This window comes from Tasmannia lanceolata, unplaced genomic scaffold (assembly GCF_043159265.1).
Source record: "Tasmannia lanceolata isolate RefF3 unplaced genomic scaffold, GAP_Taslan_0.1 ptg000006l, whole genome shotgun sequence".
NCBI classification, from domain to species: Eukaryota; Viridiplantae; Streptophyta; class Magnoliopsida; order Canellales; family Winteraceae; genus Tasmannia; species Tasmannia lanceolata.
In genome coordinates, this window is record NW_027518683.1 from 16536955 (window position 1) to 16597706 (window position 60752).

At 38.7% G+C, this 60752-nt stretch overlaps 5 protein-coding genes across 6 annotated transcripts in view; 4 read left to right on the forward strand and 1 right to left on the reverse strand.

The window, feature by feature from the left end:
- The window catches only part of LOC143878764 (uncharacterized), a 3788-nt gene extending 3432 nt beyond the window's left edge, over positions 1 to 356 (forward strand). Inside the window, exon 2 of the mRNA XM_077381004.1 lies at positions 1 to 356. This exon is cut by the window's left edge and continues 63 nt beyond it. Coding sequence (XP_077237119.1) covers positions 1 to 356 — 356 coding nt within the window.
- Positions 357 to 4072: 3716 nt separating this feature from the next.
- LOC143878765 (uncharacterized) lies at positions 4073 to 7951 on the forward strand. The gene is made up of 2 exons (XM_077381005.1): positions 4073 to 6782; positions 7437 to 7951. Exons 1-2 carry the CDS (start codon positions 4073 to 4075, stop codon positions 7949 to 7951), a joined length of 3225 nt encoding a protein of 1074 aa, XP_077237120.1.
- Positions 7952 to 17164: 9213 nt separating this feature from the next.
- LOC143878436 (Pleckstrin homology (PH) domain superfamily protein) lies at positions 17165 to 17913 on the reverse strand. The gene has a single exon (XM_077380729.1). It carries the CDS (start codon positions 17807 to 17809, stop codon positions 17393 to 17395), a length of 417 nt encoding a protein of 138 aa, XP_077236844.1. The 5' UTR covers positions 17810 to 17913; the 3' UTR covers positions 17165 to 17392.
- Positions 17914 to 23944: 6031 nt separating this feature from the next.
- Positions 23945 to 35704, forward strand: LOC143879919 (uncharacterized). Of its 2 annotated transcripts, none has more exons than XM_077382611.1 (5): positions 23945 to 24051; positions 24165 to 24260; positions 24344 to 24442; positions 33805 to 33943; positions 35112 to 35704. In XM_077382611.1, the coding sequence occupies exons 1-5, from the start codon at positions 24025 to 24027 to the stop codon at positions 35465 to 35467; spliced, it is 717 nt and encodes a 238-aa protein (XP_077238726.1). In that variant the 5' UTR covers positions 23945 to 24024; the 3' UTR covers positions 35468 to 35704. The 2 variants fall into 2 exon arrangements, with proteins under 2 accessions (XP_077238726.1, XP_077238727.1); XM_077382612.1 differs by having other exon boundaries at positions 35142 to 35704.
- A 5319-nt stretch (positions 35705 to 41023) lies between these two features.
- On the forward strand, positions 41024 to 60436 carry EGY2 (ethylene-dependent gravitropism-deficient and yellow-green-like 2). The gene is made up of 13 exons (XM_077382614.1): positions 41024 to 41436; positions 41527 to 41611; positions 45092 to 45187; positions 45532 to 45624; positions 45780 to 45833; positions 45988 to 46092; positions 47682 to 47756; positions 47852 to 47957; positions 51871 to 51964; positions 54252 to 54405; positions 57000 to 57207; positions 58675 to 58835; positions 59987 to 60436. Exons 1-13 carry the CDS (start codon positions 41291 to 41293, stop codon positions 60230 to 60232), a joined length of 1623 nt encoding a protein of 540 aa, XP_077238729.1. The 5' UTR covers positions 41024 to 41290; the 3' UTR covers positions 60233 to 60436.
- Positions 60437 to 60752: the final 316 nt, after the last annotated feature.

Here is a 60752-nt window from a genome sequence, read left to right on the forward strand (position 1 = left end):
TAGAGATGTTTACAGGAAAGAGTCCCACCAATGAAATTTTTAAGGACGGTCTAAGCCTTCATAAATTCGCTAAGATGGCCTTATCCACTAGAGTTTTGGAGATCATTGATCCTCTATTGCTCAAAGAAAAGGAAGAAAAAGACTTTACCAACAAGGAGAAATTTTGCAGTGAACTGAGAAATAGAATACAAGAGTGCTTGGTTTCGATAATTACTGTTGGTGTCTCGTGTTCTCTGGAAACACCAACAGCACGGAAGAATATGAGAGATGTTACATTGGAAATGAATGCAATTAGAGACAAATTTCTTGGGGTTGGAATCCAATCACAAAGAAACCAAAAGTTGCCTCATTATTAGGTAATGATGCATCTAACCTTGTCAATATATTGTTGGCTACGAATATTTTTGAAATCTGCTCATGTGGGATTGAACTGCCAAGAAAAATGTCCATCATGCTTCCAAAATCTTTTTAGTATAAAGAAAAATGAAAGATATTTGTGTCTTTTTTATGGAACAAGGACTACTTTTTTCTCTTCTCACTCATTTCTGTTCTCTATATTTTATGTTAATAACTTTATAACCTACTGTGAGGTTGAGAAACATTGTATTCAGAAATCCATGAATATTATAAATTGCCAAGGTTAATTTATACAGTAGATCCTTGTTCAATGTTCTAATCTGGTTTCTCTATTTGTTTTTGCATACACCCTTATCATGCTAAAAGGAAAAGATGCATTGGATATGCAGAGCATGCTCGAGGTGGCAAAAGTGTGTTGGACCCTTTTGATGGAGATGGTTATGGGTTTTATGTATGGGACGTTACTCCTCCAAAACTTTGGTAAAATGACCTTTCTAGAATTTTATTTTCTATAATTTCTTAGGAACAAGTTTCCATTTTTCAGGTGTCTCTTAGTAATTAATGTCTCTTAGAGTGTGTTGTATTTCAAGTTGTAATAATGAGCTTGCTAGAGCCTATCCCTGAAGTTATCTATTTCTCAAGCATTTCGTGTTTTCAAGGGAGCTTTATCTTCCTATTTTAAATTGTATTTCATGTATTTCTAGGCATTGTTTGCTTAGGGAGTTTTATACAAATATGTAACTATCTAGAGAGCGGTAAATGACTTGTAGAGGTTGGTGTATGCACAAAGAATTGTTTAGGGGTCCTTTGGATCTAGGGAAAAAGAATCATGGGAAAAAATACAACTCAACTCAACTCAACTCAACTCAACAAAGCTTTTGTCCCACCAAACTAGTTGGGGTCGGCTAAATGAATCCTTTAGAAAAAATTCATGAAGAAGGTAAAATGAATCATGGGAAAAAATATTCCATGGAAAAAAGTCCAGGACTACTATGTTTGCAATTTTCCTAGAAAACATGGAAAAATATTTTGAAAATATTTTCCATGGAAAATGACTTAACTTAGTGTTGGAAGATTCATTTTCAAATTAAAAAAAAAAAAAAAAAAACATCTTGCATCCAATCCATGGTTACCAGGTTGGGAAAAGAATTCGGGAAGCAAAACATGTCACGGAAGTGAAAAACGTGGCGTAAAAATAGAGGGGCAACAAAAAACAGAGAGGAGAAAGAAAATCATATGAGAAACGCAGTGAGAAAATCGTATGAGAAACATGTTTCCTAAGATGTTTCTCATCTCAGGAAACATGTTAGAAATATTTCAGAAACAACATAGAAACGTAAAGGGAAATGCATATATAACACAAAGGGAACAAGAAATATATTTTTGTAGATTTGGACATACTTGGAAGTTGGAACATCATTTGAGTGAAAAATCATTAACTCACCTTGTGCCTCTCTTTGCTAATTTTGTGAGAGATTGGACTTACCCTTTAAATACTACACGACAAACAAGTGGAGCCTATGTTTATCGAAACACTTGGCGCATATATCATTTCCCTTATTTGAATATCATTTTTGTGAGATTATTGTGAGTACTTGCCGTTGTATCGAGACCATTACTATGCTTGCTTCTATTTCTCTTATACTTCTGAAAATAGTGCTGCTATGTATAGAGAGTGGAATGGAGTGTAACCTATCAAATCCCCACATGACACATGGGATGGGAGGGTACTTTTGCCATTTTCATGGAGAAAAAAGCCAAAAATAAAGGAAAAGATTTCTAATGTGTTAAGAAGTATTTGTTCGGTTCCACTCAAGGTCCCTAACTAGGTTACCGTATAGTTATTCTTCTGAAAATTATCATTATTTTGACAAGTTCATCCTACTTTGATCAATTTCATTTAAAAGTATATCATAGTGCATTCGGCCTGTGTTCTCCTGCATAAGGTTCCTGTAAATTCCATTTCAGTGAACTAGCATTCACCATAGGGTAACATAAATGTGCTATGCGTATTGGATTGGAGTTTTGATACTAAAAACAAGATAAAAGACGTAACACTGAACTCTGTCTCAAGAATAACACAAGCATTCCTTTTCTTTGCTTATCCAAATTAAAATCTTCATTAGTTTTATTGCAGCGGGTTCCCAATTCCTTAACAAAATAATAAGGGAAGAGAGACCTGAATCAGAAATTGTGCAGCTTTGCTGTTGCTCTGGCCTGTGACCCTAAAAAGAGGATCCACCTTTTAGAGAACCAGACTTTGGTAGCTCCAATAATGGATGGTCTGGATCACCGAAAGCTTTGAATGCATGTGACCCTTAACAAGGTTTAGGATTTAGGGCTTAGGGCTTAGATTTTAGGAAAGGTAACTGATATCTTAGCCCGGTTTTCTTCCCCGGGCCACCCCCTTATAGTGTATTTATGACTTCCTCTTGTTACACTAAAGGGGTGACCTAGGGAAGAAGATGGGGTGAATATATAAATGCCATCAAGTCAATAAAAAACAGATGAAACTGTGTATCCATCAACTCAACTGGAAAGGAAATTTATTTGGTTTACAACTGAAGGAATGATTCCGACTAATTAAATATAGAGGCAGAGCATAAACAAACAGAAAGTTCCAACTTCCAACAAATCCAAATAAATTTACTAAAGATAAGGGAATGATATGTTATACCACTTCCCTGCAATGACTGAATTTTTTTACCCTAAAACAATATAACTCATTAACAAGTCAAATGGACCCTTAGTTATTATTTTTCTGAAGGAAGTGCTAAAAGCATTCCCTTGTTTAGATGACATTCCGACACTTTATCAAACACTTTCCGCGATTGGCGGATAAAAACCCCATTTGTGAACCCTAAAGTAGTAACAAGCTAATTAAGAAAAGTGTAAAACAAAGGGAAGAACACAGTTACCAAGAGTCAAGACATGGGAGAAAAAACCATTGGGAAAATAAAAAGAAACCAACCTTTGTGAATCGGTAAGTAGAAACAAACTAATTAAAAAAAGTGTAAAGCAAAGGGAAGAACACAATTATCAAGAGTCAAGACATGGGAGAAAAAACAATTGGGAAAATAAAAACAAACCAACCCTTGTGAATCGGTAAGTAGAAACAAATTAATTTAAAAAAGTGTAAAACAAAGGGAAGAACACAATTATCAAGAGTCGAGACATGGGAGAAAAAACAATTGGGAAAATAAAAACAAACCAACCCTTGTGAATCGGTAAGTAGAAAACAAAGGGAAGAACACAATTATCAAGAGTCAAGACAAGAGTAAGACATGGGAGAAAAAGCAATTGGGAAAAATAAAAACAAACCAACCCTTGTGAATCGGTAAGTAGAAACAAACTAATTAAAAAAAGTGTAAAACAAAGGGAAGAACGCAATTATCAAGAGTCAAGACATGGGAGAAAAACCATTGGAAAAATAGCATGACTTAAGCCAACAAATGTCATCGTCATCTATGACCATCATTGGCAACCGGATGCGGCAATTGCGGATCGGAGAGCCGGCAAAATGTACTCCGGCAAAAATGTAGTCCAAAGCAAAGAATCCAGCAAGACACTTACAACTATGATATTATTATAGTTAAGAAACAATTAGGATGATCCTTTCAGTAGAAATGGTGTGGTGAACAAATTAAGACTATTGAAACTCCAATCCCTAAATACAGCACCTTTAATTTCCTTCCCTAGACAACAAATACATAACATGGAGGAGGGTTTCTACAGTCCAATGGAGCTCCCACATATAAGGGTCTTTTGCTTGTTTATCATCCATGTCTCCCTTTTCTCAAGCATTAACATAAACTGTTCAGAATCTACCACTTTGGGAAACCAAACCGATCAACTAGCTTTGCTTGCCTTCAAGGATCAAATAACAGACGATCTTTTCGGCACCTTGAGTTCATGGAACAGTACTCTCCATTTCTGCGAGTGGCAAGGAATCACATGCGGTCGATTGCATCAAAGGGTCACCATCTTAGACCTAAGTTCAAAGAGCCTGGTAGGTCTGATTTCTCCTTATATAGCAAACCTCACCTTCCTTTGGAGAATCAGCCTCCAAAACAACAGCTTCCATGGAGAAATCCCCAGAGAAATTGGTCGTTTGTTTCGGCTACAGCATCTCAATCTGGGACAAAATTCATTGGGAGGGGAAATTCCAGCTAATCTTAGCTACTGCTCAGACCTCAGAATCATCCGTTTAGTTTACAACAATCTTGTAGGAAACATTCCTGTCGAGCTTACCTCTTTGTCAAAACTCACTTTTTTCTCTGTTGGTATTAATAGTCTTACCGGAATCATCCCACCTTCATTCGGCAATCTTTCGTCTCTCATAGTTTTTTCTATACCAAGAAATAATCTGGAGGGACGGATTCCAGATGAGCTAGGCCAACTCACGAACTTACTATGTTTTCAAATCTCTTCAAATAAACTATCTGGTACGATCCCTCGCCAGATTTATAATTTCTCATCCATGTCTATATTAGATTTGGCAGATAATCAACTGTCTGGAAGCCTTCCATCGGATATTGGCCTCACTCTTCCCAATCTCAAATTATTTACTGTGGGACTGAACCAGTTTACAGGACCCATTCCAGCTTCATTATCCAATGCTTCGAGGCTTACACTACTTGATGTATCCGATAATTATCTTAGTGGATCAGTGCCTATGAATCTGGGAAACCTGCAGGGTCTTATTAAATTTAACGTCGAAGTCAATAAGCTCGGAACTGGACATGATGATGATTTGAAATTTCTAACTTCTTTATCCAACTGTACCAGCCTAGAAGCATTGAGCATAGACACAAACAATTTAAGAGGTGCATTGCCAAACTCCTTGGTTAACCTGTCAAGTCAGCTTACAGCACTAACTATAGGATATAACGAAATATATGGAAGCATCCCTTCATGGATTGAAAATCTCGTCGGCTTAGTCACCCTGGGTATGGAGTGGAATTTTTTTACTGGAAGTATTCCCATTGCAATTGGGAAGCTTCAGAGGTTGCAGGCATTGTCCTTTGCTCTAAACAGACTATCAGGGCAGATTCCATCGTCCCTTGGCAACCTCACTTTACTAAGTATACTTTACTTACAAGAAAACAGTCTACAAGGAAGCATACCATTGACACTGGCTAGCTGTCAGCACCTACAAGTGTTGGACCTTTCTGAAAATAACCTAAATGGTATTATACCAAAACCAGTTCTTAGTCTCTCCCGGCTAACCTCCCTCAGTATAGCTCATAACTCTTTTATTGGCTCCCTACCAATGGAAGTGGGTAACTTGAAAAATCTTAGGGGATTAGATGTGTCTAAGAACAAGCTGTCAAGTGTAATTCCTAACACTCTTGGTAATTGTATAACTTTGGAATACCTCTACATGGACAGAAACCATTTTGAAGGAACAATTCCATCATCATTGAGTAATTTAAAAGTTATTCAAGACATCAATCTTGCATACAATAATTTGTCTGGGGAGATTCCAAAATACTTGGGGGGTTTACCTTTTCTGCAATATCTAAATTTGTCTTTTAATGATTTTGAGGGTGAAGCACCAAAAGAAGGGGTGTTCAAAAATGCAAGTGCAATTTCAATCATCGGGAATACTAAGCTCTGTGGGGGTGTCTCAGAACTGCAATTGCCTGCATGCACCATCTATGCCTCGCAGAAAAAGAGTTCATCTCCTGCTCTAAAAATAATTATTCCAATTACTGCTACAGTATTATGTTTTATTCTACTATCATGTTTCTTTATTATATGGTACCGGAAGAGAAAGCCAACGCTGCCTAGAAGGGAATCTGGCAAGAAAGATCAATACTTAAGGGTCTCTTATGCAAAGCTCTATAAAGCAACTGATGGTTTCTCTCCAACCAATTTGATAGGTACTGGAAGTTTTGGGTCTGTATATAAAGGAATTCTCGATGGCAAAGAAACAACTGTGGCAGTGAAGGTATTTAACCTTCAACAACGAGGAGCTTTGAAGAGTTTCATGGATGAATGTAAAGCCTTGAGAAATATCCGACATCGAAATCTCATAAAGATCATAAGTTCCTGCTCAAGCATGGATTTTAAAGGTAATGATTTCAAAGCTCTAGTTTTCGAATTCATGCCAAATGGGAGTATAGAGAAGTGGTTGCATCCAAAAGCAGACGGACAGGATTCACTCAGACGCTTGAACTTCATTGAGAGACTGAATGCGGCCATTGATGTAGCTTCTGCACTGGATTATCTTCACCACCAATGCCAAATACCACTCATCCATTGTGATATAAAGCCAAGCAACATCCTTCTTGATGATGACATGAGTGCCCATGTTGCTGATTTTGGGTTAGCAAGCTTCTTTTCTAAGACTATCAATAGTTATTCCCTAAATCAGACCAGCTCAATTGGCATAAAGGGAACGATTGGGTATGTCGCTCCAGGTAAGAATTTCATTCATTTTTTTAAGTTTTAAGATTTGTTTAATGAATTTGTTACATAGTTGGTCAATGAAAATCGGACAAATCAGCAAAATAGATACTTCTACATTCATCAACACACTCACCGTAATTTAGACCAACAACTGCAGTAATAATAGAAGCTTTCTATTGAAAGGTCAAATGATAATGGACATATGCTAGGCTAACTGATACGCCTAAATATATTTCAATTGAATCAATTAATCCATCTTGTTATTATATTAATGTTTACTTCAAGAATCACAGTCTCATTCATCCATTAATTTTCTATTTCTAGTGGGCAACAAATATTAATTTTTCTTTGACTGGGATATTTTATTCCTTTTAGCTATATCCTGTGCTCCCTTTAGCATCTGTTCATCTCCAATCCACATCTTGTCCACTTCATACCACAGGAATTGGAACTAGTGGGAGGAACTTCCTTCATGCTCATATGCTTTCTACGTTTTGAAAAAATGGTGAACATAGCCCTGACAATTCTAAATAAGAAATTTAAGTCCCAAGTTCTTGAAGTATCTTGGTGGTTGTTGTTTTTTTTTTTTTTTTTTGAATTGCCCAAGTATCTTGGTCCTCCTTTACTCATTACAATTGTAACGAGAAAAAAGATGTGAATTGCAGAGTATGGTATCGGAGGCCAGGTGTCTACAAATGGGGATGTGTACAGTTACGGGATACTTTTATTAGAGATGTTTACAGGAAAGAGTCCCACTGATGAAATTTTTAAGGACGGTCTAAGCCTTCATAAATTCGCTAAGATGGCCTTACCCACGGGAGTTACAAAGATCGTTGATCCTCTGTTACTTAAAGACGAGAAAGAAAAAGAATCTACGGACAGCGAAAATAATTGCAGTGAACTGAGAAATAGAATACAGGAATGCTTGCTTTTTATAATTGGTATTGGCGTCTCGTGTTCTCTGGAATCACCAACAGCACGGATGAAAATGAGAGATGTTACCATGGTATTGAATGCGATTAGAGACACATTTCTTGGGGTTGGAATCCATGAAAAGAAACCAAAAGTTGCCTCATTATTAGGTAATGGTGCATCTAACCTTGTCAAGATATTGTTATCTATAGATATTTTTTGGATATATGCTCATTGGGGATTGAACCACCAAGAAAAACTTCCATAATTCTTCCAAGATCTTTTTAGTATAAAGAAAAATGGCAAATATTTCTTTGTTTTTCATATTCTGGTAAATATTTCTTTATGTTTTTCAATCTATAAAAAGGCCTCCAGCTTTTTCTCTTCCCACTCATTTCGGTTTTCTATATTTTGGGTATGTTAATAATTTTGTGACCGATTGTGAAGATCCAGATATATTGTATTCCGAAAACCATGAATAATATAAATTACCAAGGTTAATTTATTCCGTACAACCTTATTCAAAGTTCTAATCTGGTTTCTCTCTTTGTTTTTGCATGCATCCTTTTCATGCTGAAAAGGAAAAGAAAACGTTGGATATCCAGTGCGTGCTCAAGGTGGCAAATTGGATGGTTTTTTATGTGATCCAGGAATTGATGTGATCCAGGGGGGAATAGAAGATAGAGTCGAAAAGAGAAGAAGAAGGGGAAGAGAATAAGAGTAGAAGAAGGGAAGTGTAGGAGATTAGAAGAAATAAGAGGGAAGACAAGCAATTAGAGGGGAAAATAGGAGAAGAAGAATAAGAAAAGAAGAGAGGGAAGAAGAAGAGGGATAGGGGAGAATGTCAGTTCTCAATTCATTCATTCATCATCAAAATCAAAAAACTCTAATACATGAGGCTTATATATAGGCAATTAAAATAGAGAGAACATTTCCTACACACTTGTGTAGGTAAGTTACCTACACACTACCTTAAAATACAGTGGGGGCCCACATTGTTTGGGTGATCCAAACAATTCATTTGAATGGTCCTCACATAGATAGGGTGTCCACAAAAAATCAGTTTCATAGGATCATCCCAACCCTACGATTTGTGGAGGTAAAATGGACGTGTATAAACCTTCACAAATTAGTCCATTTGTTGCCTCCATAGTTTGAATGGTTAGTATGATCCTATGGATCTGATTTTTTGTGGACACCCTATCTATGTGAGGACCATTCAAATGAATGGTTTGGATCACCCAAACAATGTGGGCCCCCACTGTATTTTAAGTTAGTGTGTAGGTAACTTACCTACACAAGTGTGCAGGAAATGTTCTCTCATTAAAATAACCTAGAAATAAAATAACATGAAAAATAAAATTCCTAAAAACTAAAACATGGAAAGAAAAATCCTAGAAGCTAAATGACATGGAAAATAAAATCCTAAAAGTTCTAAAGGGAAAAGATGCCACTTATTGGGCCTACAATACGCATCAGTTTTGATGGAGAAGATTATGGGTTTGGCCGTGGGCAGAAATTTCTTTCTCATTGTAGTTTAGACAGTCACATTGTGGACTATTGTTGGGATCCATATGGCAGACCTTCAATGTATGCAAATTATTATGCATCAGGGGAGGAGGCCTCAGCAACTTCAGTGTCAACGTTAACATATAGGTCCACATCTCAGGTATCTGAGATTAGACAAACCCAACCCACTTCTGATCTCACTTTATCGTATGTTTTGTGTTCCAAAATTTCGGTCTAATTTACTTTTTGTAAGCCAATTAACCAAATCTCTTGACCGCTCTGTGTCTTTTTTCCCTTCTTATTGTGTTGTACAGGATCTCAAGACAGAGGAAGATTGGTGGAAGGCATGAATCTGGGGTCTCTACTGCCTAAGTGTGGATAGTACAACTCTTCAGATTACTTCTTCATCCTATTTGTGGCACTGTCGGCTTGGTCATCCCTCAGCAGAGAAGTTGAAGCTCTCCATTACTGGTTTTGTTCCTCCTACAGTATCAATCATGTCGGCTTGGGAAACACCATAGGGTGTCCGTCCCCGTCTAGGTTTATGAGTTGAAAGTCAAGTCCTTTTCATGTAGTTCATTCAGATATTTGGGGTCCTTGTAGAACTACATCTTTGTTTGGTTTTTCAGTATTTTGTGACTTTTGTGGATGATTATTCTCGTATGACTTGGTTAATTATGATGAAAGATAAAACTGAATTATTTTCTATTTTAAGTCTTTTTAAAATGAGATCTTAACTCAACTTGATACTCGTATTAGTGTGTTGAGTACAAATAATACCAAAAAATATCTTTCTGTTAGTTCTGGCTTGACACCTTTTCTGGACCAACATGGTATCTTACATCAACCCTCTTGTACGTCTATCCCACAACAAAACGAGGTTGCAGAACGTAAAAATCGACATCTCCTTGAAATGGCTAGGGGCCTAATATTTCATATGAAGGCTCCTAAGCATTTGTAGGCTGATGCGGCTCTTATGTCTGATTCATATGTTAGCTACCTCATTAACATATTGTCTTCCTCGGTTCTAAACAACAAGACACCTTTTTCAGTGTTTTTCCGAATATTGATGTTTTTTCACTTTTCTTATCTTTGGTTGTGTCCGTTTTATTCACCAACTTTTCTAGGTCGAGATACGCTTGATCCTCGGGCTATAAAATGTGTGTTCTTGGGGTATTCTCATACTCAGAAGGTACAAGTGTTATAACCCTGATCTTAAAAGAGTTTTTGTTTCTGCTGATGTCACCTTTTTTTAGTCAACTTCTTATTTCTCACATAGTGATTTTCCTAGCATCCCTACTCATTTGGATTATCCTATTCTTGTTGTTCCTTCTACAGGTGATGAGACTTCTCAGTTGGCTTTTAGATACTCTTGCGCCCTAGATTATACTTTGATGGTGTATGTACATGGATGCAAGGTGGTACTTAAACCTCAGGCAGTACCTTCCCCATCTCCTATAGTATCTCATGATCCTGTGCCAGTCGAATCACTTGAAAACTCTGCCAATTAACCGATTGCCATTCACAAAGGTAAATGTAGCTGCACCACTTGTGTTACAAAACACCCCATTCCCTATGCAGCTTTGTACGCTAATCTCTATAAGTCTCCCCGCACTTTTGTCGCTTCTAGTTCTTCTGTTGATAAGATGGCACTTTCTCGAGCATGTGTCACTTCTTCCGTAGACATCCTATAACATCTTATTTCAAAAGTTTATATTCATTCATTATTCCAATATGGCCAACTTTATATCCATTCCTTATTCCAAGTTGGCGGAAGCATACACCTTATAAACTCTGAAAAAAAAGGTGTGGGAGAGTCCCCTTTCCTAATTGAAAACAACAACCACATGAAATCTTGGAATCCTATTCCTTGCATTCTAAACATAGAACTCTAATAAACAATTAAAAGAAACTACCAGAATCCCACTACAAAGATTGTTGAGGGGTTCCACACAATAGCAAGATCCCACATTAGAAACGTAAGTGGATGTGGATGGGCTTATAAGGGAATGGGCACCCTCCCCTTAACGGCTAGCTTTTTAGGGTGAGTTCTACTCGGGTCCCAACAGATGGTATCAGAGCTGGGGAGTGGCAACCCCAGTGTGCCTCCTCGCCCCACCTTGTGCAAAACCCGGATGCTCTGATACCAATTGTTGCAGCCAAAACCCACCGCCAATAACACCGGTTAACCCTCCACCGGAAAATACATATTGAAAATGTCACATGCGTTTAACATGAGTAATAGATTTAGAGTTTATTTGGGGGATCGGATTAAATTTTGGAGTGATGTGTGGTGTGAGGATGCCTCTTATGTATTTATTTCCGGATGTATATAATGTAGCTATTGAGAAAGAGGGTTTCGTTTGTGATTGTTTTGACCGAAATGGGGGTAGTTTAGTTTGGTCCCCTAAGTTTAGAATGAATTTCTTTGATCGGGAATTGGAGTCAGTTTTTCAATTTCTTAAGCTTTTAGACATATGCTATATTAAGAGAAGCGGTTTGGATAAAAGAGTATGCACTGCGGAATCTTCTGGTATTTTCTCTGTCAAATCTTTCTATTTCAACTTGTTGCCTTGTGGTGTATCCTCTATCTCAACCAAGGTATGGAAATTTCATTGCCCGCCTAGAGTTGGTATCTTCGGGTGGGCGGTTTGTCGCGATCGAATTTAAACGATTAACTTCCTTCGGAAGCGTGATATGATGCTTATTGATCATTGCCCCCTTTGCTTGGATGATGGTGAATCTGTGGGTCATCTTTTCATGCATTGCTCCTTCTCGTGTCTACTTGCAACATCGTGGGTGATTTGGAAAGAGAGAAACTCTCGAGTCTTTGAGGGGATTGAAAAATCTTCGTATTGGCTATATATGAAAATTATTGCTCTATCTATTTCATGGGCAAGAAGTCTTCCGGCTTTCCGCTTCGTCTCGGCCTTTGACTTATGGGAGGGTTGGAAGGAAATTTGCTTTAGTAGGGAGGTTCGGCCGCGGATCGTTTAGAGATGGGAGGCCCCGCCAAATGGGATGTTTAAAATTAACTTTGATGGGTCAAGTTTTGGAAATCAGGGGCCCGGCCGGGTTTGGTGGATTGTGTCGGGACGCTTGTAGCGATGTTGTATGGGCTTATTCCGACCCTCTTGGAGCATGTGTTGCCTCAGAGGCCGAGGTGAAGGCGGTATATCAAGGCATTAAAAGGCTTGACAGAGATAGCATGGATAGCACTATTGTGGAGGGTGATTCGATGAATGTGATTCGATGGTTGCGGGGGTTGGTGTTGCCTCCTTGGAGATTTTCCTCTATTTTTGATGAAATAGATGATTTAATCACGGGCTCTTCTACAGTTTTCAACCATGTGAGGAGATCTACAAAATGGGGAGGCGGACTCTTTGGCTAGGGGTGGGGTTAGTCGGTTGGAGTTGGAGTGGTTCGAGTTTCTTCCTCCTTGAGAGTCGTCTTCTATATGTAATTGTTGTAATTGGTTGTTTTATTTCTTGTAATTTTGGTAGCGGTCCATCTCTGCCCGCTCCTTTCTTGATGAAATTATCCTGTCATTTCAAAAAAAAAATCCAAGATCTTGCACAAACAAGATGGAGGAAATATATGCCAACAAAACACAACCACAAAGGCAAGCAAAACAAGCAACCCCAAGAAGACAAGAGTATACGTGGTTCCCCACAATGGGCTACTCCACGGACAAGGCGTCCACTATTTAGAACCAAAATAGTATAATGTTACCTCACAATGGGAAAAGCCACCAATAAAACCCTTATTTCCAACCTTCTATGCAACCCCAAAGCAACCCTCTCTTCTCTTTACCGAGTATGAGGAAAAACTCCTTTGGAAAACCCTCTAATACAATATTTGACTTGTAAAGAAAAACTAAAGGAGAATAAGTATGGAAGAAGAAGATCACAACTTGAGTAGCCAAGAAGAAGAAGAAAAATACTTGCTTTTGCTACACCACAAAAGCCCTCCAACAACATCAAGAGAAACCCCCTTTTCTTGCCATAATCTTTCTTCGCACCCTTGAGTAGAAGAACCTTGCTTTTGCTTCACCATAAAAGCCCTCCCAGAGCCCCAAGAGAAAACCCCTCTTCTTGCCCTAGCTTTTCTCTCCTCTCAAAGCCTCAACCATGTTTCCTTTCTTTTTAAACCCTATCATTCTCACCTTCACCAAGAAAGAAAACAGCCCACTTAAATTTTCAAGTGGGACCCCCTTTTCTTCCCATAATCTTTCTTCGCACCCTTGAGTAGAAGAAACTTGCTTTTGCTTCACCACAAAAGCCCTCCTAGAGCCCAAAGAGAAAAACCCCACTTAAATTTTTAAGTATGGCCCCCTTTTCTTGCCATAATCTTTCTTTGCACCCTTGAGTAAAAGAACCTTGCTTTTGCTTCACCACAAAAGCCCTCCTAAAGTCCCAAGAGAAAAAACCCTCTTCTTGCCCTAGCTTTTTCTCTCCTCTCAAAGCCTCAAACCTTTTTCCTTTCGTTTTAAACCCTGTCATTCTCAAATTCACCAAGAAAGAAAACATCCCACTAAAATTTTCAAGTGGGACCCACTCCAAAAAGAACCAAAAATAAAAAAACAAAAGGGTATAAGAACCATGATAATGCACCACCAATTCAACAAAGATACTTTTATTAATTTAGAAACAAATCTCTAACATGGTCTCTCCCTAAAACTCAAAATCAATAACCAAATAAAGAAATCCATCTTGCGATGAACTCAAGTAGGCCCCATGGAGTGTAGCAACTTTTGGCTTGGCTAATAGTCCCCATCATCCCTTCTCTATATTCCACACTCTTTTTTATTTGAATTAATTCCTTTCTACAGCTGAGCACAACACAATCAAACACAATATGGGTGGATATCATTTATGGGTGAGAGTCATGGAAGGAAAATATGGAAGCTAGCAGGGTCAGTGGATATTTGATTACGGATTTAGGCATGGGGGGTCACTATATGGAGAGACATCTTGAGCCAGAAGCATGAATTCGATGAAGGGATAAGATACCGCGGACATTTCAAATTGAGAAAATCCAAAAAAATAAATTGGATACAAGGAAAAAAAAAACACATTAAATCCATGATTCAAAATGTTGGAAGAACAAAGATGATTTATGAGAAAGACCATTGAAAGAGAACTAGATAAGTGCAAAAAATGGTCTCAGCGTAATTACTGAAGTCCTAACGCTAATTTTGGTAATTTCAATATCGGTTACCATTTAGCCCCTCAATAGAATGAAAACTCCAGAATTTGGAGATTCATGAGAGCGTAATTGAAATTGAGGTAGATCAAGCTGCAAGTCAGTGGTCGGCATTACGATCTCCTTCTTTTGAAATAGATTTCTGTTTGAAGGAGCCCGTCGGTTCCTTCCTTCCAGTAAACCCAGTTTTATCTTTGAATTCATGACTCAGAAATTCTACTTAAACCCAATGAGCATCATAAATCGCCTAGAGAAAATCCAAAGGAGGTTCCTTTTTCTTTTTTTTTTCTTTTTTCTTTTTTCTTTGTGGGGGAGGGGGGGCAAAGGAAAACGTTGGATTGCTTTGGTGGCTTGGAAGAAAGTATGCAAGCCTCTGAAGACCTGGGGGCCTTGGAATTAGGAGAATTAAAGAGTCTAATCAAGCTCTTCTCGCAAATGGCTCTGAAGATATGGGGAGGAGGGCTCACAGTTGTGGGCAAAGGTGATTGATAGTAAATACGGCTCTTCTCCTGGTCACTGGGACCCATGTGATAGTTTCAGCAGGCAAGGGGGGATAGTGTGGCGCAATGTACTGGAATTCAAGGTCAAGTTTCCAGAAGGAATAAGATTCAGGGTCTACTTAGGAGATCATATCAGATTTTGGTATGACAAATGGTGTTCCTCCCTTCCGCTCTCGGAGATGTTCCCAAGGCTATTCGCCATGGCAGTAATGAAGGAGGCATTGGTAAAGGAATACATTGAAAGAAGATTAAATGGGGTGATTGGTAGAAGAAACTTCAATGACTAGGAGGTTGAGGGAGGTAGGTAAACTATTGGATACTTTAGAAAGATGTTACATCAAATCGCCGGGTGCGGATAAAATAATTTGGATCTGGAACTCAGATGGGGAATACTCTGTCAAATCCTTCTACAGCCAACTAGTATCTTATCCTGTGTCTTCCAAAGTAGCCAAGAGGTGGGGGAATCAGTGAATCATATTCTCATGCATTGTAGAGTGGCCATAGAAGTATGGAATAGAATTCTATCTAAGTTCGGAATAGCATGGTCACCTCCTCAAGGGTTCTTAAAATTGAATTTTGATGGCTCAAGTATAGGGAATCCAAGGCCCTAGGGAATCCAGGGCTCAAGTATTGGGGGTCATTAGGACATTTAGTGGACCCATTGGAGAGGCAGGCGCAAATGCGGTAGAAGTGAAAGCTGTGTACCATGGAATTAAGCTTCTTCAGAACGTGGACCTAAATAAGGTGGTAGTGGAAGGGGATTCTCTTAACGTCATTAGATGGCTAAGAGATTTAAAAGCGGTGCCTTGAAGGTTTGCCTCACTATTTGATGAAATTCAAGATATAGGTGGGGCATCCATATCTTTCTGCCATGTCAAGCGATCTGCAAATGGTGAGGCGGATAGGTTAGCTAGAGATGGAGTGTCGAAAGAAAGCATAGAGCTCTCCGATCCCCCCCTCCCCCCCCCCCCAAGCTAGTTGACTGATTTATTCTTGTTGTTATCTTCTTTTTCTTAGAGCTGCAATGCCAGGGACCATCTCGGTCTCTGTTTTCATTTAATAAAAAAAAGTTCGGAATAGTATGGGTTTTCCCAGAGAATCTGCTAGAACTATTGGAGGACCCATGGAAGAAAAAAGGTAAGATTTTATGGAATGTCTCCCTTCTTGCAACTATATGGGTGTTGTGGAAGGAGAGAAATGCTCGGGTATTTAAAGGATACTCAAAAGGGGCGCATTATCTTTTCAATAAGGTGATTGCCACTACTATTTCATGGGTGAGAATAATTCCATGTTTTAGATATGTCTCTGCCTATGACTTATGGTATGCGTGGAAGGAGATAGTTTGTGCCTCGGAATATCGGTCCTAACTCCTAAGACTATCCAAGCGTAGGAACCTCCTGGTCAGGGTCTACTAAAGCTGAACTTTGATGGCTTTAGTATGGGTAATCCAGGATTGGATGAATCCTAAAAGGACGAGTTTGGCCATGTTATATGGGCATTTGGAGGCCCGATCAGGGAGGGGGATGCTAATGAAGCGGAAGTGTGTGCTATACACCAAGGAATTAAATTCTTAGCGCATGAAGACTTGAACAGAGTGGTGGTAGACGGCGACTCACCAAATGTGATCAGGTGGCTCAGGGGTTCCCACCCTCATCCTTGGAGGTTTGCACTGTGTTTTGATGAAATCTAAGACCTAATTGGGGATTCTCCAATCTTCTTCCAGCATGTGAGACAGCCAGCCAATGAAGCGGCTGATAGACTAGCAAGAGATGAGGTAGCCCAAGGAACCGTGGATTTATTCGACTTTCTTCCTCCATAATTCTTTTCTCTTCTTTCTTAGTTTGGATCTTTTCATTGCCGTCTCTCGAGGTGCTTCTTTTCTGTTCACTTGTAACTTGAGAACTCATTCAGGAAAAAAACCTAGACACCACTTATGTTCATAGAAATAGAAATGGACTAAATTCAATTGTTATAACAAAAATTAAAGCATATTTGACAAACTCTAAATGCCCCATTAATTTAAGATCTGCGTGATAAATCACATACATAAATGGAACTAATGTCTAAATATCCACATCTGAAATCCCAAGAACAGTGTGAACCCAAACAATGTGATTGAAATTTTCACCCAAATATCACCATAGCGAAAAGATTAGACATGCGGTCAAAACCCTAGCTATGAATCAGCATATAACGAAACCAAAATTAAACCCAAACAGCTCAAAGATCAAGGCAGAACACATGATCCTAATTACAGAAAAAAGGAGGGTAAGAAGCACAAACTCGTATAAAAGTTCACAAGAAAAAGAGCTCTACAGACATTGGATCTGAAATTACTAAATTCAGCCCCTCAGATCTGAATATACACAGACAAGACAGAGCAACAGAAACCACTCAAAAAGTTCAACAAAACCAAATCACAAGTAGTTCGATATAAGCGCACCTAATATACAGACGGATCCGATCAGATCCGAATCAGAAAAAAATCCGAAGATTCAATAATCAACGACTTCGGAGTCTGTAACGGACCGGGAGTGCTGAACGATGGACCGTCCGATAGAATTAATCCATTCCTCTTTCTCCTTTTCAGAATCAGCAATGAAATACATGGTGTCTCTATTTGTAGAAAGCTCGAAAGCGAACTGTTTATTAAGGACGTCCTCGGCTCCTTTGACAGTGAGGCACGTGCCGACGGGGATGACGCCACGTGGCTTGGAGGCACGTGTGATTTGGGATTCCTTGAACCAGAAGAGCTTTCCTTGTTTGAGAACGAACCATCGGCGTCTCCATGTTTTGATGTACTCCCCTTGTTTTGTGAGCCACCCCGTGCGTTCGGGGTTCGACCAGAACTCGACCCCGGCAGTAAGATCCTCGGCCGTGGTTCCTGTCGCGGCCCGCCATAGGCTCGTCATCTTGGTCTGTGGAGAGGGGAGAGGTGAGGGAGAGGGTTTTTTTTTTCTTTCTCTCTTTTTTTGCCGTTTGTCGTTTTTTGTCGCTCGGTGTTGTTGTTCTGCTGGTTTTCGTGGGGATGTGATTAGGCGAGACCCCTCTACTTTGTGTTTGTTTCTGTAAGGGCGATGGTAAATTCGCACCCTCTGTGGGATAATTCGCACCACTGAAACGAGTGTACGTGGCAGACTTTAACGCTTTTTAACGTCAATTCACGTTAAGGGGTGCGAATTATCCTATGTGTAGATGATTTCTTCGCCCCCTATGTAGGATAATACACCCCGCCTGTTAACGTGATTTGACGTCCACAAGCGTTAAAGCCTTCCCACAATTCACGTTACAAAAGGGTGTATTATCCTACAGGGGGCGAAAAAATCATCTCCCATGATCAAAACATGAAGCGTAAAATGGGGCGCCACACGCTATGAATGGCTTGGCTGGAAATCGTCGGACCCACTCCATCTCTATCAAAACATGAGGTTACATAGTGGTCCCTGCCCTATGCGTAGTTTGACTTGAGTTGGTGGGACCTATCCTATCAAAACATGGCATGACATGGCAGGCCCCACCATGACATGAGTGTAAAATAGTGGGCCCCACCCAGGTTATGGCCTAAAATGAGTTCTTACCTTACAGAAGTTCTGAACGTGTGGGTAAATGATACATTCGCCCCGTTTCTTCCCCGTGCCACCCCTCTTGTAGTGTAAAAAGAGCAGTCGTGAATACACTGCAAGGGATGGCACGAGGAAGAAAGGGGATGAATCTATCACTTCAAAACGTCTGTTGTGATATATTGGCCAATACCCATGCCATGGATGAGGTGTAAAATAGTTCACCCTAGGAAAAAAACTTTGTGATAAGTATTTTTAATGGAAAGAAAGCAGATGACAAAGGCTAGAAACATGTTATTCTTAGTTAAAGATATCATAATGATACAGGGGAAATAATCTACGAGGTATAGCACTGCCATATTTTTTGGATGTCGGACGGCCGGGTCCTCGGCAGAGTTTGCCTACAACCATCGCAAGTCGGACACAAAAAATTGAGCAACCTTAGTTATAAGGAATGAAAATTTTCTATTGTTCTTGAATAATTACAATCAATATTGACAGAGCTTATATAGAGTACTTAAGAGATAAACAAATAAAAAATATATAACAATAGAAATATATTGTCCTAATCTAATTCACTTATCTAGTCTAACCTAATCAAATCAAATCTTCGAATATTTAATCTTATTATGACGTAGATCTAATTTCATTCTCTAATATTCCCTCTCAAACGTATGTGGATTGAAAAATCAACATACACATTATGATAAAATTCCCCAATAATTAAAATTTGATTGCTTAATGCACATCGTTGAACGATGTCCAATGGCATTGTTAGCAACAATGGGAAAGGTTCACAAAGGACCAATGCCGCAACGGGCAAGAATGGGCCTCAATGAGCAAGACATCACAGGTCTGTTTTGATTACCAATCCTCATCGAATAAAAACTCTCTTTCAAGCACGCACTTCAGAAGTAATGAAGTACCTCAACTGAAAAGAGTCAATATTTCATGCACGCATCCTTAAAGATAAGGCAGCTCGATTAAATTAAGAAATGAAGATTTGAAAACTAAAGATTTGGGAGAAAAAAGAAGACGAGACAAGCGACAACAAACAACTAACAGCTATTTATGGTGGTGGGAGGTATGAGTGGGACTTCGTGGATTTTAAAAGGTTTGCATTAGCAATATGTTAAGTGGGGATTCGAGAAATTGAAATGGAGGTGCCATTAGTGGTGCTAGGGGGTGATAATTTCACTAGTGATAAAGAAAGAGAGGCGGGGTGCTGATATCAAACTAGAGAATGATGTTTTTGGGTTTTGAGAAAAAAAAAAGGATAATATGGCATGAAACCGGACTTTTCATTAACTTTTCACTCGCAAAGAATCTCCTCCACAGATCTGACCACTTTTTTCTGCTTACTCTTTAGTTTTTCTCACTTCATTGTTCCCATAAAAGAATCCCAATAGGCCACCCAAGAGGGGGGTGAATTGGGTTTACAAAAACTTTCGCCCATGTTGATTATAAATTAAAACCAAAGAGCAAATTTAGCAATTAATCACACTGAAGATAAAAACTTAAATGCACAAGTAAAGAGACAAAAAGGGAGGGACAATAATGTATCGGGATTTATAGTGGTTCGGTCTTAAATCCACATTAAGACCTACTCTACTCCACCAAGATAGCTTGATGGCTTCACTAACCCAATCTTCTTCTTCTGGTGAATATTAAACCTTTTACAAGTCGAGGATTGCTCCGCACCTCACCACTTGCCGTCGGAGCCGTCGGAGAAAGCTATGCATCTCCCGACGCTCGCTCTTGGGGATGGCTCCGCATCTCCAAACACTCGCCAAATACAATTCGCACCCCCTGTGGGATAATTCGCGCCCCTTTAAACGAGAGTGCGTGGCGGACTTTAATGCTTTTAGGTTGATGATTTTTTCACCCCACTGCAGGATAATGCGGCCCCCTTTTAGCGTGATTTGACGTCAAAAAGCATTAGAGTCTGCCCACAATTCACGTTCAGAGTGGGGCGTATTATCCTATAGGAGGGCGAAAAGATCATCTCCGACTTTTTGACTCCAATTCACATTAAAAGGGGTGCGAATTATTCTACAGGGTGTGCGAATTTACCATTATCCTTATGTAAATGCATTTTGCTAGCGACTGGTGTGCGTCGCGGACAGAAGTTGATTGGAATTGGTCAAAATACTCAACTCAACTTAACAAAGCCTTTGTCCCAAATTAGTTGGGGTCGGCTAAATGAATCCTTTAGAAAAATTTCATGAAGGAGGGGAATTGGTCAGAATATGAAGGGAAATGTTATCAGCACTACTGGATTTTGATGAGGGCACTCGTCATTTTATTAGAAGTATGGTATGGCCCGCACCATAGGATGATCCAAACATTACATTAGACGGGCCATAGCTTAAATAGGTTGTGCCCCAAAAATTATTTCCATAGGTTGATTCTAACCCTCCGATCCATAGAGGGTTAGGATCAGCCCTCTAACATTCAGATCGGACGGTTAGGATCAGCCTATAGAAATGATTTTTGGGGCACAACCTAGTTAGGCTGTGGCCCATCTAATGGACGGTTTGGATCATCCTATGGTGCGGGCCATACCATACTTAAAGCGAGGAGTGCCCTCATCAAAATATAGTAGTGCTATAACATTTCCCATGGTAAAATGGTGGGCCACAGCCTATGAATGGCTTGGCTGGAGATCATGGGACCCACTCCATCTCTATCGAAACATGAGGTAAAATAGTGGACCCCGCCTTATGGATGTGTTTGAGTTGAGTTGGTGGGACATGTCCTATCAAAACATGGTGTGACATGGCGGGCCCCACCATCTGTATGGATGTTGGTGGAGATGGTGAGCTTATTCATTGGTGTGATGGTGGGCCCTACCATCACATGAGGTGTAAAATAGCGGGCCCCACCCAAGTTATGCATGGCCTAAAATGACAGGTCTTACATTATTAAAACATGAGGGAAAATGATACATTCGCCCCTTTTCTTCCCCAGGCCACCCTCTTGTAGAGTAAAGAGAGCAGTTGTGAACTCAACTCAACAAAGCCTTTGTCCCAAACTAGTTGGGGTCGGCTAAATGAATCCTTTAGAAAAATTTCAAAAAGAAGTGAAAGGAATCTACCCGGCTCAAATTGACTAAGTCTAATCCTGGCCCTAGTTGAGTTCGTCTACGTGGATAATTTTATTCCATTCTCTCCTATCCAATGCCATGTTCTCTGTTATGTTCCTACCCATCAAGTCTTTCCTCACTGTTTCTACCCAAGTTGTTTTCGGTTTGCCCCTACCTCTTTTTATCCATCAACTTGGCACGAGTCACTTCTTCTCACTGGAGCGTCAAAGGCCGATGTTGGATATGTCCAAACCATCTAAAGAGAGCAGTCGTGAACTTGATTTAAAATTTTGGTTTCGGCATAAATTTCGGTCTTAACCGAAACCGAAATTTCAACCGAAATTCGGTAGGAAGGCGTGAAATGTTGATTTTTTGGGCTGAACTTTTGGCTGAAATTCCGTAAAATAAAAAATAATATATTATCAAAAATTGAGCCGAAATTTCCTAAATTTCGCCAATTTCGGTTTCGGTTTCGATATTGACCGAAATCCGGCCGAAATTTAAAACCTTGGTCGTGAATACACTAGAGGGGGGGCTGGCACGAGGAAGAAAGGGACCGAAATTTCGGACCTTGGTCATGAATACACTACAGGGGCTGGCACAAGGAAGAAAGGGACTGAATTTCAGATTTCCTGAAATTTCAGATTCCGGCCGAAATTTAAAACCGTGGTCGTGAATACACTACAGGGGCTGGCAGGAGGAAGAAAGGGGATGAATCTATAACTTCCCAACGTGTGTTGTGAAATAATGGGCCCTACCCATGCCATGCATGAGGTGTAAAATAGTTCACCCTAGGAAAAAACATTAAAAAGTTTTATGATAAGTATTTTCAATGGAAAGAAAGCAAATGACAAAAGGTTAGAAACATGTTATTCTTAGTTAAAGATGGCATAATAATACAGGGGAAATGATCTACGAGTTATAGCACTGCCATATTTTTTGGATGTCGGATGGCCGGGTCCACAACCATCTCAAGTTGGACACACAAAAAATTGAGCAACCTTACTCATAGGGAATGAAAAATTTCTATTGTTCTTGGATATTTACAATCAATCTTGACAGTGTTTATATAGAGTACTTAAGATATAAACAAAGAAAAAAAATATAACAATAGAAAGAGATTATCATTATCTAATTCACTTATCTAGTCTAGTCTAGTCAAATCAAATCTTAAGAGATTTAATCTTATTCTAACATAGATCTGGTTTCATTCTCTAATATACCCCCTCAAACATATGTAGATTGAAAAATTGACATACATACTACGATAAAATTCCCTAATAATTAAAATCCGATTGCTTAATGCACATTGTTGAATGATGTTCGATGATTCATGCTTGTTGCCGATGACGTTGTTTACAACGATCGAGCGTTTTGTGTGTTTTGCTATTTCATGTGAATTCTTTGCGTGCTGACGTGCTGTCATGTGCCCCTAGTTTGATTTTAACACCCTTAGTGTTCCTCATCCCTGCTATGCATGTTGTGTAGAAGCGAATTTATAGTGAAAGAGGTTTTCCTTCGTGTGTGTGTGTGTGTGTGTGTGTGTGGCGGGGTCTCCCATTTTCCTTGGGGAATGAACCCCTCATATGGAAGGGGTGAAGCCCTTGGTGGTGTGCCTAGGTATGCCAATCTTGGGTGCCCTTCTCTTGGACACAATACAAGCTTCCTAGAGTCATGCCGAACTTGTGTTCCACGGTTCCACCCAGCTCACCAAAGCTCAAAGCGCATGACCCTGCATCTAATTAAATTGAAAATAAAGTGAGGCTTTTTTTAAGGGTATTTCAAATTGGGAATTCCTAGTGTTTGGTTGCGCGAGGAAATTAGCGGAAGACGTAGGATGTCATTATCAAAATATAGGTGGAAGAGAGAGAAAAGTAAGAGGGAGAAAGAGAGAAAAAGAATAAGACAAGAATTTCTCCTAATTCCCCAAACAAAATTTTCCATTTTGGTGAAAAAAGGGGAGAAGATTATGAGGGGAACATCTCCGCCACCTAGGATAAAAACCAATAATGATGTCTACAAGTTGTCTAGTGGTCAAAGGTGTAAATGACAACCAAACATGCTTTGGGTGGATCTTATAGAGATCTCATGCATTTGAAACTCCTACAATCCCCTCAAAACAAGCAACCAAACAGTTATAGATAGGAGGGTTAGGACAGCCTATGGAGATGACTTAGCGGGTATAGTATAATAAGGTGACCCAACAAATTAACGGTTTAGATCATCCTATGAAGTGGGGTCCACAGTACTTTTTAAAAATTAGTGGACGCGAGCCCCATCCCAATATAATCGGAAAGTGATATATTCTCCCCATTTTTTTACCACGAACAGCCCCTCTCTGGTTATTTATGCGTTATTCATTTCTCTTCATTTTGCAGCTTTTTCAAGTCCAGTACTTGCAGCTTTTTCAAGTCCAGTACTTGCAGCTCTTCGTTTCTCCTCAGAGACAAAATTAGATGCTTTTTCAATTCTCATTCTCTTCATGGCTCCAAGGAGAAGACCCAGAAAGGTCTATAGAGGATTTCCCTTTTCTTCTTTTTTCTTGAATTCCTCTATATTTTTTTGTTCTGTCTCTCATTCTTTTATTTCACAGTTCTCTCTTTCATTTTCATGTGGAAACAGATAGGATTGAAACGGATTGATGCTGCTGTAGATGCATTACTCCCTTTAGGGTTTTCTAAGTATCAAATATGCAAAACAGTGAATGCCCTTCTGAAGGTTTTTTTTTTGCTCATTAGTTTTTCTTTAATGTTTTTGGAATGTGGGTTTTTGTTGTATTAAGAAAGAGGGGTTTCTTTTAGGTGTATGAGGGGGATTCAGGGTGGGTTTTTATTGAGGAGGCTTCCTACAAGCTCGTGATTGAGGCATTGTTGGAAGAACAAGAACAGGGTCTGGTCAAGGTAATCTTGTTCATATTTCATATGATTCTCTTAGGGTTTATGTCTTCTTTATGTTTTTTTCTTAAATGCATGATAATTTCATAACCCAGTTGGATTTTCTTTTTGGAATTTCATTCATGGAACTCATAGCTTCATGTAATGGAATTTTCTGCAATATTTCTCTGCTTTTCATTTCCCTCCTTTTTCTTTTACTTGTTCCTTTTTTTTTTTTTTTTCATCTCACACGCTCTTAGGGTTTGTTTTGGTTTTATTGGTTTTTTGTTAAACATAGCCGAGATGGATATTCCCTTTTTTTTTTTTTTTTAATCTCACATGCTGTTAGAGTATGTTTTTGTATATTCCAATTATCTTTTTTCACTGGAAAAAGATAATTGGAACCAACCCTATTCAAATTTTATCTAGAGGGACTTACAATTTTTGATAATATCCGTCCAAATTAACCATAATCACACCATTTCCCATCTAAATCTTTGAAAGAAAAGATTTACCCAAGAAAATTTTTCCATCAGAAATGTTTCTCTTGCAATCCGAACAGAGCCATGGTAACTTCATTTCTGACTGCATAGTTGACCCAAGAGTTTCATATATTTAACATAACAATATGGTTTTTACGTGTGCGCTATATGATTTATTTCATTTCACATTCACCAATTATATTACTTCATCAAGACCATAATGTTTGGAGGTAAGTTTGTTTCTCCATGGTCATCTGAACTTTCCCTCTTTTTACAGTTTTTTTAAATGTTTTGAAAATTGGATCAGACCAGTTGGTCAAACCTGTTTTAGCTGGAACCGGCCATTTTCTGGTCTGATTTGATCAGGCTGGTATGATTTTCAGAAAACTGAATGACCCCCTGGTCTTTTAATTAGACCGTTCAAACCGTTTGATATGCAACCCAAGTTTATATCGTAGTTTCAAAACTCCCTTGCATCACCGTTGACATGCCTGAGTACACTCCCTTCAACCCTGGCCACATTATTGTCCGAGTCTACATTTTGCCCTACAAAATTAATCAAAACTCTTTTAACTCTCTCAAGTTATGGCCACGTCAACAGAGTATCAGCCGTGTCAACCTGAGTACTTGATCGTGTGGGTCAACTAGGATTTGTTTGGCTGTGTTTTGGCCCACACCCGCGTTTCGAAACACTATGGGATATCATGAGGAGGACAGTAGTATTTCTAGAGGTCCTGGATACAATACCTTGTCATGGATGCAGTAGGAACATTCTTCAATCAACGAGGGAGTGCAAGGAATGGAGCTAAACCACATTAACTGGACCTTGACGCTAAGACGGACAATCTAAAAACATAAGCATTTGTGTCAGCAATGGATTTTTAACCAAAATCATAAATTTTCAATTCAAGGTAGATATGAGGGCTTTCGCTACATCCTGGATTCCCAAGTCCCAGCTATATGAACAGAAAGCAATCTGTGGATCAATAAATATGGTAATGATACATATATAGACCCATGAAATCCTTCATTTGGGAATTGCTCAATATCCCTTTATAGCAAGAGAAGAAACTGCTATGGATCTCCCTGTTTCTGTGGATTATTCTTGAATTTGGTTTCTTTGCACTCCTAGATACCTATTAGGGTCTGTACACCCATGTACGCATTAAAGTCTTGTAGCTGAACTCCCTTAACATTGTCGTACAAAAATTACTTAATATCAAATAAAAATTAACACATATTGGTTTCTATTCTTGATACTCCTTCAAACTCAAGTGCAGAAATTTCCTACAGCCTTCAAAACTTCCAATTCTTCTATGCTGATATTCATTTTGCTATATGCCTATTACCATATTTGCTTGTCAACAACTCATGAAACTAAACCCATCTTTCCAACAATTTCCATCCAATTAAAATTTCGGTTAACAATATCTCAAGCCAGAGGATGAGGTTAAGGGCCTTTGCATAGCTTCCATTTCTAAAAGCACATATGAAAAAGTGCTCAAAAAGTTGTAACCGGCACAAAATTGTGCAAAACATAACCAATAAAACGGTAATATAAATAGAGCCAAAATTCTTATTGTGGAGCATATGCGTAATCGGAATATGATTATTATTGATCACTGTGCCCTTTATGTAGAGGTGGGAGAAGCGGTGGATCATATGTTCCTCCACTGCAAACTGGTTAGATACGTTTGGGGTAGAATATTGGATAGATTTGGTATCTCCTTGGTATTCCCTCAAAAATTGAGTGAATTGTTGGAAAGTTGGCAATTAGCTCCATGGCAGAAGAAAGGAAAGATCCATGGAAAGTTACTCTGCTTGTCACGTTGTGGGTTCTTTTGGAAGGAAAGGAACAATAGACTTTTTCAGGGGAATTGCAAAAAGCCCCAATTTCATCTATATAAAGATCCTAGCATTATCGATTGCGAATCCTACCCCGTTCAGGTTTGTTCCCGCATTTGACTTATGGCATGGATGGAGGGAGATATGTTGGGGAGGGGAGAGCAAAAACTGGTGATTTCTCAGTATTGGCACCCTCACGAGCCAGGCTATGTGAAGCTTAACTTTGATGTAAATAGTCTAGGATATCCTGGGCCGTCAAGCATTGGGGGCCTCCTTAGGAATGGCCATGGAGAGACTATATGGGCATTCTCTGGCCCAGTTGGTGTTGCAGATTCCAATGAGAAGCGGTATTACTTGGAATAAGGAAATTGGAGTTGCATAACCTAGATAAGGTCATGGTGGAAGGCGACTCTCTCAACGTGGTTTGATGGTTAAAAAGCTAGGAAGGCGACTCTCTCAACGTGGTTTGATGGTTAAAAAGCTATTCTTAGTCTCCTTGGAGATTTGCCCCCGGATGGATGGGATCTTTGATTGTATTGGAGGATCGTTAATTTCTTTTAGTCATGTGAGAAGATTGGTGAATGGAGAGGCCGATAGGCTTGCTAGAGATGGAGTAGATGGAGCAACATTGGAGTTCTTTGATTTTCTCCCTCCTTGAGGGTTGCTTTTTATTTTGTTTATCTTGTTATGTTTATTCTCTCTTTGTTTTGACCACCTCGATCGTGGGGTTCATCCCACTTTTTATATTAATACAAACCATTACCATTCGAAGAAAATATAAATAGAGCCCAAATTTACTGAATGATGAAGAACATAATTGAGGCTATGAGAAGGCCAAGATGTTACCTTTCTACTTGTTTTGGTCTTCCTGGAAGTATAAAATAAACAACCAACCCAAGAAAGGTTCATTTGGGTAAACATAGGGTATGGAGGTTGGGGGATAGTGGGAATGCCAATCATTTATGCAGCTTTCAAGTAAGCATATGTATGCACAAATTGGGGAAAAGATGGGTAAAAATCGACGTAAAATAGTCTTTTTTTAAGGTAGTTTTTTTGGTCCTATTGAAAGGTAACACATTGCTTAATTTGAAAACTGAGAAAATCTGAAGAAAATCTTGCTTTGTTTAAAGCAGTGGCATGTGATAGACATCCGTTATATAAGATTGATGTAGTGCCATATGGTTGGCTAGCTTTATAAAACTTTAGGCTTCAATTTTATAGGGTAAAAAAAAAAATGGATTAGGTTGTTGGCAAAGTGAATGATTATACATATACTTTCGAATATCAAAGGGCTGCTTTCAATGGTGGAGGATGGGGGTTTAAAATTTTAAATGCATGTGGACATGCTACGTCTTGCAAGGGGTGGAAGCATTTGTCCTATCAGGTATTTATATTCCAAGACATCTGTTAGTACCACGCCATTTAAAGCCCTTTGTAGAATGTAATGCTTCCTACATGAATTTGTGATGACTCTGCCAGGCTTCTCTGTACTGACAGTGTGCAGTGAGAAGTAAGGGGTGAGGGGCCAGCAAGCGCGTACCAAGCTATTCGAGGGTAGCCAAGCATGGAAATAAGCAAAGACAGCTTATGGTCGTGTGCTGGCAAAAAGAGTTTCATCAAAGCTTCCAGTGTCGAGTTGTCACAAGTAGGGTTTTTAGTCATAGCTAGACAGCCAAGTAGGTTTTTTAGTCGTAGCAACAATCCTCAAGAATCGTATAGCACAAGTGCTTAAGAAGAGCGCTTGCGTGAAAAAAATAGAACTTAAAATATGTAACTGTATTTATTACTATTGATATTATGGATGAATGCATTTTTTAAAGCTTGATATATCTAGATTTGGAGGTGTTATAATGTCTATGGCTGAAGATAGTGCCCGTTCCTTCGTAAATCATTTTGAATTTTTTTAATGAGGCATGCATTTTTGTTGTTTTATGGCACTTCCCTAGGCTGTTGGCTTAGGTGATATGTCTCTTTGGAGGTCAACGTATTCTATTGCCCAGTTGGCCTGTTGGCAACTTTCTTTTTGTTACAATCAATCTCAAGCAACATCATATTTGACATTTTGTCTGAGATTGCATGACCTGAACAAAATGACGATTTTGCACGCACATGGAACATCTACTTCTGTGTTCAACTCAAAAATCAGTCTTTTGGATAACCAAGTTCATGGTTTTAGATTTCTACCTACATCGACACGAAAAAGCAGAAATGTTTCCGTTTCCATTAGGGGTGCAACTCGGGTTGGGCGGGTCGGGTTTTCCAAAACCCTACCCTACCCGAGAATTATCTCGGGCCGGTTCTAATTTTTTAAGGAAAACCCGAGATTCGTAAACCCGACCCTACCCAAGATAGTTTCTCGGGTCGGGTCGGGTCGGGTCATGTTTTCATTTTTCTAGCATAGGATAGTGACTAATTTTAAAGATTGTAGGAAAAAAAAACAAATCTTCACACCAAAAATCTCTAAATTTGTGTCATTAATTGTATAAATTTAAGGACACTATATTTTCACATAACAGGCATGATCACCTCAATGAAAACAATTGTATCAATATATTGGAAAACAATTTGCTATGTTATTAAAGAGACATTTAAGAAAGTCACAGTACACCCATATGAGTTGGGTCGGGTTTGGTTTTTTTTTTTTCTTTAAACCCGGCCCTACTCAAGATTGAGTCGGGTTTTCCAATTTAAAACCCGACCCTACTCAATACTCATGATTTCTAAGCCTGACCTATGTTATTTTCGGGTCGGGTAAAACCCTTTGCAGCACTAGTTTCCATCCCCATCGAAAAATCGAAATCGAAACTCATATTGAGACCAAAATCGTAAGTGCATTGGTGGTATATTATATTAGTATGTGTTAAATAATGATATTTATATGTATTGCATTTGAAATGTGGTGTATGCAATATGTATAAATATTTATATGAATTATATGTTAAATGTGGCATGTATTGAATTGTTAGACATGCGTGACAACGCATGTCCCCCTCGATGTTTGATGTTATTAAACCACTGCGATGGCTATCTTGTTTATGTGATGGTTCTGAAGCGGGTATTTGTGCTTATTCTAGAATTTCCAGAAGTTTCATCTTAAAATTCTATCATTTGCATATGTTTCTATACACATTTGTGATTTTATTGGATTTCGACCGAAATTTCCAGCAGAAACCGAAACATTTTCGTTTCCGTGGCGACTGCAATCGAAACCGAAACATTTTCATTTCCGTGACGACCGCAATCGAAACCGAAACATTTTCGTTTCCATGGTGACCGCAATAGAAACCGAAACATTTTCGTTTCCGTGGCAACTGCAACTGGAATTTAAAACCTTACTTGGAAGTCAATGAGAAGATTGGTGAGTTGATCTTAGAAAAGGTTTGCTAATATGGCTTGTGTGAGCCTTAACAATGTGAAGGCTCTCGCAACCAGTGGTCCATGACTGGGAATTCATGAGCCTACAAAATAAAGTTAACCGATTATCGGCTTCCTTATCTGTCATGGACCTCATGGTACATAGAGAGAGAGAGAGAGAGAGAGAGAGAGAGAGAGAGAGAGAGAGAGAGAGAGAGAGAGAGAGAGAGAGAGACTGATCCTCCTCACATATTTATTTTATTAAATGAACTTGCAAGGACAATTATGCCCCTGTAGTGGATACAAATAGTCACTATGCCCCTTGACACACAACTATCAACTTTAGAATGAAAATTAGCATGATTGTGCTTACTTAACTGACATGAATCACACTGTAATCTGGACACATGACTTAATGACGATACCGAAAACTTTATTAATGTTAGGAGGGATGGCCGAATCCACAGTGCCGCCCATACAGTGTGAGAGTTGTATGAAGTGCAATCTTCTCTCCGCCATCATCCTCATGGTTCATGCTCTCCACCAAATCTTCCTCTTCGTTTGAAGATCGTAAAAAACACTTGGAGTGGAAAATGTGACTGAACTGCTGAAGATTTAGTCAATTAACTGACAGTGTGGAATAGACGATAGAGATAAAGAAGAGTTCGGTTGAGTGACCCCCAAACCTGATAATTTGGACATAGTCCCATCAACAAGAGTAACACACTATGAAGTAGTATGCTGTAAGACAACACGCATGGTGATCCAGTCATACGGTCTGGAGCGTCAGAATCAATGACCCATGAAGATGCAAGAGACAATTGGGAAGTGAGACAAGTAAAACTCGATTGGGCTAGCAGAGGCAGTTTTGGAGGATGAAGTGACATTCTGCCTGGCTTTGAGAAATTTAGAATACTCCTCATGAGTGATAGTGATGGTTGCACTTGTAGGTGGTTGAGCAGAAGAGGAAGCTGTAGACGAATGATCAACACCATCAGCATCAAGAGATACATGATGTGCCCATTCTGGTTTACCATGAATCTCCCAGCATGTGTCAACCGTGTGGCTTTCTTTTTCCACAATGGTAATATTTTCAATACTCACTATTCTTGCCATGACCTCCTGATCTTCTATCACCACATTTCCCTTCTCTACCAGTCTTATTATCTCTTTCATGCTCACAATCATTACAAGTCCCACAACTACCAAGATTATGGCTGGAATGGTTCGTACTCAGGCTTTAAACCAGAAAGAAACTTAGCAACTATAAACTCTTCACAGATTTGATGTTGCTGGTCCAGATCTAACAGTAAGGCGCTGATATAAGTTCAACCCATCTTGCATTCCACGCAGTGTGGAGTAGTATTTTTCCAAGCTTTTATCTCCTTGCTGGAGATAGAAAAAGTCCTGATTCACCTGATACATTTTTGTTATATTTTTATCATCAGAATACATATTATGAAGAGTCCCCCATATCTCCTTTGGCTGCATCAAGGTGGTGCTAATTTTGGGGTCCATACTGTTCCATAATAGTGTCATAATTTGGGAATTTTCTCTCGCACAGATACTGTAGTTGGCTTCCCCTTTAGGTGATCCCATGTCTGTAAGATACCTAGTTTTCCTTTGGCTATGAGGAAAGCTTGAATAAATTTGGTTCAAGGGATATAATTTCTCCCTTCTTAGACGAATGGAGGTTATATGCAGATTATGAAATTCAGTGGGGTAGACAAATGCTTGTAAATAACACATCACTCCTCAGCCCTCTCTTTTTTTCTTTCTTTATGGAGAACCTGGGTGTAGCAACATCAAATATGGTACCTTTCAACCTGAAATACCATCCTATTGGTAGCAGCCAATTGATACTCCTATATGCAATCTATGGAGCCTGCTTTAATACCATGTAATGCTTTAATACCATCTATCGACTTACCCTGCTCATGTATATATTTCATTGAACTCAAAAGGGACAAGTATGCTCCTATAGTGAATACAAATAGCCATTATTTCCTTGTGGCATTCATTAGCATTATCTAAAGTCGAAACACGAAATGTGAAAACCATAAAAGCTGAGGAAAGTTGCAGGATTTTAGAGAATTTCAAAAAATAAAATCCTCCAACAAAATCACCAACAAGATTATAATCTGTCTTTGATTGATCAGTTCAGATGAAATGGTCTGATTGGATTTTCCTTGTCATCACCAAGTGTAGAAGCTGATTGTCTATCAGCTCCTATAGAGAATAATCAGAGGCTTAGGACAAGAATTCACCCATGAATCTCAATGACGAAGAATTGGTAATTGACACAGGAAGGGACTATAGAGTATCTTAAATCTCACAGAACTATTCATTTCGACGAATTACTTCATCATATCACACGTGATTGTATCCAATTGGCAGAATCCAAATTTGGTGTATAAACAGTACTTTTGATTATTTTGATGCAACCATATCTATGATGTACGTAGGGGCCGAGCCTCATGAAAATGGGTCCTTCACTTTTAAACCTATTTTTGGCCATGAAACCTATGAAAATTGTAGTTTGACTAGTTGTTGGCGTGCCTCTCTATGGCAAGAAGAGAACACATCCGGACCCTATCCACAGTGATAAATTGGAGTGTGTTGTCTGTTGACTAATTTGAATAATAGAATCTTGTCAACCATGCTTGCTTCTTAAGTATTCTGATAGCAATTTTTAGAAAATATTGCTGATTATGGGCGGCCCAGTGCACGAGGCTCCTGCCATTGCGGGGGTCTGGGGAGGGCTAGATGTACGCAGCCTTAGCCTTGCTTTTGCAGAGAGGCCTTTTCCATGACTAGAACCTGTGACCACCAGGTCACAATGGAGCAACCTTACTGTTGCGCCAAGTCTTGCCCTCTAAAAATATTGCTGATTTTATAGATAGTAAATGTTAGATCACGACATCATGTGAAGTTTTTCTATGGTAATAGAAAATGTGAGTTTTATTGTGAAGTTTTTCCACGGTAATAGAAAGTCCACTGGTTTGCATGTAAAATTGAGAGAAATTTCTGTATAACTATCAACAGGTGATCAGAAATATTGATTTTGAAGTTTTAATTATAATCCAAAACTCCATTTCAAAAAAAAAAAAATATAATCCAAAACTCAAAACCATCTTTCCAGCATTAGTTCAAGGAAATCAATAAACATACTACATGGAATTATCTGTTTCCATCAATTTTTGAAGTTCACAACAGAGAAATTCAATTTTAATCCTGTGTCTGCTGGAAATTTTGAGATTTGAGCTTCCATTGTTTTTTAATTATTTTGTAAACAAGTCCTTTATTTAAACACACCATATTGTGAACGCAATTCAACAAAAATACATGGATTATTCTGATTTTCCAGCAATGATTTGAACTTTGAAGTTTTCTAGCTGAGGATCCAGGGTCTGTTGGATGGTTCTGCCAGAAAAAAATGAGATTTGCGCGGTCGTTCCTCACAACGACAACTAGGAAAGGTACCTATAAAGATGAATGGGAAAGAAAGTAAAATTGGGGTGCTGGGCAATTATTGCTCCTGTTGTTCTCTGCATTTTTCTCATTCATGTGCTTTTCTTTTTGGGAAATAGATAGAATGCATTGGTCTCTGCAAGATAGGAAGATGATTCATGTGTAGGACAAAGAACTCTTTTAAAATTTTCTTATTGGACTATCATTATTCTGTACGTTGTCCTTGTCTTTATTCAGAAAGAAGATTCATCTGAAGATGAGGCTGGAGCTCTTGCTGCCACCACAAGTAAAGATGTTGCGGTTGATGCAACAACAATCACATATCCTGGAACAACAAGCACGGATCCTGGAACCATGGGACACATAACTGAAACAGGTGAACCTGTTTGTGATTTTTCATGACCTTATGTTGTGTTGTACTTTGTACAAGAGTAGACCAAGATAGGATGTTCAAATCTGAACTTACCTTGATGGGTCACTCAAAACTCGACCTGAGTACTCAATTGAGTTTTCTGAGCTTAAAATCTTATGAGCTTAGTCTTGTTTTTACCATTCAAAAAAGAAGAAGCTTAGTCTTGTTTTCAAGCATTCAAGTTTTTTGTATATTGTTTAATTCAGGTTTTAGCAAAGAGAAAACAGTTCCTGCGCTCGAGCGCAAGAAACAAGGGTGGGCCCACATTTTTTTTGTGATCCTAAGCATTCAATTGAAAGGCCTCACCATGGATGGGGTGTGTACCAAAAATCAGCTCCATTGGATCATCCTAACCCTTCCATTTGTGGGGTGAAAAAATGGGCAGATTTGTGGACAAACAGTATCTGTCCATTTTCTCCCCCACAAATGGACACCCCAAGATGGTCCAATAAAGCTGATTTTTGGTACACACCCCATCTATGATGGGGCCTTTCAAATGAATGCTTAGGATCACCCAAAAAATGTGGGCCCACCCTTGTTTCTCTTTAGCAAAACCTAAGTACGCCTTTACTTTGACCCAAGTCTTGAGTGGACTCAACAATGTGTTTTGAAACAAATGGATTAGCGAAGTACTTGTTACCTGACATTGCCATTCATTTCAACTGATCTTCTGTCATAACTGGTGTTGTAGACCAGGAACAGACCATAGTTAGCAAAACAAAAACATGTTTTGTAGGTTCATCGTTTAATACTCTGTTCAAAACTATACAGCAAAAAACTCTTCTTTTGTGGAAAACATTTAAAACACATCTCTTTGGCTGCCTTTCCAAGTAAATTACAAAATTTTGGCATATTAAATGCATTTTTCCATGGTACTGTTTAGTTGGCTGTTTTTTTACTACGGGTTTTTGAACCAATACTGTATTAAACCCAAATTTTTCCTGCCCTGTTTTTTTTTTTTGGTAGGTAAGCTGGGATTGAACCTCTGGCCTCAAGGTGGAAGGCCAAAGCCTTTACAATTGAGTTAGAGGCTCAATCCCTGTTGGCCTTTTTTTTTTTTTTGCCAAATCACATTTTGCTAACTTGTCCCAGATTGTCCCAGATTGGGACCTGGGTAAACAAAATCTTCCAGGAACTGAAAACTGTATTCAACTACATGTAGGCGAAAAAGTAGACTGGAAAGACATCTCTTGTACCACCGAGAGGCTTGCTATTGCAAGTACAGGAGAGGATGAAATGGGCAGACTCATTGATCCCAGGGAGATTGATTCCGATTCCCGTGACATCCAACCGGTAAGGACCCCTCAAATCCAGAGACGGAAGCCCTGCTATGGGTGGATTAGCGACGATGATGCTGATTATGAGGAAGATGCCCAGAGTGGATCTGTTGTTCCTCGGCAAACCGAAATAGTCTTGTGCATAAGTGAATCTAGACGGGAGAGAAAGCGCAAGATTCGATGGGATGTGAAGCCATCAGATATGATGTAGAGAGGAAATGTGAGGCTCTCTGTTACTGTCAAATTGCTTTAGGTTTTAGTCTACCTAGTCCATTCCAATTGCCTCTTTCTTACTCACCAATGTTGTATTTTACGCATTGGAATTTTCAGTGTTACTGAAAAATGGTTGTACTGCGACTAGATGTCTCTATATAAATGAACTTGAACAAAGAGTAAGTGTTGTCCTTGTGATCACTGTCATGATATTTTTACTAGTTGTCAGATCTGAGCTGCCCCTTGTATGCCAAATATAACTGATCTGATCTTACTCGCCCGAGGTTGCGTTCTTCAATGCTTTGCATTTTTCTTTCTTCAGAGTGGGCGGAACATAATCATGTGGAGTCCACGCGTAGTCATTCTTTCTGAACAAACACTGATGCAAGCGGCGTTTGAAATGGAATGTGGAGAAATAGGAGGAATGGGGCGTTCCACATTCCCGGAATCCGATTCTCCAAATATTTATTCATTATCATTTTTTCATTGTTGTGGAGAAAAATGTAGAAGCACTCAGGAGAAAGGTTAAAGAACACACCCTACATCTTGGGAGCACTGCTGCTGGCCTCGACTTGATCGGATGAATTTATAGGTCCTTTTGGGTTCTGCTAAGAGAAGCTGAACCATAGATTTTTGTAGGCCTTTCATCTCACGGATGGGACTAAAGGATCATCTGGGTTGCCTTATGGTGGCCCACAACGTCAACGGCTCTGATTATATGCCCCCATTTCCTATTCTTTTTTTTTTATTAGGATCAATTACCAGCGGGGGACAAAAATTAGGTGGAATTATCAACAGGACCCATGCTTTTCAGAAATTAGGGACAAAAGAAGTCTTGTCATTAAAAGCTGGATGAAAATGCCCTTTTCTTAAGCAACACATTTTGCTTTTCCACTTTTCCCTCTTCTCTCTTCTTTCCCTCTTTTTTTTTTAATTCTTCATTTTCAACTTTGTTTTTTTACCTTACCAGTCATCTTCTTCATCATTTAGCCACCATTGGAGGCGGGAAAACTCGAAAATTTGAAACGTGAGTTCATTCCCATCTATCTCTCCATATCTCGGTTTTGTTTTTCATTTGTTTTAGGGTTTTGCATTTCTCCTTCTCCCTTTCAATGTAGGACGAGGAAGATGAATCGTACGGTAGAAAGAGAAAAACGTGAAAATGAACGAGTGAAAAAAAACAGAAAGTAAAAACGTGTTCACAAGGGACTTGATAAGCCCATTTGGAATTTGGTAACCCTATTTTGATACTGGATAACCCCAACCCCAGAGACTTGAAAACCCCCTTCCAAAACTCCAGTACCCTTAGGCAATTTTAAGGGACTTGATAAGCCCATTCGTAAATTGGTAATCCCATTTTCATACTAGATAACCCCAATCCCAAATACTTGAAAACCCCCTTCCAAAACTCTAGTACCCTCGGCCAATCTTCAGGGACTTGATAAGCCCATTCAGAAATTGGTAACCCCATTTTGATACTTGATAACCCCAATCCCAGAGACTTGAAAACCCCCTTCCAAAACTCCAGTACCCTCGGCCAATTTTCAAGGACTTGATAAGCCCATTCAGAAATTGGTAACCCCATTTTTGATACTAGATTACCCCAATCCCAGAGACTTGAAAACCCTCTTCCAAAACTCTAGTACCCTTGGTCAATTTTCAGGGACTTGATCACCCATTCGGAAATTGGTAACCCCATTTTTTATACTAGATAACCCCAATCCTAGAGACTTGAAAACCATCATCCAAAACCCCATGCCTATAGCAACTCTTCTATTGGCATTACAATTTTGCTCATGATAGAAATAACAAAAGAAATGAATGTTATTTTGTAAGAACCGGTAAAATATATATATATATATATAAATATAAAAATGGCCTCATAGGTGGGTAATCATCGGCCATTACTCATTTTCCCCAAGTTAATCGGGCATGAGGACATCTGGCATAATGGGGCGTACACGATTCGAACCCAAGTCTAAGCTAAGATTGAACGGCTTCCTACCACTAAGCCACCGCCCCAGATGTCAACAAAAACGGAATAGATATATATATATGTTAAAAATTTCCAATAGTTACTATTCACAATTACTATTCACAATAGTCACTATGCGAGATTACTATGCAGAAATACTATGCAAATTCACTATTGAGATACACTATTTAAAAGTATTATTCACAGTAGGACCCACCGAGTACTATTTACAAACGGGTCCCACCATCAGTAGGTCCCACATCAGCGGGCCCCACACCCGCAGGTCCCACATCAGCGGGCCCCACATCAGCGGGCCCCACACAAGTAGGTCCCACACAAGCGGGTCCCACATCAGCGGGCCCCACACAAGTAGGTCCCACACAAGCGGGTCCCACATCAGCGGGTCCTACCAACAGTAGGTCCCACAACAAGTAAGTCCCACACAATAATTCAAGTTACTATTCAAGCAAATAAACTAATAATATAATAATTCAAGTTACTATTCAAGCAAATAAACTAATAATATAATAATTCAAGTTACTATTCATGCAAATAAAATAATAAATAAAATAATAATATAATAATTCAGGTTAAGGCTATAAATATAGAGGCTCGCAGACGAGGAGAAGGAAAAAAAAAAAAGAGAAAGAGAGAGGAAGAGAAGAAGAAGAAAAAGAAAAAAAGAAATCTGAGAGAGGAGAAGGAAAAGGAAATCTGAGAGAGAAGAAGGAAAAAGGAAATCAGAGAGAAGAAGGAAAAGGAAATCTGAGAGAGGAGAAGGAAAAGGAAATCTGAGAGAGGAGAAGGTAAGTCTGTCAATAGTTATTTATTTACACAGTGAAATATCGGTGATATGGTTGGTTCTACCACCTATGGATAAAGCGTGCATATGAGGCGATAACTCGCTATCGATTATGCAAACTTTATCATCATATTTGAACGGTGAAATGCTCGCATAGTAACCGTAAAGTAAACTGTAAGGAAAGAAAGGCGAAGAAAGGCGAACTGCTGAGCATAGTAGCCAAAGAATGGTGGCCCACATGAATAATAACATGCGGGGCCCACATGAATAGTAACATGCGAGGCCCACATGAATAGTAACATGCGGGGCCCACATGAATAGTAACATGCGAGGCCCACATGAATAGTAACATGCGGGGCCCACATGAATAGTAGCATGTGGGGTCCACATGAATGGTAACCTATGGGGTCCACATGCATAGTAACATGTGGGGTCCATATGAATAGTGTCTGCTAGGCCCCATGATCTTGAAATATGAATTTGATAACAAATAATATGGGGTCCACAGGGAACATTATTTTGGACATAGATGGACATTACCTGGATAGAAAGGACACTACCTTAAAATATGAATTTGATGATAACTGTTAATTTTTGGGCCCACTTGGTAGGGAGGCATACACGTGCAAGGTGGAACCACCCTCAAATTGGGGTATATATATCTTTGGTGGAAGTTTGATATAAAAAAATGAGACAGCAGTATAGCGCCTCAAAATGAGTGTCTATGCCAAAACAGAACGTGAATATGATTTTATCTTCAGGATGATGCCCCTCACACCCTCACTTAGAGGCCGTCCCAATATATATACATCCGAAGTCTTTACAAGGCAGGTGATACCTAACTTTGCTCGTACGACTTTCAATGTATCCAACAAGAATGGTGAAGTATTTGATTTACATTGTTTCTAAGTTATTCTATATTATATGTTGAAATGGATTCAGTTTAAATTGTATTTATTTGAAATGATTCTGAAAATCTCGAGGAAAGGTAGGAAAGGTTGCTGGGCTGTATATGGAAAATTTCTCCTCACTATGTAGACGTGTTTTAAAACTGGGGAGGGCGTGGACCCAAAAGGGCAGTGACCCAAAAGGGCATGACCCAGAACCGGATAATAGCGGACAATATCTACATGGGTAGGATCGGGATTTCACATCATGGTATCAGGGCTGGACCTTCTATCATATTGGAAAAGTATTTGTTCAGTTTATTTGAATTGAATTCTGGTTTAGAAAATCTCTATGAATTATTATGTTGGAAAAGTATTTGAATGTTATTTGAATAAATATGGATCTTGATCTGCTGTTTAGATTGAACTATCATACCTGCTAGGTTACTATCACTCTGCTTGACGTTGATTCCTCCACCACAGGAGTTGAGGCATTAGATGGTGGAGCATTTGCAAATGAAGGAACCATGGGATAAGGGACTGTGTTATCAGAGAGTTTGTTCCTGAGTTTTTACATTTTGACGCCTTGCGTCATTTACCATGTCTATCAATACTTTGTTATGATAAGACATCTTTCAGTTGTAATAAGATTCTATCGTGGTTGATGCTTGTATAAAAATAAAAAATAAAAAAAAATAGTTACATGATTTTTGCTTTCTTTTGCTCGTAGCGACTCGTCGGAAATCGGGTCGTTACATATTTTCATTAAATGTACTTCACGTATTACAAAAAAAAAAGATTTAAGTAAATCCAATTTGTGTATTACAAAAAAAAAGATTTAAGTAAATCAAAATATGTGTAGCCATTCATGTATTACATCAACTTTTTCTTATACAACCACTTGTCTTCCAAAAAAGTGAGTGAAGCCATCCATGCATTATCTCCAGAACTCACCATAAAATACAAATCGCTTAAACCCCGAACAAGATAAATCAGAAACAGAGGAATGAAAAATAGTGCAAAACCCTAAAAAAGAAAAACAAAAAGAAAACCTAAATACAAAGAGATAGATAGTAATAACTCAACATTCAAGTTTTCAAGATTTGCCAGCAACAATGGTGGCTGAACAAGGAGGAAGATGACTAGTAGGGTAAAAAATCAAAAAATGTGATAATGGAAAAGTAAAAGAAGAGGGAAGAAGGAAAAAACAAGGTCAAAACGTGTTGTAAATGCCAAAGGGCATTTTCGTCCAGCTTTTACTGACGAGACCTCTTTTGTCCCTCGTTGATAATTTTTGAAAAGCATGGGTATGTTGGTAATTTTGCCTAATGTTTATCCCCCATCGGTAATTGTTCCTTCTTTTTTTTAAAACATTTTGGGGATGCCGGGTAAGCCCTGCTTTTGTTTGGTTGCCATTGTAAACAGAAGGGATATTTGAATATTTGTGCTGTCTGCAGAAATGGCACTTCCATGGAAATGAACTCAAAATCATCGAAGGCATTTTGCAAGGGTTTATTTTGTCTTATTTTTAGTTTGCCTCTTGTGTATAAAGAGGTGGTATAAAACCTCTTATGTTTTTTTTGGGATGGTAAAACCCCTATGTCTACAATAGTCCTTCTCTAGCATTCTATTTCTAACCACGCAACAAATTTTTATGGTAAATCCCAAACATACCAAGAGACTAGTTTGATTGCCTCCCTACTCTCACCTCACCTGGACTTTTCTTGGTTCGTGGCCCAAGGAATAGAAAGGGCCGAATATGCTTGTTCGAAACTTTGAATTCTCGTGATTTTCTACCCTCGTTCGCACCAGAGCTACTACTAATACATTATTACACAAGCGGTTAAGTCAGTTGCTAAAATGATCCGGGCATTCTGGCTTCCACGCGTCTATTTTTCATTCGCCCTCAAAGGTTCGCCTCTCAATGAAACACCAAGCAGTTGTTTTAGTAAACCGACGGAGGATAATCTAATAATCTTCATTGTCGTCGTTCTCGCGGGAAGATAAGATCGAAACTCTCGCAATCTCTCCCTCCGAACTTTATTCCACTCCCTCCTAGTTATGGTTTTCTCGATCCGATCAAGCTAGGGTTTCAGAGAGACGCCATGGAAAGAGGGCTTTCAGAGTATTAGAACTCCTTCTCATTACACTAGAGAGATGAATTTCCCGACGATTTTTCGTGAAAATATTTCCTCCGTCTTACAGTACACTTCTTGCCACAATCTCCGCTTCCATCCGGTCTTCACTTCTTCAGTCATTTCAAGACAGAAATGCTCTCGATCGCAGGTCAATTCGGTTTTGAGGTCAGTTTTGTTGATTTCTTTTTTGGAGATATCATTAATCTGACAGTATTTGGAATTCGAATTCTGATGATTTTTCTTTTTGACTATTAGGTTTGTATCTGCAAGGAAGCAAAGGGTTGCTTGCCGATCGACATCGTCCGAGACTGAAACAGAGCCGGAGAGCAATAGCGACAAGGTATCTATCTCCATTTAATTAGGTCTTTTATTTCAGTTTTTGAATTTGTAAGTACTTGCCTATCAAGTTGGAAATTGTTTTGCCTGGCTCGGAGTAAGGAATTGGTACACTGATTTTATAGGTAAATTGGCTTGATTAGTTACATCGAATGGAGGATTTTTTGAATTTTATTAGGCTGTTTAAATTCTCTGGAATTACATAAGTCAATGTTCCATTTGATATATTCTCCAAATTAAAATTTTGATTTGAGGTTTGAAACATGCGGAAAGAAGGCGAAGATCACCCTCTTCAACATGTTGAAGAAGGATACTGCCCCCCTTTGATAAAAACCCTTGAATCCACAAGGAAATAAAATAAAAACTAAACTTAATTCAAATTTTATTCAATGAAAAGATATCCCCAATATACTCCATACATCCGTATTTATAGACATCAAATACTTCTCCTACTCAAACTCCATCTCTAATCCAAACCATAACTCTTTTAACTTTAAGTAATCGTAAATACAAATAAAACTAACAAATAAAAGAAGAAAAATAAGAAAAACTTCATACATCAGCACCCCCCCTTTGAATGAAACTCATCCTCGTGTTAAGCTCTGGCTACTCCTCCATGAAGTACGTTGATGTCATATACCCATAACTTAGTGTACAACCTATGATAGGTATACATGTCAACATCACACAAGCCTTCGTCTTGGCGGTACTTTTTAAACGGTATACGACATCGATTGGAACTCTTTGCATGCTTGATCATATACATAGATTTGAAGAAGTCGTGTCGTTGTTGTGGCTCTTCCTCTTGCTTTGGCATGAATAAGAAATCCCGGATATTCAAAACTGGATCATCTCGCAGAAGTTCTGACTCGTGATCGCCATGTCACTTCATCTGCATAATGCTCTGTCTTGTGTGCAACAGTTAAGAATTTCACCATGGCCTTGAACTTCTGCTGAAGTTCTTTCAACGATTGTTCCATTTCGAGGCGTAATTTTGGCTCTGCATATAAGTAGTGCGTTAATTCTCCTACGTAACTTTCGAGTTCGTTGTTTCTGACCTGAAGATCTTCCATAGTGGGGTTTGGATGCTCACACGAACTTCGTCGAGTGATTCGGGCTCTCCAAGAGCGTCGGATTTCTTTGGTAGCACACTTGATGCATACGTTTTTGTCCTAGGCAATCTTCTAACGAAACAAACTTTGAATCGTAATGGTGGAACTGTCGTACCTCTTATATTCTCTTCTGGCTTGGTAGATGTGCCATGTCTTTTGGATTGTAAGACATGCAACTTGCCTCCTAGCACGGTCCTTGGCCTTTTGTGCTTTTTTTTTTGAAATGGCCTTTTGGAATTTCTCCTCATGTCTTAGCCTAGCCTAGATCTTCAAATACTCTTGGTAAGTAATCGTTGCAAATTCTTTGATAAAGAGATCACATGTTTCTTCCCAATGACTAAACGGTGGTTGTCGAAATCTGTATCGCTGCTGTTCGATCTTTATCAACATATATTTAGCATAAAAGGCTACAGTTTCTCTAACACATTGAATCATCTCTGTGTGCCTTCGACCGTATCTCTCTTGACAATCCTCAATTGCATCAATTCATTCCAAGCACAGCCTCGCAAATCACAATCTCCATATCCTAAAAAGAAGGGACAAATTGTAGATCCATGGTAGGTTAAGGAAAAGGACAGGAAAAATAAGAAAAAGGGCAGCTGAAAATTTAGAAAAGGGTTGTTGGATTTGCTGAAAAGGGACAAAAAGGGTGAACCTAATACAAATCTTAATTGAAGGGAAGGTGGTTAAAGATCAAAATGGATGGAAGAGGTTGAGAATAGTTAAGGAATGGAGGTTGTCAATCGATAGGAAGTTTAGGCGATTTTGAAAGGGTGTGGGTCGACTAACATAGGAATACAGAGTGTCAGACACGGACACGAGTGTCGCGTATGGAAAGGGTTGTTGGATTTGCTGAAGTGGGTGACACTTTTAACCTATGATTTATGGCACGGACACGAGTGTCGGACACGGCATACCCCCAAACTTTAGAAATGGGAACACGGCTAAAATAGAAAGTATTTATAATCATAATTTGTCAATATGGATTCGTGTGTCGAGTTTCGACACAGATATGAGTTGTCTGACATGGCAACATTTAAAAATCTAGAAATGGTGACACGTAGATACACATAAAATTATTGATTATTACACAAATACGTGTTCACACACCCACATTGACTCTAACACTTAGCAATACATTTAAAAGTGTCCAAATGAGTGTCGTCATGTGTGGACACGCGTGTCATGTCGGACACGTGTGTCAGCAGTAAATTCAAAGTGTAGGCTAAATCATAGCTTTTAACAAAGGGAGGGTGATCGATTAAGAAACGAATGAAGGCCAAGTAAAACGGAGAAAGGATGCTGGAAATGAGAATAAACCAATGGGGTTTAGTGTGATGTGGATATTGTTTGACTAAGGAGGCTATAGAACTTAGAATGGTGAATGGGCTGGCGGTCTATGAGTGGTCCACCAAGAAAAGGCTGAAACTAAGGTAAAAAACCTGCAGTTTTTTTGTGGTCTCATGTTGGACTTAATCAAAGTGGCTTTGAGTAGAAAGGTGGCGCAACAACAGCTAGGTGATGGGAACGAAATCGGTTTTCTTTGAGGGCTTTGGTTGGCCGTTAATGATTGAACAACAAGAGGGACTGTGGGCTGAATTTTGTAATGAAAACTTAACAGGGAAAAGGGGTTTTGAAGGGGCTTTTGGAGTCGTTGATGACACAGGGACCGTGGCTAGTTTTCTAGGTGAAAATAGGATGGCTGACAAGGAAATCAGTTAGCAGGAAGGAAGGTTGTATTTTTCACGAGAAAGGGTGATCGTCTGTTACCCGCGGCTATCAACTAGGAAAACTTGTTTTTCTGATTGGTTGGTGGTGGTTTGTTGTTGAAGCAAGCTGGTCCGATCCGACGAGAAAACTCGTTCGGATTCCACTAGATGTGATAGAGGCATGCAGAAAAAAGGCAAATATCACCGTCTTCAACCTGTTGAAGAAGAACACCGCCCCTTTTTGATAAAAACCCTTAAATCCACAAAGAAATAATATTAAAACCAAACTTAATCTAAATTTTATTCAATTAAAAGATATCCCCAATATACACCATACGTCCATATAGGCATCAAATACTTCTCCTACTCAAACTCTATCTCTAATCCAACTAATAGTGGGACTCCTAATATAACCATAACTCTTTTAACTTTAAGTAATCCTAATGCAAATAAAACTAATAAACAAAAGATGAAAGTAAGAAAAATGTACTACATCATAAGAAAAACTTACTACATCAGTACACTGCACTTGTTGATTCCTTTTTGCTCTTACAGTCTTTCATGCAATGAATATTTTTATGAGTTCGCATGTTGTGTCATAATGTGTCAATGTTATCAATGGCTATGAAAAGTGTCATTTTTCTTATTGGGCCTTTTACTCAGGAGAAGAAAATTATTGAAGATGAGCCGTCGCTACCGTCGAGTGACCCCCTTATGCAAAATAATGGGCTTCCTGATTCTCAGCCCATCATTGATCAAGTAATTTCTATTTACTAATATATCTGGTTTTGTTTTTATTTATTCATTATGGTTCCTGTTTTTTCCTGAAAGTAGAGTCTTCCAACATTTTCTCCTTGGTCATTTAAGCTTTCGTTGCTGCAGACATTTCAGTCTCACTTCTATGATTTGTTTCCCTTTTTCTTTCACCCCCTCTATTTTTTCCCTGCTGTTCCATTAATATGGTTATGTAGTAATGTAGGGGAATAGGGCTAAAGTCTTCATTTATTCATTTCACATTGGCGTTGATCTCTCATAGCATATTAAAAGATTCATGGAGCACTTGCATTGTCTGACTAATTAGTGCGCATGTCATTGTACTTTAGAGTGAGGACCAATCTGTTGGCATGGAATTGCTAGATTTGAAGGACTTACAAGAGAAGAATGATGGGGATTTCAGTTCGCAAGGTGGCAGCCAGGTAATATTTCTCTAAATGCTCCTGTTTTAGGTTTTGTAGCTAATTATCCTTATCTAAACGGCATGTTCTTTTCTCGAAATCATTCATGTCTATCGCTTGAATATTGGGATCATTAACTTTGTAATTAATATAGTGGTAAATTATGTCTGCCATAGGGTAACGATGATAACTTAGAAGTTGCAAGTGGCTCTCCTCTTCCAGGTGTGAAGGTAACTACTGACGAATCTATGGTGTTCATTGGATTTCGTAATGTTTAATTGGGAAGTTCATGTTCAGCTCGATATCTTCTTCTTGTTTGATCACTCGTTGAATAAAATGCTCTTAATATGCATTTTTTTTCCAAATGTTGACAAACTTCTGCAGCGACTTGGTGAACTTGTCCAGATCCCGAAATCTTCAATTGACATTCTTAAGGACCAAGTATTTGGTTTTGATACATTTTTCGTAACAAGTCAGGAGCCCTATGAGGTGAGATTGTGACATCTAATTGCTGATTCTAAGCTGGATATATTTTGGAATTATTTTATTTTCCTTGCAAAATGCGACCATCAGATGGTTATTTACTTGTTTATTCACTGCTAGCTAATCAAGAATTTAAATAGGAAAAGGAGAGGTAAAAATACAACAGAAGGCTTAGGTGACATAATAAATCCTCCAAGTGCAATGGGAGAAGAAAATACAAATCATAACCCTCAGGCCCAAATAGAAAAACAAGGAAAAATACTTGAATACTCCAAGCCAAAGGACGAGGGAACATGAATTGGATCCAAGAGTGAAAGGACTAGAGTACTCCAAAGGAAAGAGGTCCAGACAAAAACCCAGAGAAGAGAGAGTTGACTGAAAAATGATAACTGATTTAGTCAAAAGGATAAGAAAATACAAATCATAACACCATGGCCAAAATAAGAAAACGAACAAAAAGACTTGATTCACTTGAATACTCCAAGCCAAAGGACGAGTGAACATGAATTAGATTCAATAGCGAAAGGACTAGAGGACTCAGCGAAAGGACTAGAGTACTCCAAAGGAAAGAGGCCAAGATTGAGAAGGGAGAGTTGACAGAAAATGGTAACTGATTTATTCAAAATAACCATGTGCTATGTTCACATACGCTTGGGCATTTTTTCCATCACAACTTGGATCAGTTTGGCTCTTGGAATGAAGAGTCATGCTGTTCCGTTAGTTATGGGAAAAAGGATAAAGATATTGCATGAAGATACAATGAGGCCTTGGAAGTTACTAAATTGTATATCTCCTTGACGGAACTTGAAGTTGTTATTTATACATTTTGCTGTTGGTGTGGGTTAATACCATAGCTTGATTTTATTGTCTAACTAGTGTCATCACTTTTAATGCCTGCTAGATGTGCAAATGCACTTCAGTTGCAATATGATTCAATAGGAAATATTGGTTCTTTGATCAATGTCACTGCTTAATTATCCCATTCTTTAACGTTAACTATCAATTTGAAACATTAATTCTTCTTACTAACCCTTTAAGAGGGCGAGCCTTGGCTCAACGGTAAGGTTGCTCCATTGTGACCTGGTGGTCACGGGTTCGAGTCATGGAAACAGCCTCTCTGCAAAGCAGGGATAAGGCTGCGTACATCTAGCCCTCCCCAGACCCCTCAATGGCGGGAGCCTCGTGCACTGGGCCGCCCTTTTTATTCTTCTTACTTTCCCTTTATCTACTTTGTACAATACTTTATATTTTTCCGAAACCATTTTATGAATGCATCATGGCATGGAGCAAAAACAAAAGTTGGATGAGCTTTGCCCACTTCTTGGTTATATATAGTTATATGAGGAATGTTAGACTCACAGGTGCCCCTGCAAAACAAGGTGTAAAGGGCACCCCCATTAGTCAAATTAATGGAATTTGACCAATGGGGGTGCCCTTTGTCCCTTTTTTTGAAGGGGGCCTGTGAATCTAGCATTCCTCTAGTTATATGCTTACTCCCATGAACTTTGTCTGAAAAACTTGATCTCTAACCCCATGCTAGTCCTGCATAAAATACCACTACGATAAGCTTCTTTGTTCCTATGCTACTTAAACAGGGTGGAGTATTGTTCAAGGGTAATCTGCGAGGGAAGGCAGCTAAAAGCTATGAAAAAATAGTTAAGAGGATGGAGGTGATTTCTTATTTTTGTTTCTCCTATTCCGATTATCAAGCAGCATAATTATTCAGACTTAGATTTGTGTAAATTCCAGAACATTTCCTCAACAGGATAAATTTGGGGATCAATATAAGTTTTTTCTTCTCATCAATCCAGAGGATGATAGGCCGGTTGCAGTAGTCGTTCCCAGAAAAACCTTACAGCCAGAGTCAACTGGTAGTTTCATGTCATCTTTCTCCTGATTTCTCATGAATGTTTTATCTTCATACATTATATTCGTAAAGCTCATGAAGAATTGCACTCACGGATTATCCCACCTCTCCGCAACTTTCATTTGCTTAAGGACGTTCGTAGAAGTTGTCTATACATTTCAGTTTTGTTGCTATAGCTTACCATATACCATCACATATATGGAAGATGAACTATTTTACTTAGAGAGGCTTTAACACATCAGATCAAACGTGGAATTGCCCCCGAAGCGTATGACCCGAAAATTACCCTAGAATCCATTAGGGAAGAAGAAGAATCCTAGAATCCACTAGGGAAAAGTGTAATGTTCCGTTTTTAGGAACATTGATCGAGTGTTGTGGATCGAATGACAATTCAAGGATTGGGCCGTGTGGGGCCCCTTTTATGTGTCCGGGCATCATCTGTGGGGCCGGATCGGGAATAGTTGGCCCACTTGTGGGGACTTTGGAGTGGGTGTCCTTTTTTAGGGCATGGGGCCAAGGGACCATCTAGCATCCAAAAATGATATCAACACCCTCTCTTTTGTACTATTTCTCCTTGGGAAAAAATTGATATCAGCACCCTCTCTTTTGAGAATATGAGATAGCCATATTTTTAGACTATTGATGATATGAGTAGTCCAAAATTGATATGAGCACCCTCTCTTTTGAGAATACGAGATAGCCAAACTTTTGGAATGTTTTGCCTTGGAGTGGAACTGATATGGGCACCCCCTTTTCTTAATATAAGTCCTTTACTTAGAAGTTAGAATGAGAGAGGCACGCTTGATTACCCTATCTATGTATTGAAGATAATTTGGCTAGTGTAGCTGATCGACCATGGTAGTGAGATAGTGCATCTCCTACATGGTGAAGGTGCAGTGAGCACCCCATCTATCCTCCATCCTCCTTGCAGCAGTGTGCACTTGGAGATCACCCATCTTCCACAGCCATTCAAGAGAACACCCCCTCCATCCAGCCAAGCTTCTTGGATCTCCATCCCAAGACCAAAATGTTATGTTTTTTATCCTCTACTTTGTAATTGGTGATTTGGGACCTTCCCAATCACCCCTCTTATGAGAGCCATACCTATATTCTCTTATGTAAAGCCATTGTTGGTTGAATGACATTGAATTGCAAAACAGTCCCTATAAATTGGTGCAATTGAAATGTTTGATGAAATGTCTATGTGAATGGCCTTCCATTTTTGTAGTTAACTAGGTAGGCGAGAAAGGCCATAGAGCTAAAGTTATTGGGTCATCACAAAGAGAGAGAGAAGGGAAGAATAAGATAGAGATATAGAGAAATTTGATTCCAATATTATTGATTAATTCTCACTCTTGATTTACATCCTTTAATATAAAGAAAAACAATCCCTAAATAAGTAAATTTCTCTTAAAAGAAAGACCTAAAATCTACCACATAAAGAAAGCAACTACAATTAGTATAATAATCCTGCCACATAAAGAAAATTATCTACCAAAGAAACAGAAAAAGAAAATTGCTAATCCTAGTGTCATACGTCAGTCCTTCCCACTTGAAAGAAACCTGCCCTCGAGTTTAGACAAAATGAACAGAACAAGCATAAATTTAGGTCCGGTGTAGAATAGATCTGTACAGATGAACTGCTCGCTTCGACCTCAAATTGAAATCATTTCCATTGATTAGATACTTCCATTTGCTTGGTAATCCGGCTTGTGTGGACAGAAGGTTGGACTTGATTTGACTAATCAAGGCTTCAATAAACTCTTTGATCTTGGGTAGTTCAGGTAGAATATATCCTTCACTATGCTCGGTAGGAACATCGTTGTCATAGAGATGGGATTAATCTCTGTCCGTCATCTTAGACTCGTGCACTTCAACTAAGAATTTCATTACGATTCCTCGCCGAGTGATCTGGGCTCTCCAGGCTTTCTGAATGATGTTGGCGGCATATTTTGTGCACAGGTAATCAACTCGAGTGTTCGTGTGTCGCCACCAACTTTGAATCTTGATGATGAAACTGATGCACCTCTTAAATTCTTGTCTGGCCTGGTACATGCGCCAAGTGTTTTGAATTAGGAGGCACGCAGCTTTCTTCTTGGTGCGGTCCTATGCCTTTTGAGCTTTCTCTCGTTTGATTCTAGCTTGGATGTTTAAGCTCTCTTGATAGGTAACCGGCGCAAATTCTTGGATAAATAGATCACGTATTTCATGCCTACAGCTGAAGGGTGATTGTTCCAATTTGTATCGCTCCCGTTCCATCTTTTTCAAGAAGGATTTGGCATGAAGGCGAACGGTTGCTCTGGCACATTTAATTATCTATGTGTGGCTCAAGCCATATTGATCTATACAATTCTCAATTGCATCAATCCAAGCCAAACATGAGGTTTCACAATTACCACATCCAAAGAAAGAAGGGATTAAAGATAGATCCATAATAGGTTAAGGAAATGGGAGGGAAACTAGAAAAAAGGGTTGTAGGAAAAGGGTGAAACAAATGGAAAAGTTAGTTAATGAAACAAGAAATGGTGGGTTTTGGGTTGGGCTGAGAATAACTTTGGGCACAGAAGGGTGGCTGAACAAAAGGCTAGATAATAGGGAAAAAAAAGGATTTTGGGTAACCAAAAAAGGCTAGAAAATAGGTAATCATGGGATGTGGATATCTTAGAAGGGATTTCGTATGTAGTTGTAAAACAGAGATGGGATTTCCATCGGCCATTAGTTGGGTGTAGTTTGGGTGTTTTGGGTGGCTGAATATAGGTAAAATTTGGGGCTATTTTTTTAAGGATGTAAGGGTGTTTTGTGAAGTGGAGGAGATGGTAGTTTCTACTGGGATAGAAAGGCAGGGTTGCAGCTATTATTTTGGGATTTGCAGGGACTGAATAAAATAGGGAAATATGGGTATAGGGAAGACTGGAGGAGGGTGTTGCGGCTGATAAAAAAACAAGGGTTTGGTGCTTTAATCGGATGGGAGCAATAGGTGTAGACTGAGAAAGACTTTTTGTTTTGAGGTGGTTTCCTGCGCCTAAGGAGATCTCGGGTGGATGATGGGAGACAGCCAAACAGGGGACTGATCAGCTATGTTTTAGGGCTGTTGGGATGTAAGGTTTAGGTTTTGGAGATGAAGGGTTGCCGGATTTAGGAGCCGAGAAGGGCTGATTTGTAGGGCGATCAGGTGGCTATTAGGAATATTGGGCGCTGAGGATTGGTATGTTCTTGGGGCTGTTAATCAGGTGTGAGAGAATTTGGGTTAGGGTTTTATGATGGGAGGGAAAGAGAAGAAATTGGGCTGCTGAGAATTAAGGGGAAGAGAAACTAACTTGAAAATAAATAGCTGGATTGTTTGTGCAGGTAATCCGCATCATAAATCCGAGCCTCGGTTGATTGTGTTTGCTGGCGGACGCAAGCAGCATCAATTCGAGGAGAGGCCTCGCTCTAATACCAACTAACGCAGTGGATCAGACGTGGAATCACACCCGAAGTGTACGACCCGAAAATTACCCTAAAATCCAATAGGGAAGAAGAAGAATCCTAGAATCCACTAGGGAAAAGAGAGAAGGGAAGAATAAGAAAGAGATAAAGAGAAATTTGATTCCAATATTATTGATTAATTCTCACTCATGATTTACATCCTTTTATATAAAGAAAAACAATCCCTAAATAAGTAAACTTCTCTTAAAAGAAAGACCTAGAATCTACCACATAAAGAAAGCAGCTACAATTAGCATAATAATCCTGCCACATAAAGAAAAATCTCTACCAAAGAAAAAAAAAGAAAATTGCTAATACTAGTGTCCTATGTCAGGCTTTTGTTTTCTTTTTCCTTTTGCTTATGATTCATCTATGTATAGACTATTTAGAAGATTCCAAACTATAACTTGTTTTATGTAACCATGCCTAGAATGGTTTTCTGTGTTCAGCGGTCCCAGAATGGTTTGCAGCAGGTGCATTTGGACTCGTCACAGTTTTTACTTTACTTCTCAGAAATGTACCTGAGCTGCAATCGAACTTACTGTAAGAGGTTTCCTTCTTCTTCTTTTTTTTTTTTTTGGTTTTCTTCTTCATAGTTTCATCAAGCAAGAACTTACTAACGTAATTCCACTCACATCCCTACATTTAATTAGGAATGTGGAATAAAAGGACATGAACCACTGAGAGAGATCATGTAGCATGATAGTTGTAATACGTTTTCTTCCATAATTTGCTCAATCAATGTGTGGCCTGGTGTTCTTGGGCTGTTTTTTTCTCTGGTCATTTACTAGCCCAAAAATAAGAAAAGTACTTGTTGCTTGTAGGAAATGAATATGATTAGGAAGATGTGCACTCACCTTTGGAAGTCTCCAACTCCTGCTCATACCTTTTCTTGTTTTTTTTTAAAGTTATAACACAGAATGGAGTATTAAAAGTTAAGAGTCTTATTTTTCTACTCCTACTCCTGCCACCTATGCCTCATATTTCTGCCTCAAAGAGTATCAGTGCTTTAGGCAGTAACTCTAGAAAGTTTGAATGCAAACAATGACATTACGCATTTATTTATTTTTAACTAGGTGTCGAACATAACAGATGGTATATACATTTTTAATCTCAAATCATTTATTTGTACTACTTTTAGGACAGGTTCCAATCATGCTTATCTATTTTATATAGAATGTGAAAACTTGGGTGGCTGCCCAAGGTTATTTAAAAACTTAAAAATGTAAACCTTATTTTCTCTATTATCTTATAAATGTAACTTTCCTTATAGCTTTTAACTATCTTACAAATGTGAATTTTCCTGTAGCTATTAAATATATATTTTTTAAATGAGAATTAAATATATATTTTTAAATGATGAAAGATTTTATGAAGAAGGATTAGGGAGAAACCCCATGACCGAGATTGTCAATGCATGAGAAAATAGGGTCAAGGGACAAATGCTGAAACAATGTAACACCAATGCCCTCAAGGAGGAGGAAAATAAAAAATCTCCAATCTATCTCTTGCAACTCTCAAGTGAGCCAATCTGTTAGTGTCGCTTTTAGCCGATCTTCTCATGTTCTGTAAAGAAGTGAGGTAACCCGCGAGATGGTCCTGAATCTCATCAAGCAAGTGAGCGAATATTCAAGGATGGTGGTGTCTCCCGTCCAACCCCCTGATGACATTGAGAGAATCTCCCTTAACGATCAACCTTCCCAAATCACTGCTCTCTGATATCCTGATGCCATGAAGTACCGCTCTCACCTCCGCTTTATTTGAATTAGTAATCCCAATTGGAACTATAAAGGCCCATCTGGTCAAACCTCTCATCTCTAAGAACGCCTCCTACTCATGCTGCCCAGGGTTGCCCAAGCTTGACCCGAACCTGGAGGGACCCACACAGAAGGTATTGCAAATGTAAATTTTCTTATAGCTACATACTTAATCTATGCTACACTATATATAATGGGAAACTTGGTAATGTAAATGTTCCTTTAGCTATTAATACCGTGTAAATAAATTTTCCTTTAGCTATTAATACTGTATAAATGTAAATTTATTTTATAGCTATTAAATATCTTACAAATGTAAATTTCTCTACACACAAAAAAAGGGAAAAGGTAACAAATAAAAGTAGCTTTCTGCCCATGTGTGTCACATGTGCATCATCGAATCTATTGGACTGGTGAGCAACCACAAGTCTAGCGCTTTACAACTCGTCCCACAGTAATTGCATGATCCTAGAACAGTGATAAAATAAAGCATCTTTAGGATCCCACCAAAAGAAGCTAAACTATTGATTTTTGTCGATGATGAGCTTACAGATGGGGCATGCATGTGGCATAGGACCGCAATCATGTAAGCCACTTCATGGGGATACATCAAATTACTGGTCTTAGTCATACATGTATGTTTTGTGGGACCCAAGATTGATAATTAAAATCATATCTTGATGATGATTGTTTGAGTAGTGAATTCATAAATTTAAAGCTCTTGATTTTTACTATCTTTATAGTTACCTCTTAAAGACTTAATCATATCTGATGTTGAGACCACCCAAACTTGCTCCCGCATAGGTAAGGTTTGTAATGGCATGGAAAACTGCACCATAAAACCTTAAGCTGTATTTCTTTTTTTTTGTAGACATATGACACAACTACAAGATTTCCAATTCTCACTGTATGAAACTCATAACATGCCACATTGTGCTTTTTAACATTAATCCTTATATAAATTCTGTAATCCATGATTGGTCGCTGTTGAAGCTTTGTACTTTGAGCTTATTTCAAGAAAGCAATGTGTTCTGCATGTTTTATTTCTAATGCAAGTATATTTTAAATGACAGATCAATATTTGACAATGTTGGATTACTGAAAGATGGCCTTCCTGGAGCCCTCGTCACTGCACTCGTTTTAGGGGTCCATGAAGTCAGCCACATCTTAGTTGCAAAAAGCATCGGGGTTAAGCTTGGAGTGCCATACTTTGTTCCCAGTTGGCAGGTTCCTTATCATTTTCTAGCTTCATCTTTTGGCTGGATTCTACGCACTTCAATATTTATTGGATTTCTATCACTTTAAGCCTTACACTTTGGATCATGTTGCTATCATATAAATTGTGCATGCTAGGTATTTTTTCTCAATATGCAGAAAAAAGGACTACATGATATCCACTTTTTACTCTCAATGTTTGTTTTTTGCATTCTTTTGTTGTTCTATTTGGATTCTGGATATTATTACAAGTCTACGGTTTTAGGCAGATGCTTGCTGATTTGGAAACGAATTGCATTTTTTTGTCCGGAATCGTATATCGGGCATGTAGTTTCCATGGGATTTCTGAGATGTGACATAGGTCAATTGAAATGGAAAGGCTCGATCTAACAGAGGGATCTTCTTTGTGCGTCTCTCTGGCCAGATGTTTGTAGCAGAACACCCTTCAGATCTCAGTCCTCTTGCATACATTTGGAGAGAGGAGGCTATTCAGGGTTTTGATAAAAATCTCCAAATAGGTTTCCTAATTTTTGGTCCGAGAAGAATTAGAAAGATTTTCTAACAACCACTTATATTCTCTCTAAAATTAGAATACTTGTCCCCTGAAATCTTATTTAAGCTATTATCTAATTTCCAATTAAACGATTAGTCAAATGATGGAAACTTCAAACTTCGTTGCAATCACTACTTTTTTATCTGACTAGCTTCAGTCTATAATACTAACAAGATCTGAAGGGTGAGATCTTTGGGATCAATCACTCTCTTTGGAGAGAGAACTACAACAAATCTCCATCTGATTTATGAAACTCTGATGCATATGTAATATCCTATGAGCCAAAGAAATCTAATAAGGAAAACAAAGTTAAGGCAGTAAGAAACATGAGGCCGATTTGTTTGCCCAGCCAGCATTTGGCCTAACTTCATATTACTTCCATGGCACCCGCGTTTGGAGCATGTGAATTGAAACTTGACGTGGGGGATCATCGCCAAGTCGATTATGTAGGTTTAAATTTGATGTGAAATCACATTTCTGTTGTTTTGGTAGCTAGAAGAGGATTGGTTTATTGATTATTGCAAATAGGGGTAGATTTGTCATTTTTCTATAAAAAAACTTATGGGTGGCACTTTAGGAGTTTTGGTTTATTTATTTGGACGACCAAGCAGGTTTTTTGGGGTATTTTTGTTTGTGTGAAGGTAGAAAATTCACATGCAGAGAGCATCCAATATGGGTTCATACATAAGGTAAAGAAATAGAGAGAAAATGGGACTTTTTTTTACTATTATTTCCTTTTTCTATTGAGGCCTGTTAATGTTACCCTACTTCCTCTTCAACTTGATCTTATTCTTGGAGCCATTGTTTTGTTGTGTTTTTTTCTTTGACACTGCTTTTGTTAGTTGCTATCAATTTCTATTTGGTCTGTATTTTTTGTGGACCATGGAAGGAAGAGGGAATAATCCATCACCAAACCAGCAAAGCTGAGTCTAGAGGAGTTCCAAGCTTTGTCGATGATCATAAATTAATTATGTGATTAGTTAATTAATGTTCTTATTTGTTAAACATGCATTCATATAAGTATAAAATAAATGTGCAAACCATGAGGATAACCATCACATGAATTCTGCAAATAAATCACGGGGCAATATGGGCATCCACATTAAGTAAATATCAATGAAAATGAACATAAAAGGCTGCAATGCCACATCAATGTCTCAAATGCTAAGTAATTTCCACATAAAAATAAAGGAGCAATACATCTGTCCCTATTTGTTAGAAATATAATGTGTATCACATGATGGCACTACGACTTGACATTTACAAGTATATCTAGTTTCTCCACGTTAAAGTATAAAAGATAAATAACGCCTTTCTCCAACAGCTTAAGCTTTTGGAGAAGTTGGTAAGTTAACATGGTATCAAAGCCAAAGGTCTCGAGTTCAAACCTCTCTAATAGCAAAAATCCACATGCGACGGTCGTCCCAAAGTGGGACCACATGTGCCACGTGTTTGCCAAGTGGTCCACACGTGCGGGGGAGCGTTAAAGTATAAAAGATAAATAACGCCTTTCTCCAACAGCTTAAGCTTTTGGAGAAGTTGGTAAGTTAACACTCCAGTCCAATGGTGAAAGGACTGAATACTAGGTTCTTTGTAGTGGAGTTTATTGGACTCTTCTTTTTACTGTGGTTCACTTTCTGGGTGTTATTGATAAATCATCTTATTTTATGCTCTGTAACCACAAGCACAGTAATTTGTCCACCGTACTCAGGTCCCTTTCCAGCTCTCTCAAATGACTCGTGCATATTTAGATAATTGTCCATGTGTCTGTCGTATGGACCCTTTACACCCATGGATTCAGATAAAAGTTCTATTTTTTTTTAATGATAGATAAATGTTCTATTTTAAAGATGAAGTTTTACCTTTTTGTGATGTTCCCCTTCTATTGTGACTTAACATTTACAAGTAAGATCAGGCATATGGGCTTCACTAATATTCACCGAAGCCATTTGATATGAAAGGCTTGAGTAACTTCTTTTTCTTTCCTTTTTCCTTTGGCCTGTAAAGGTTGTTGGTTATTATCTTGAAATTTGATGAGCTATTTTGATTGCAGATAGGCTCCTTTGGGGCCATTACAAGGATATTGAGTATTATGCCCAACCGTGAGGATCTTCTAAAGCTTGCTGCTGCTGGACCTTTGGCTGGATTTGCAGTGGGACTTATTCTTCTGTTATTAGGTTTCATTTTACCACCTAGTGATGGAATTGGTATTATAGTGGATGCATCTTTGTTCCATGAATCATTCCTCGCCGGGGGTATTGGTAAGCACTTCTTCATGCATTCATTTAAGAGTTAATTGTGTTTGGTTAGTGAAAATGATTAAAAGTATGTCTTTTGCATTAGCAAACTTTTCTTTATTACTTATTATGTTCTAGTTAGGCATTTCATGTGCCATGGCAATGCACTTTCCGTTATTCATTTAAGGCTTGCTTGGGTTTTCTTTCATATGTTTTGGGAAGGTGTAAGTGCATTGAACATTAGTTGACTTTCATCTAGTAAGTGATTTGAAAAGTGGTTGACTTTCATCTAATTGGAAATTGGTTGACGTTCATCTAGTAACTATGGCGAGTTATTTTTTGTTAGTGTCAAAAACCTATTTTTTTACCTTCACCTAAAAACCTTAATTTCAACCTGCATTCAATAACTATTGAGGGTTACTTATATTAAAAACCTAAATGTGGTGACTTCAATCTACAGAGTCTATGGGTGATTAAATACCAGACCCCCATTGACAAGGAGAGTGACAACCGAGAGAACTCTTTGAAGGTTGCTAATATACTCAATCAATGTACGGATTGTTTTGGGGGTAACCCTTGACTTAAATGGATTGAGACCCCATGGACTTTTATAAATTAGCTTATATACTCAATAGCATCAATGCAACTTAAAAAAATCCAATTGCTTCTGTTGCATGTTCATTGCATAATGCGTGTCTAGGTACATGCATGCTTTGGATTGTCTGTAATATATGCTAAAATCTGCAAAACGGCTTCATCATTTATTTTTGTTAATGTCAGTTTGTTTGAAGTTATTTGCATATTTGATCCCTTTTGGCAAATCTCAGGTTTAAGTGAAATTAAAGAAGCCTATGCAGTCAAAGATACCCTTGACTTATATTCACATGGAAATATGGACTGGCCAATTTTTCCTCATGTAGTGGATCATGAGATGATTTCTTTTCTCAGTTCTATCAAAAAATGCAAAGCATTTCAATGAGAAAATAACAAATAACATCATTTAATATATTTTACCAGAATCATCCTGTTTCGGAAGACTTGTCTGTCTCATTACTTGAAAGTTAGGATTGAAATCCTATTTAAGATTTGTTAAACTCTTTGAATTACCAATCTCATATGGAAGCAGGAGGGAGAGAGAGAGGGGTGATGAGACAGAAGGAAATTTGTGGAGTTTGAAGTCCATCCCCACAACTCATATCCTTTATATTTCAATGTAAAATGAATTACACCTCATGCCATCAGAGCCATCTATGATGTACCCTATCTCAATAACAGAAATAAACATTACTTAAACTTGAAAGAATTACTGAAATTTAAATGTAAATATAAATTAAACTACATAGCTCTTACCAAGATTCATATTGTTTGGTCTCATTTCCTTCAATCACTGACTTGAACAATTCCATTCAAATGCAACTCTTGAGAAGTGTTTCATCTTGTTGAGATTACTTGTTGAAAATGATAGGAAACTCAAACTTATTTGTTTTGCAGCGAAGCTTCTTTTAGGAGATTTTCTGAAAGAAGGCAGTCCTTTATCTGTCAACCCTCTCGTGATATGGGCATGGGCAGGACTTCTAGTCAATGCTATCAACAGCATCCCTGCAGGAGAGCTCGACGGAGGCCGCATTGCTTTTGCCCTGTGGGGAAGAAAGGTATTTTATTACTTCCAATTTACAATGCGATCTAGAATGCCATAGCTCTTCCACGTGCATTATAGCGCTCACACATGCTTGTGTGTATATCTATGTGTGTGTGTCACATGTGTTCTTGCTTTCTATATGGATAATGCAAAAAACTTAGTGTGATGTCGTTAGGCTGTTAATGGGCTTGGAAGCCCAGTGGACCTTTTAGGTCCAGTCCATGTTAGGTTGTCTTTTGACTGTTGCCTTGATGGATGTTGGTCAGGCCTGGATCTAGCTATGTAAAGCCACCAAAATGTGGCCCTAGGAAGATGAGTCCCAAAGGTTAATACACCTTGCATGCATTTTTGTGTTACTATTAAATTCAAGGAAATTGAAATTGATATTTGCACTGCCTTGTTTTGATAATGACACTCCTCATTTCATTGAACACTTGATAATGACATTCTTCACTTTATTGAATACTTCCCCGGTTCGCTTTTGATAGTGTCGGGGAATTCTAATATCCTTTCACAGCTAATTCGAAAAGCTTAAAATATGGAGGGCCATTTTTAAAACCAAAGTGTGCATATATAATTTCTCCGAATTTAATTGCCTTATATACCTATACATACATTATTTCATGAAGAAATGTTAGCCAATTTCATGGAATCACTGCTGGTTACAGATATTGAAACTATCGAGGTCATGGAGACTGAAACATCGCTTATTGTTTATGTATATATGAAGTCATATCATGTTATTGAGTTGCTAAATTTCGGTCACTAGGGAAAAAAGGATTTTAGACAAATATACGTTTCTAATATTTTGATGCTTTCTACTATATATTTTATTTTACACCCTAAGCAATAAAAGTAGAAAAGTGTGCCCCGTCTTCCACTCATGTAATATTTTATTTTAAACCCTAAGCAATAAAAAAAAAAGGGCGATGATAAATTCACACCCTCTGTAGGATGATATGCACCCCTTTAAAGGAGGGTATGTGGCAAACTTTAACGCTTTTTAATGTCAATTCACGTTAAAGGGGTGCGAATTTATCATTGCCCAAAAAATAATTGTCCACATTTGGGTCCTTCAATTAAATGGGTATCAGCTACACAATGATAACTCATTTTGAACCTCTTAACTGTAGCCTTTATGTGCAATCCCTTCCTTATTTGCAGGCTTCAACTCGCATCACGGGTGCCTCCATTGCGCTGCTCGGACTGTCTTCATTGTTCAATGATGTTGCATTCTATTGGGTTGCTTTGATATTCATTTTGCAACGAGGGCCCATTGCTCCTCTCTCTGAGGAGATCACCGATCCCGATAACAAGTATATCGCTCTTGGCATTACAGTTTTGCTCTTGGGAGTATTGGTATGTCTACCTTACCCCTTCCCGTTCTCAACTGAAGGCATCAGTCTCTAGTAGTAGTTCATATATGCATGTTAGTTCTTCTGTCCAGTCATCTATACCCTTGAAGCTGTCATAGTCTGAACAAGCTTCCGAGATTCGGTGGTACTTAAATCATCGGAATATGTACATTTTGTGGATTGGCCATTTATTTCTTGTTTGGCCGATTTCATGTAATAAAGTTTGAGCATCAAATGCATGATTGATTAGTCAATGTCATTTTTTTTCTTGGGAGACATAGTTTGAAAGCATCTGCTAAAATTTACAAAAGCCTGGCCTAAGCCCTAAGCCTATGGGACCCGTTTGATTGCAGGGATAGATTGTCCTACACAAGATCTAGTGCAGGGCTTGAGTTGTATATTGTTCCTCACACACATTTCTGGAATAAGATCTCTCTCAGATAGGTGTTTTTATATGGTGCCTGCCAGTGCCAGTAGATACTTGTATTTTTTTTTTTAAAGAAAAAGAAAATGCAGTGGATCCCACCTTTTTCAAGGATCCAAACCATTCATTTATTAGGCCCCAATGCAAATAG

What these genes read in the sequence shown, in the direction of transcription:
- LOC143878765 (XM_077381005.1), top strand. Translation starts at nt 4,073, where the DNA reads ATGGAGGAGGGTTTCTACAGTCCAATGGAGCTCCCACATATAAGGGTC. An exon ending in GATTGGGTATGTCGCTCCAG is followed by an intron (nt 6,783 to 7,436) that starts GTAAGAATTTCA and finishes TGTGAATTGCAG; the next exon opens with AGTATGGTATCGGAGGCCAG.
- LOC143879919 (XM_077382611.1), top strand. Translation starts at nt 24,025, where the DNA reads ATGGCTCCAAGGAGAAGACCCAGAAAG. An exon ending in CAAGGAGAAGACCCAGAAAG is followed by an intron (nt 24,052 to 24,164) that starts GTCTATAGAGGA and finishes ATGTGGAAACAG; the next exon opens with ATAGGATTGAAACGGATTGA. An exon ending in GGGACACATAACTGAAACAG is followed by an intron (nt 33,944 to 35,111) that starts GTGAACCTGTTT and finishes AAAATCTTCCAG; the next exon opens with GAACTGAAAACTGTATTCAA.
- LOC143878436 (XM_077380729.1), bottom strand. Translation starts at nt 17,809, where the DNA reads ATGACGAGCCTATGGCGGGCCGCGACAGGAACCACGGCCGAGGATCTT.
- EGY2 (XM_077382614.1), top strand. Translation starts at nt 41,291, where the DNA reads ATGAATTTCCCGACGATTTTTCGTGAAAATATTTCCTCCGTCTTACAG. An exon ending in CAGGTCAATTCGGTTTTGAG is followed by an intron (nt 41,437 to 41,526) that starts GTCAGTTTTGTT and finishes TTTGACTATTAG; the next exon opens with GTTTGTATCTGCAAGGAAGC. An exon ending in TTGCCCTGTGGGGAAGAAAG is followed by an intron (nt 58,836 to 59,986) that starts GTATTTTATTAC and finishes CCTTATTTGCAG; the next exon opens with GCTTCAACTCGCATCACGGG.